Here is a 72,089-nt window from a genome sequence, read left to right on the forward strand (position 1 = left end):
TCAATATTCAAAATTCCTGATTTTCTTATATGGTGAATGTTCATCTTTGTACGCTAGTGAAATTATTCGTTGCTTATGCATCTTGTCGATTCTGATGTTTTGGGTTCAAAATAAAATGAATGTTTTCGATGCAGTCTTTCTTCTCAACCTTAGCATATGGTGATGTTACTACTTTCGTGTATTAGCGAAGTCACCCAATCTCATGTTATGCAAATTATATGATACCATAAACTTGAACTTTTGGAATTTAATAGAATATCCTGGAATTATATTTGCATTATTTTTTTATGATCTGCCTGGCCAGTGTCATTGAGCCTCATTTAACAAGATAGTCCACACCATCTATATTGAAAATTTTATTCTTATTTTGTGAAACCAATTGTGACAAAGAAACAGACGTTTCACGAGATCTAACATATTGCTGAAGATTAAACTGCATGCCACTCTAATTGTTTAGAAACTTGATCCATTTTGGTTGTAAGGTCGACTGGGGGCTCTAATGAACCGGGTCAAAGAGATTTCCATATCGGAGTATGGTAATTTTTTGCGATCTTTGGATATTTGGGTCATAAGTTACTGAAGGTAGGAGCTGGGAGGTGCACATGTTTTTTGGAACCTAGGCCTGACAGACAAAGAGAGGCACAATGAATGTATTTCATTTTGGATCCTCAATCCTTCTTTCTGACGTGAGTTCAACATGTGCATCATGCCTTTAAGTTATCCTAAGGCAAGTTCTTCACGAGGTCTGATGATAGGCACTCACTCTCAGGAATAGACGGCTAGGGGCTTGGTGGATGTGTTTGGGAACTAGATTGCAAAAGAAGACCTTTCATTTGTGAAAACCTAAGCTTGGTGGATGTGTTTGGGAACTAGAATGCAAAAGAAGACTTTTCATTTGCGAAAACCTAGAAAGGAAATTGTTTCCATACCCCATTCTGGTTTGTGATTGCAAGGCTATGTATAAATCTGTAGCTCCAAGGATCCCACATAGTTTCTGAAATTTCGTTGTCTTAACAGAAATAAATGTCATCGACGGTCCCATGTTTACCTCCAGGCTATTGCTTGACTGAAATGATCTCTCAGGTTACTCTGATGTGCTGTGCTTAAATTCAATAGTTTGAAATGCTTGAGAATTTTCCTCTTGATTCTTTTTGGACTCTGAACAGTGCTAAGACCGCATGATTAGAGATTTCTTTGCATTTTTTATTTATGGGCTTTTGTGGTTTAATGAAACATCGGATACTCCATGATATTTGATGGCTTTTACTCACACAGGAGATTGGAGATTTCGAGAACTGGATGAAGACGATTGAACTTGATTGTAAAAGCATTAGTGCTGCAATTCGTAACATCCATCATTCATGATCTCACGAGGCAAGCATTAACAATCACTCTCTTGAGACGATCCCTTATGATTTTGATGGACATTCAGGTCGAGTTTTTATTAGCCAACTTCTATCCAAAATTACAGTCTCAACATGGAGTCGTGTTTCCATGAAATGGGTATTCCACAGCAAAGCTATCGGAGTTTCGGAATTGATTTTGAAAATACTCGACTGGACGAAACATTACATCGAAAATCTAACATTTAAGATCATACTGAAACCAAGTTGGTGGACTAGGTGAGATTGATCAAGAGTATGGTTTTTTCGATTTGTCGCACATGGTTTGTCTCGTGCAGTTCATCTAATTTGTGTGATTTCTAGATTTTTCTCTTAGCACGAAAGTTTATTTTATACGCATAGAAAGATAAGAGTTGTAAGCTTCATCGTCATAAGAAAATTATAAAAGAAAATTCGAACTTTATTATTTTAAAAAATAAAATTTTGAAAATACTCGACTGGACGGACGGGTGAGTATGTGAAGTTTAAAATCAAACTAAACGATTCAAAGTTTGAAATTCATTAGGCGCCCTTTAATTTCATTTAATATTTTATTTTAACAACACTTTATAACTTGTGCTATTTTACTAGCATATAGTTTAAATTTACATTTTTCTCAGAATTACTATTTTTACATTGATCTTGGATTGAGTCATTTCAAATCATGGATTTCAATTCGGCGATTTCAGTACATTATAATTGTTTGGTTAAATCCAATTATGTGGATTGCAAATTTATCACCTTTGAATGTAATAGTTATAAATGATTTCAAATATAATCCATATTGGTATAATTTAAAATATTTACTTAAGATTATACTTGGAATCAAATCACTTATTCTAAATCAGACCCTTCCATGCTTCCATCCAAATTAATCTAACTTTGGTTTTAAAAATTATTTCTAGAATGCATCTATTAATGTGTTGCATTGCGAAGGAATACACCCACAAAACATAACATCCAAAATCTAACATTTAAGCTCAAAGGAAACCAAGTTGGTGGACTAGGTAAAATTGATTAAGAGTTTGATTCTTTTCGTTAATACTTCATCGGATGAATTTTTCGTACATAATTTGTTTTATGTGATTTATCTAATTTGTAGCACGAAAGTTTATCTAACACCTAACATATGCAAGATTCATCGTTATAGAGAAAATTATAAAAGAAAAATCGAACTTTATTATTTAAAAAAATAAATTCAAAGACACGTCTCCATGACGATGCGACAAAACCTAATAAATATCAAGTCATGTTGGACTGCACTATAATTGAATTTAACTTTTTTTTTTTTTGAAAATCAGATATTATGTATTAATTAAATCATCAATAGCTACATCCATCAACCACGATGAATAAGAACCATCCATCCAACATGAACGAGAAGGATGAAATAAAGCAAAATACGCTAATATATTTTCTCATAATATATTTTGTGATTTTGTTTTGTCTTAAAGATTATGGCAACTTTTCATCAAAGGAATTATTGTCGAAATTCATAGTTTCAACCCTTTATGTTATGGAATTCAAGAAAAGCGATTTTGGCTTATTATCTCGTCACTGATGTGAAAGAACCGAACAAATCACCACTTATCTAAAAAATTCAACTCATCTAGAAACATGATTGGGTCGGACAAAAAAAAAACGTAACATGATTGGGACTTTCATCCAAAACGAAAACACCACACAATGTCCCATTTAATTATTTATTATATTTTTTTTCATTATTTAATAATGATATGATATATAAAATTAGAATCATGTTACGGATACAATGTATTATGAAAAGTATATATTAGGTTACAAAATAGATTTGAAACGATATGTTATTACATTCAACATTTTTCATTAAATCATAATAATATATTGAAAAGACGAGTGGTAGGATTACAGATTACCGCAGCAGACCGTAACATATCCAATCGACACAAGGAACAACACAGCGCTAAAGGAAGATGACGAGCCTCATCGAAACCTGCCGAATTTCACCTCCACAAGGAGAGGTTGCGCCGGAGATATCATTTCCGGCCACATATTTTGATATCGTCTGGATAGCTTACCACCCAATACGACGCCTTATTTTCTTCGATTACACAGAATCCAAATCCAGTTTCTTTGAAACCCACCTCCCGAATCTGAAACGATCACTGTCCCTAACTCTCAAGCACTTCACCCCACTTGCAGGCAATATAATACACCCTTTAAACACCACTGAAAAGCCAAGATTTCGCTACGTTGAGGGGGACTCCGTGTCTCTCACAGTTTCCGAGTCGAGCAATGATTTCGATAGCCTAGTTAGCTATGGAGCGCGTGATGCCGATCAGTTCTACGATTACGTACCTCAGATGCCGCCATTAAAAGATGAACCCGAGCACAAACTAATCCCGATTCTGGCTCTGCAAGTGACGCTTTTTCCAGGCAGGGGGATATGCATTGGTTTCACCAATCATCACAGTATTGGAGACGCGAGTTCGATTGTAAGCTTCATAGAGACGTGGGCTTCGATATGCAAATTTGATGGTTCAGACGAAGAGTTGATGTCTCAAGATTATCGTAAACACATGCCCTGTTTCGATAGGAAGTTAATCAAGGATCCCCTTGGAATCGACGCTATTTTCTGGAACAAAATGAGACAGATTCCAATCCAATCTTCTACTTTCCCATTGCCCACGGAAAGGGTTCGCGCTACATTCATCCTAGACGAATCTGATATCAGGAAACTCAAGGATCTAGTTTTAAGCAAGAGACCAAGTGTTTTTCACTTGTCATCTTTCGTGGTTGCGTCTTCTTATGTTTGGGTTAACTTAGTGAAATCCGGGGATGTGATTGGTGAGGAAGTGGATGCTAACGTGGACGAATACTTCATATTTCCCGCGGATGCAAGGGCAAGAACAGATCCACCGGTGCCTGCCAACTACTTCGGCAACTGTTTATGTGGCGGAATGGTGAAGGTTGCGCACGGTGAATTGGTAGGAAATGAAGGGGTGGTGGCAGCTGCGGAAGCCACGGCTGGAGTGATACGAAACAAGGTGAACAATAAAGCAGAAGCACTTAAAGGTGCTGAGAATTGGCTTTCAGATTTTGAGAATCTTGGGAAGATGAGAACTCTTGGGGTGTCTGGATCACCAAAATTTGACTTGTACAGGGTGGATTATGGATTGGGGAAGGCAAGAAAGGTGGAGGTCGTGTCCCTTGATGGGGAAAAATATTCCATGTCTTTGTGTAAGTGGAGAGATTCTGAGACGGGATTAGAGGTCGGCTTGTCTCTGCCCAAACCAAGAATGGAGGCATTTGCTGCTCTCTTCCAGAATGGATTAAGGTTGATTTCATGATTTACAAGTTTGTTTATTTCTTGCACTTGTACTTAAATTGTATTGTATTTTTGTCATCGACTAGTATTTCACCCGTGCGATGTCCGGAATGTTATTATATATAATTAATGATTAAAATTAGTAAGTATTAGTGTTTGAATAATTATTTAAAATTATTAATTTAATATAATAAATATATTTAAATTTTAAATATTATTATCAAAAAATATTATATCAAAATATTTTTATCATTTGGAAAGTTCATTTGAAATAACTTTCAAATGATGACAACAATATTTTATTGTTAAATTGATTTATTATTTTGGTTAGGTGGAACTCTTATAAATAAAAAAATAGAAAAATATTTAAAAAAAATTTATAATATTTTGTTTATCAAAATTTTAAAGAATAAATAAACATTTTTTAAAAATTAAATTTTTTTTGTCATTTATTATATGAATAAATTTTGACTTAAAAAATAATTATTTTTTGGACATGTTAAAAATATTTATATTAAATTTCTATTAAAATACATATTTTAAAGTTCTATTAAGATACATAACAATAATAACAACAATTTATGGACATTCTTTAAAAAAAATTGAAAAACATAATATTATATAAAAACTTTTATATTTTATTTAGTATGATACAGAGTAGTAAACATAAATTCAATAAAAGTAACACACAACTTAAAATCATAATCGAAATTAAATAGAATGATATAATCAATTTAGATACTTAAATGTAGTTTATAATTTCAAAAAACATCAAATTTAAATTTGAATTTTAAAAAATAATTTGAAAACAATTTACATTTAATTACGTATTTATTTTCTATTTGTTTCAAATATTAATATGGTATGTGAATACATTAATTACGATTTTTTTTATAACATATTATTTTTGACGAAAAACTTTCCAGATATGGAAAAAGCTTTGTTAATATATATGTATGTGCATGTGAACTATATAAAATAAAAAATATATAAATAATACCTTTAAATCAAAAAATAAAATGTACGGAAAAAATAATAATAAAATTTTGATAATGAAAAATATATTTTAAACTTGAATTTTTGTTGTTTCCATATGTTGGTAGATCGTATCAATGAACTAATCAGAGTTTAAGCGCTAAATGTATTTTTGAAGAACTTGAATTTTTGTTGTTTCAATATGTTTTCAATTGAGTTCAGTTTCAATTTGAATAAAGAATATAAAAAACACATAATTCATAGATTACATTTAAATTGATATAAAAATGAATTAAATTCAAATTTAAACTAATAAAAGAATTGATATAATCAATTCAAACAATAATTGAAATTTATATTTTCAAATTTCTTCAATTCACATTTGAATTTTTTTTCAAAAAAAATATATAATTCTTTATTACAAAATATCAATAAAAATCTCATAAAATTAATTGTTTTCAATAATTTATTACACTTCACCCATTTCGAGATTAATGACATATCTTTTTTTTTTTAGAATTATCATTTTTAAAATTAATTGTTTTCAATCAAATTATTTTCAGCACAACCTCGTTGGTATGAACCGTGTGATGGAACCAAGATATTAAATAAAGTTATGGAACCAATGTCAAATTTTTGAATGCTATTTATTTTTTCAAGATTTTTATATTTAAATTTGAAATTAAAAGTGAAATTTATATTTTCAAGAAATTCAATTTTGAAAATGAAATTTGAAAAAAAAAATTGATATGTTTTACGACAATTTTATTAATTTTCATAATTTAATTACTTACATATTAATTATCAATTATCAAATATTTCAAATTGTGTTATCTAATAAGCATGGGAACTTCGAAAAGAAACTTTCAAAAGACAATCCATTTTATTGTTATTGAAAATTGTAATATTATTAAATATATTAGGNAAATACCGATTTTTTTTAATAAAGTGGAAACGATCATTATTTCTTGGTATGCTCTGCGGCATTGATTAAATTTATGTACTAACGCAATTGCATGCAAATCACTTTAATTAGATAAATTATATTGTGCTAGTGATGTGCGATAGATTCATTCGAGAAAGTGTTAATGGGGAGAATTGAACTCTTGACAATTGTACAAGCATTTATCAACTCCACCAACTTGAACACCACAAAAGCAAAGCAAAAATATCCAGTTTTCTTACACTTGAACTTAAGTTTGTGTTAGATGAATAATAAATAAATTCTTACAACAATTATCAAGTAAATCTCCTAGCTCAAATAAATTATTGCTAATTATATATATATATGTGTGTATATAACTAAGTATTCTAACACATTGTTCATTATCATTTTTCTTGTTTATTTTTCATTTCTGAACACAATGATATGAAAATGAATTGTGCATGTCACATGGATACTAATTAAGTATGCAATTCATAAAGACGATAATTTCTAGAAAACATGAAACAAAATTATAGATTTTTCTCTACCAAATAAATCAATTTCATATTTATTTATTAGTAGTTTGTTCTTCATCGTTGTTCGTTCGTGAATAATGAAATAAATAATACAAAGACACATATATTTTAACACAATTCGGTCAAAAAACTAACGCCTGTGAGATCATGTTTAGACATCAAGTGAATTCATTAAATTTCATACTATTGCAATATTCATACAAGGATTTAATCAAACTAAAAGACTCCATCATTTTTTTAGATATATTTACGATAAACACGTTCAATAGACTTCATTTGGTGAATACCATTCATCTTCAACTTCGCTTCAATCGAACTCTCTTCGGTAAAGTAGATTGTTCTCTACCGAGAATGTCATCGATGTATGAATCACTAAAGTCTGAATGTGTATGCACCAGTGTTAATTGAAAATCTCAAACTTAGATGAACAAGTCGTGTTGGACTACCCTAAATCAATCAATTCATGGCCATAAGGTGTGAGCACATGGTTGAATATTTTACAAACAGGAAAGTACAACATGTGATAAGATGACAATTCCAATGTGATATTTCAAAATATTTCTGGCCACACAATATTTTCTAGGCTGTACAAGCCAACTCATTTAGAAAGAAGATTGGGACACATATTGATTTTAATCTTATTTCGTATCTTTTCTTGCATATATATGTGTGTGACATAGATTAAAATTTATATTTCACTGATTAATACAGTAAGGCACAAAAAAATGTGATGTATGCCCTCGTACGTTGCAAAATATCACTTTAGAGAACGAGATGACGGGATGAATAATTGGGATAAAGGCATCGAATTTCCAAATAAAGTTGGTGACTAATAGACTTTATTGATTTATTTGCACTTTTGAAAGATAGCCCAAACTTCAAGAAATGATTGGACTACTTGTTTATATAGATGGTTCATGCATGAAATCATGGCATTATTATTATTATTATCATCGAAGTCCCTCTCTTTGATTATCAATTAGTCTAACTAGAAAAACTATTGAATCGATCATAGCTCTCTACGCTTCTTGTCGCTTACCTTGTAGCTGTGGACTTGTCGCTGGACCACAGTCTTGACCTCCGATCGAGCTACGAACACGAGTCCCATCACTGATACCATACTCCAATCACTGCCAGCTCCCAATCGATTCACTAAGCTAATTACCAGTACCTCGACAGCTGCCACCTGATCAAAACGGGAAAGCTGAAATGCGTGATATCCAAAATGGAGAGCTTAACTCAGCAAGAAAGACCATAGGGGGCAATAGCAAACGGCCTAATTATAGCCTTTATTAGGGGCCTTCACGTTTAGATAGAATGAGATGAGATTCTAAGTCGGCGGAATGCAATCATCTGCCCTTTTTTTTTTATCGAAGAGCAGACTTCTGAGGAGATTGAAAGCCTATAAATAATAGGAATGGAGAACTTGAGCCTCATCCTTCAACACGTTACGAATTATGTGAATTTCTCAAGAATGGAAGCACTGAAAGGTGCTGAGAATTGGCTTTCAGAACTTGAGATTGCTGGGGAGACAAGGCCACTTGGGGTGTTAGGTTGGCTTGTCTCTCCCAAAACCAGGAACGGAGGCATTTGCTGCTCTCTTCCAGAATGGATTGAGGTCATTTTCGTGATTTACAAGTTTATTCAGTGCAAAGATGCACACTCGCCTGAGATTTTGCCTGCTTATATCTTATTTTAACTTGTTTATTTATGAAACGGGTTTGATTTATACTGTACTATAAAACTTCTTGTTATCGAATTTATATTTGTTAAAACACCAATGTAGATCGATATGTTCCGTAGGGGCGTGACACATAACATTTTTCAATGTTGGTCTCACATACGACAATTTGAGATTAAAGAATAAATTAAACACCGAGACTTACGTGGAAAATCCCTAAAAATTATTAGAGTAAAAACCACGGAAAGATGAAAAGAATTTCACTATAATATTTTATGGTGTTCAACCACTCACTGTGTTTCCAAAGAGATCACACACTCTCTTAATACAAAAGAACAAAACACCTCATAATAAATGCATTTTATGTACATTTCTTTGCCGACTTTTGTTGACTAGATCACTTGCCGACATTCAAGACTCGTTCAAGCTTTTGATCCTATCAAATGTTATTGATGCTTGTTTATTCTCGTGATCACATGATATTTATAATTGATTTGATGACGAAAATTTGATGTTTGTTAATGTCAATTTATTTCAAGTGTTATTTAAGAATTTTAATGATAATCTGATTTTACGAAAGTTGGGGCATATGCTGCTTATTGAATGACTAGTCACTCACGAGAACAAGAATATTTTTGGAGTTTGATAGGAAGCTTGAACGAGTCTTGAAAAATGTTACCTGTCACGCCCCATCGGAATATATCGATATCGGTCTTGTTTAACAAATATAAGTTCGATAACAATAAGTTTTGTATCACAATATAAATCAAACTCGTCTATTTCATAAATAATTCATAAATAAACTCGTCTTCACAAAGAAATTGAACAAAACATAATTGTGGAAGCGTATCAAAAAACAAAAAGTCCTAACAAAATCAAAATGTGAACAGGGTAACCGAAATATGAAATCTTCACAACCCCAGAATTGGTTCCGCTCGTCTTCCTCAATTTTCTCTTCGTTCTCGTATAGGGAGGAAGTGTTTGGAAAAATAATCAGCAAAGCCGATTAAACACAACATAATACAAGATTTATAAAATGACATATAGATTATTTTTGAAACATATCATAAATATATCATAATATTATTGCAATGAAATTTAATCTAATTTTTTACGGTTTATTGATTATTCTCTAATTGTTACCTTTATAAAGGAGTGAGTAGAGGTGAGAAAAAATACCGAAATACCGAACCGAAAAAAATACCGAAAAAATCGATATACCGAAAATTTCGGTAATACCGAAAATAATTTTTTTATTATTTTTTTAAAATTTAAGTTCGATATACCGAAAAAATGTGTGATATACCGAATTACCGGTCTCGGTATCGATATGAAAAAAATTCCATACCGATATTTACGATACGGTATACGGTACCGTAGTTCGGTACGATATACCGTACCGTAACAATTATAATATTACAGTGTAAGGGCCATATAACGATTATAATATCACGGGCCATATCATAACGTAACTTTCGGAATTTCCATTCAATTGAGATTTTGAATCATAACATTGCATAAAATCATAATTTTCATTTCAAACATATATATTCATAACGAAAGCATATTCAATCGAATCAAATCACACAAAGTCGTGTTCCCAAAAAGACAGTCAACCGCGATGATGTGTTATGGAAATGGTGAACTCTTTTTGGATTCTACAGAATGTTAAAACAATCAGAGTGACTTAAATTTGGATCTGATCAAGGCAAATTAATACAAACAGATACAATCAATTATTAATGATGAACGAAAACCCAGATGGAATTTCAACAGAAATAGAAAAACTATTACAAATTCGCAATGAAAACTAGAGAAAGGTGGGTGCTTTTTAGGGATCACGACTGAATCTTGAACAAAATTCGGATAATGAAATGATGCTGGGAGATTGGCAAAGAGGCAGCTGCAAGCAGGTGCAGGAATTTGATCATTTTAAAATTTTGTTTGGTTGCGAGAATTCTGTAATTTATCCTCGGTGATTATTTTGTGTTGTTTAGTATTTAATATAAATAAATAAGTGACCTTAATTTCATAGTTTGTTAGTATATATGTCTTTTGCATACAATTATATTAAAAAAATGAAAAATAAACAAGAAAATGATGATGAACAATATGTTCCATACAGTTGAGTTATTCACATATTTTGAATATGGGAAAATTGCATTTTTTTGTCTTGTATTATTTTTTTTTTCTATTTTCATAATCTATATTGTCAAGATTTATGACTTAATCTACTATCATTGTTTTTTTAATTATAATATATATTCCAACAAGTAACTGATGTGGCAGCGATACGATGCTAAAGTGTGCAGTATAACATCAGCACGCAACGAAAAAGATTTAAAATTATCAAAAATCGAAAAGTATAGAACTAAAAATGATATTTGACAGCACATATGACTAAAATACAAAAATAAATATCTAGAACTAAAAATGCAATTTCCCCTTCAAATATTGGTCACAAACATCTACTTAATTTTTTTAAAGTTGAAAATATTGATTAAAATAATTGAGTACCTTGAATCAACAGGGAGAACAGATTAAGAGAACTCACATGGTTGCTGCTGATATTGATCATGACCTTGGTAGGGTATGTAAAAGGGCGGATCTAGAATTTCGACTTTGTGAGAGCAGCTTATAAAATACAGAAAAAATATTAAAAGAGGAAAGACAAAAATTTTATGGATTATATTCAACTAAATTCTTGGATATATATAATTTTTTTTATGACTGGTTTTCTGGTGAGGCAGAAATAGTGGCATCTTAGAAGCCAGTGATATGTTTGCCATTAACAGTATCTGCAAGAAGCATTAAATTAGTACATAAGTGTGTGGACATTTGACTCGCTGAAAGGCGTATAACAGGAAACATAATTCTAAGTTCTGCCCTTAATCTTTTCTTGGCTTAATTTTAGAATTGTTACTTTTAAAATCATATGCAAATGCTAAACTATGGTGGGAGGAAATGAAATGGAAATACAGCAAGGGAAAATGCATTACTGACAGCACTTACTGTATAATTTTGTATCCATCTGCTAGATTTAAGGAGAGGGAGCAGAGGTGTGGAGTCAAGAATTCGGGTTAAAATAGAAACTTTTGTTATAGATTTTTCTCAAAATCATGTTTTTTACGTATACATGAACATGAAAAACAATATGCGGAAGCTTAAATCGATTGTTACCTCTAGGCATTAAAAATTTTGATTTATCTGATTTTCTTCTCGGTTGATGTCTTCTAAGCACTCCACCCTCTCAATAGATGGTGTAAAAATGTTTCTTATGAGGTGTGTGCTTAGGGACCTCAATCGTCTCTATTTATAGGCATCTCATACCATCAACAAGAAAAATCGGGAGTCTGAATGTCAAAAAAAGAATCGTGTACGCAGTTATCTATCTCTTGCATGCTTCAATAAGTTTGAATGCTCTTATTTCTAATGGCTTTCGCATATATGCATTTGTTTCACCCTCCTTTATGGCTAGAAAATTGGCTTCTTGAATATATACTTAATAACTCAGAGTTACCATCACTTCCATTCTCTATCCTTGTTACAAAACATTCTAAAAACTATTCTTCATTAATATCATCTTAGTTCTTAGTTCGGGGATTGGTTTGGAAGGAATTTTTTCAGGAGTTGCCAAGTGGATAGAAAATACATACACGAGACAACACGCGACAATATTTCACGGATGTTGAGAAATAGATGTTCGATTTCCAAAATAAAATAAGTGTACAAAAAGAACTCGACCAAAGTACATCGTCATTTGAGACGAAGATATTCAAAATATTTATTTTAATTGAACAAAATGAAAATTCCTAATTATTATCAAGCTCAAACAATATTCGAGTAAGATTATGGGATTGCATGGTCCCATGGGAAAGTTCGTTAGTGATGAGAGAGTAACCAAAATGGAATATATGATCGTTCGAAAAAATTCACAAGAGTTTCAATGAATACTATCAAGAAGTTGAAAAATATTGATGGTGAATCATCTCTATCTTCTTTCTCCACATCCTTTTATCACACATCGTCGAGGAAGGAGATGACGTGCAGGAAGTGAGCAAAACTATTAGACAATTGGAAGAAATACCTTCTGATCGAAATATACAAATATGGCGGATATTGTCAAAAGAATGCATGAAGGAGAGACACAAAGGAAAGATGCGAGGATTGTTCTAGCAAAAGAACATTATGCACATATTGTGCAAAATATGGAAAAGAAGTATGAAATGAGGATGATGGAGCATGAGATGAGGGTGAGGGAGTATGAAGGAATGGAGATGAAGTAGGAATATCGGATCATCGAGATATATGTTCACGAACCAAGGTCAAGTGACGTTCAATGTTGGTATTATATGATCTTCATAAATGATTCAAGCTGTAATTTTTTTAGTTCGTATTTAATTATATTTTAATTAATTTACTTTTTTTATTTCGTGTAAGTTTTAAAATTTAATTATGCATGTGTATTTTTAATTTGTTATAATTATGTGAAGTTTTATTATGTTTAAAAAAAATTGAATGTATTAAAAATTTAATATTTCAACATCATCTCACTTCTCTAGAAGCATGAGATTAAGTTTTCATTCTAAAATAATGAGCAAATTACCCTGTTGACATATATAAATCTTTCAATATTTTTAGTATAGTTTATTTTTCTTGATAAACCTATGATACGCTTATTTTCAAGTCTGTTTTATATTCTCGATTGGTTCTATTCAAAAGTATATACATTAGGAAGAAATACACATGCGTGATTGACGTAGTATATTGCTACAAGTAAATACGAGCTCTGATATTATCGATATGGCGTACAACATGCAGCGTGAATTAATTACTAACACACAAGTATAACATGAATAAATAGAGACAAGATTTAAATTAATGTATAAGTTTTATACTTGTACAACGCCTCATGGCAAAAAATTCACTAGAAAAATATGTAATCATTTACACAGAACAATACTAGTAAAAATAACAAAACCAAATTCTTTCAACATTCAAGGAATTAAAATGTATCAAAAACTCAAAGTAAATATTAAATGCATGAAACAAAAAATCAAATTGTTTAAAACCAAATGAAACCACTCTTCACTCAAGACTTCACGCAGTGTTTTTCTTGATTGTCATCAACACCAATCAGCAATACGATGATTATGTGAATCAATCACACAAACTCTTCAGATTAAAATCTTCAATACTGAACTTGTGCATATTCAAAAAAACTCCAACAACTACACAAAGTGATCAAGAGATCACACGAAAAACTTCAGCAGCTGCACAAAGTGATCACCTGATCACACAAAAGCTTCTCATCAAAATAGGCTCGGCTTTCGTATTTTTCTTCTATGCAAGAATTCCTCTGCCGACCTTCCCGAAGACCCTCACAAAAAGACTCACACGATAAGACTCACACCGAAATGCTCTTCCACGGATGTAAAACACTCCATATTCTGTAAGACACTCCATATTTATACCTAATGCTTGACCTAAAACCAATTCCATAAGAGAGTCCTAGAAAATATGGAAACAAGATTTTCATTTGATATAAACTCTTTTAAACAAAGATAAAATATCTTAGAGATAAAAATCATATTAAAAATAAATCTTATAATATCTAGAGATAAATCAAGTAAGATCTTATAAACTCTTTTAAATAAAGATAAAATATCTTAGAGATAAAAATCATATTAAAAATAAATATTATAATATCTAGAGATAAATCAAGTAAAATCTTACATGTATAAATAAATCAAGCAAGATTTTATAATCTAAAAAGATAAAATTTTATTATCAATTTAACAAAATAAAAAAAAAAATATTCTTGTAAATCTAGCCCAGTGTCGTGAACTACTTTTTCTGTGGGATAGTAGATATGAAATGCCTTGTTGCAAAATATAGCTTTGGCACAATTGGATGAATAATTGCGAATTCTTTAATTAATCCACTTGTTTTGACATGTGGGGCCAGAGAGTGGAAAACATTTTTTGGGATTATATTTAACAACTTTGTCATAATTGCCAAAATATCTTCAAGGTATGTCCCATTTTTTTGGCAGAGAGAGATTTATTACTATTGAATTCCCGTTATTTTTTTTAATCTCGATCAATTTTTTTTAAAAATAAAAATAAAAAAACGATGTATTTAAAAATAAAAATAAAAAAAACGATGTATTTTAAAAACATATGAGAAGGTTATTTTTCTAAAAAAAAAATTTGACCGGAGTTATTTAACCAAATTTCCCTCCAATATTTACACTGCATTATCATCTCAAACTTGAGATATAAAAAATAAGTGATTGGCAATCCAAGTGACAAATCGGTAACACGAGATTGGCTATTTGAGAAGGGAAAGCAAAAGCAACCCAAATGATAAGATGACGTTTAACAGGGGAATCAAAAGGACTGAGTGTCATTTAGATGAACATAAATTAATTCCTATGGAGCTATGTGAACATTCAGAATTAAAGTTAGACTTGAACATAGAATAAAATATAGATATAAAGATATAGATACTTGAATCTCTCAATTTTTGTCGAGACAGAAATTGTAAAAAAAACCAAAGATTGCGATTTCTCTATTTTTATCGAGACAGAACTTTGCACTTGGCTGCTGCTATAAGTATGCAAGAATCCAATTATTGTCATGCTAAGTGCATTTCGATCAGTATTTTATTTCGTATTGCTTTCAATATTTATGAAACGAACAAGAAATTCAAGAAAAGAAAGACAGTAGAGGCATACTGGATCGACTTGAAACGAGAAACAATACTTCAATTTTAGGTATCGTTTTCCAGAAGCAAACTTATGTACAACACACGAAGGGACAAAATTACGAATACAGATTTCATAGCTTCCTCAGAACGTGGAGAGATTACCGCCAACAAAGTTTTTTTGATCTTCAACAGATTTCATAGCTTCCTCAGAATTTCAGTGAAGATAGCAGCAAATGTATCCAGTTTCTTCTTGGGTCTGGACAAACCAATCTCCAATCCTCCTTCGAAGTCCCTGGATTTACACAGAGACATTGACGTATCCGAGTCGATGGACGCAGATTCGAACTTCTTGGGCCTTCCCCAACCATAATCTGAATCGTAAAGATCGAATCTTGGGGACCCTGCCACCCCGAAGAGGCGTTTTCCGATCAGTTTCCCGAATTCCACAGGCCACTCTTCCGCCCCATCAAGAATTCCCTTCTCATTGTACACAGTTTTCTGAATAGCCTTAATCACACACTCCACTGCCACCAAGAATCCATCTTTTCCTTTCAATAGCCCATGGGTCGATTCCGCCTTCACGAATGCTAAGCAGTTGCCGAAATATGTCGCGGGCAGCGGCGGATCTAGGCGGCCGCGGCAGTCGGCGGCGAATCCGAAGTACTCGGGTTCGTCGTCGGCCACCTCCTCCGTAACAGCCGCCACGTTCACCAAGCAGACCCAGACCAAAGCACAGGTCACCGTGAAAGCTGTTACGCGCATCTCTGGTCGCTTCAATAGGACGTAGTTTTTCAGATTCTGCACATCCTCCTTGGTCAGGACAAATGTGGCACGCACCTAGAAAGTCCAAGGAAGTTGAGAAAAAGTAAACTGTCGTAAAGAAAAGTAAAAATGTCCCAAAGATTGCACTTATTCAAACAAAAGATGTGTGTATATGTATNCCGAGATTTTTTCATCATATTCCAGTAAATGGAATCCAATCCCTCCGGATCTTCCACATCAGTTCTATCGTAGAACGGTAGAGATTTATCATCTATCAGCTTCGAATCGCCGCCGAATTTGTTGACCGAAGCCCAAGCTTTTATAAAACGAACAATCGAGCTGGCGTCTCCGATGGCGTGGTGATTGGAGAAACCAAGGCAGATTCCATGATCTGGGAATAGCGTGACCTGCACAGCTAAGACAGGGAAATATACAGCATCCGACGAATGAATAGCCGGCGGGATATTCGGAACACAAGCGTACAACTCGTCGGCGACTCGAGGGTGGTTCCCGGTGAGGTGATTGAAATCTTTGTTGCATTCAGCTATAGTAAGCGAGACAGAGTCTCCGATCACGAATCTTGAATAGGGTCTGCTCGAATCCAAAGGGTGGACAATATTTCCAGCAAGTGGGAGGAAATGCTTGAGCGTTTGGAGCAACGATTCCTTGAGTTTTGGGACGATGGATTCCAAGAAAAAAGACTCGGAAATGGGGAAATCGAAGAACAGGAGACGCTCAACAGGGTGGAAATAGAGCCATGGAATGTCGAAGTGGAGAAGCGGAAGTGTCAACTCAGCAACTGTATCTGGTACCGGCTCAATTTGGCAATGCTCCAGCACGTCTGCGGCCATCGGGTTTTCGTGAGTTTCAGCCATCAAACTGTTCAAATTGAAGCTACGACTCAGAAATTTCAGCTACCAAGAATAATTGCATACATATGTGTGATGTATACATGGGAATTGGGGATGTATATCCATATATATATATATATATGTTAAAAAAAAATAAAAAAAAAGGTTGGTTCTCTTGATAGGTTTAGAAGGAATAGAGCTATCAAACTTGCCCAACACTTTCGTTGTCGTGGGGACACGACAGCGTTTTGCAATTTCAATTTATTCTTTAAAATAAATTGATAATCTAGTAAATTACAGTTAAAGCATTGAATGTCATGTTCTGCTATAAAATCTTTAACACAAAAGTCTTATTTTTATATTTAAAAGGATTTCCGTTTTTTTTCCAAAAAAAATAAATAAAAAATTAGGCCCACATGTTTGATTTCGGGAGAAGTTGGTTAAAAATCTCCAATCAAAATATTTCTTTGGGTTCAATACCTACCCACAAAATTGTGGTACTATGTCATACAAAATGTGATACACTTCATGTGAAATGTGGTACACTTCATGTGGAAATGTGGTACTAAAAAAATACCCAGGGACTGAATATAAAAAAAATCGACGGTTGGAGACTGAAGGCCAATTTCCCGTTTGATTTCACTGTCAAGTTATGATTTAAGTGATTTTCATATCAAGTAGGGAAAATATATTTTAAATCAAACTATGCCAAATTTAATTAAAATTTTAAAGTGATTGATACATTGTATACACACACATCTTGATTTAATTAAAATTTCATAGGACACCATCCTTTTATCTTTGCTGTAATAATATTTGAGAAAATAATAAAACTTGATTATTCTCTCCATATATATATATTAATCAACTATGTTAGAATTCCTACAGGTTGAATGAATTGACCAGGTGAGGTAGTTGGTGCTTGTGGTTAGGTGAATGGCATATTGTTTATATAAATCGTGGAGTGCTAACTACCACCGATTGGACCAGATAACGTCGTATAATTGTATTCCTGTACTAAGTCAGCCGTCACAATATGAACATTTAACTCTGAAATACGAAGAAATTAAGCAACACGCGTGTTTAAAAACTTTCATAATAACATGACCACAACTTTTCCTATTCTATACTAGCTCAAGAGGAAAAGATTGTTTAAGTCAATATATACAACTCAGATGAATTTTATGTAACCGAGGACAATCCAATGGTGGATGCTCTATCTGACTGCTATTATTACATATCTTGAGTTTTATCATTCGGATAATCGGCCTATTTTAATTCAACTACACCTCTCCACAGCTAGGATTAGTGGTCTGACTGCAACTCATGAACGACCATTCAGATTTGAGGAGACAGGTTAAGGGTGGTTGGAAGCGGTATGAATCGTTTTTATCGATGCCTGAACGGATTGTCAGTTGTGCGTGCACACATGCTGAAAAATGGGCTGAGACAATTGTGCGTTCGATCCCTAGACAGATTCAAAGAAAAATGGCAAAATTGAATAATCTTAAGCACTTTGAGTGTTGGTCGAATGAGTACACGTACTAATATACCAGAACTGGAAATTGAATTGGAACGACTTTGTACACATGCAGAAATGTACTTGCGTCACAGATGCAAAGAAAATTGGAAGAGTATTGGGGATAGAAACTCAAAACTTTTCCCACTCTAGAGCATCAGCTAGGCGAGCATGAAACCACATTGGAGGGCTTGTCTCATCGCATGGTGATATGATGTCGGATTCTCGCGGTATGTCCGGAAATTATTGAGGATTATTTTGCTAAAATTTTAAGTCTAATAACCCTGCTTTAAGTTGTATGACACTAGTGACTGATTGCATAGAAATCGTCGTTCACCCCATAATGAACTCAATATTGGACACCTTTTTTTACTGCATCTGAGATAAAGAGAGCAACATTTGATATGTATCCCGATAAGTCACCGGGCTCGGATGGTCTTCCGACACTGTTTTATAAGAAGTTTTAGCAAATTATTGGGGAGGAAGTAATATATATGAAATGCTTAAGGTACTGAATGAGGGTGCCCCTCTAGAATATATAATGGAATCATTCGGTAATTACCCGAAAATCAAAGATCCTTTGCTGGTAAAAGGATTTCAGGCTCATCAGTCTATGCAGTGTTGGTTACAAGATAATTTCTCGGGCATTGACGAATCGACTACTACGACCTATTATGAACAGAATCATTGGTGATAATCAAAGTGTTTTTATTCCAGGTAGACTAACAACATATAAGTGTACGTCCGCCCATTGAAGGCTAGTAGAAGGAGAGTGAGTTCAAGTACCTGATTAAACCTATACAACATCAAGACAAGTGATATGTTGGCTGATGCAAAACCTGCATAAGCGGAAATTTGAGGAACTTGCCATGCCATGAGAGGATGGGCTAAAATCAGAACATTAACAATTTCTTTTTTAAAATAATTGTTTGGGAGCATGGATCTTTTCCTTTGTGATTGATTAAACTTATAATTACAGACATATCTTCTTCTTAATAAATTACAAGATTTCAGCTGTAAAAAAAAAAAAAAGGGAATAATTCGAGTGATTATTTGTTGGCGGCTTCAGCATCAAAGTCGCGTTTGGCTGAACTAGAATCGCATTTTGGTGATATCTTAAACCAAGTCAACTGAATTAACTGACATCCCACCAATCATATATCAAATTATTATTTAATAAATAAAATTATCATTTAATAATTTATATCCTTAATCAAAGTTAAATCCGGCAAGTAATTTTGATACAGGGGAAAAAAACATTTTTATCATTCCAAAAATATTATTTATTTATCCTTCATATTTTTAATTTTCAAAAATTGATGACTTTTATTTTAAAATTTTTTAAAAATAATTTATTCTTTTTTTCTCAATCGCATGTATTGTGTTTATCACGAGTCAATGCCAACGACCGGCCAGTAAGTATAACAATTCTAAATAATAATAATAATATTTTTTACGCGTCTACGTCTACGCCAGCTTGGTTGCTGCCCTGTCAATCTCTCATCACCATTTCATGATCCGAATTTCGTTGAAGATTCACTAGTGATCCCTCAAAAGCACACACCTTTCTCTAATTTTCATGTGAGATTTTCTTGTTGTTTTGTCAATTTCTGGTGAACTCTCATCTGGGTTTTTGTTCATCTTTAATAATTATATTTCTGCGTGATCATATTGGTATGTTTGTATTTTCCTTGATCAGATCGAAATTTAAGTCACTCTAATTGTTCTAACATTCTGTAGAAACCAGAAAGAGATCACAATTTCTGCATGACACCATCGAATTTGACTGATTTTTTTCGGACCATGGGTGGAGTTACTTGTTATATGGCGATTAACGTTCGTCTAAGTGCCTGTATTAGCCTTTGAATTTGTTTTAAGGTTAGGGTCAGTTGTAGGAGCTTTTGATATTTTGTAACTACTTAAATATTTCTATGTTTAATATCAAAGTAAAATAAAGTAAGACGCAGAGCCTAAAATCATCTTTATTAGCTACGAGGTATTACAATCAAAAGCAGCTAATGATTTTGGCCTTTTGCTTTTTATTTGATCCAGTGCTTTATTGAATTTCAATGCGTGTGTTATGCTATTTATGTAAAAGGAATTACATATACTTTATTTTTTTTCCTGCAGACGCTGACTTGTAATTAACAATGGCAAGTTCGGATCTTGATTCTAAGAAATTTGTGAAGGAGTTTTATATCCCTAGCTACATACTTGTGTCTGACTTGGAGGCTGAGTGTTTACCTAATGTACCCGAGTGCCCTGTTTTGGTATTTATCAATTCCAAAAGTGGTGGTCAGCTTGGTGGAGATCTTCTCATTACTTACCAAACCATACTAAACAAAAACCAGGTGAAATTATCTTTGCTTATTAGTATTTACTTTTTTCAAGAATAAAGTTTTTGGTAGTGGAGCAATCAACTTTTTATTACAAGTAACTAGAATCTTTGACTTGCAGGATTATTCTGTTAGTTTACCATAATATAAAAAACTTTTGCGGTCCTCTTTTGTTCTTTCAGGTGTTTGATTTAGGAGAAGAATCTCCCAACGGTGTGCTGAATAGGTTTTTTACCAACCTGGAAAAGCTCAAGCTTAATGGAGACGGATTTGCTTCTGAACTTGAGAAGAAGTTAAAAATAATAGTGAGTTTCATCACAGTAGATTGTGTGAAGTTGATCTTTACTTTTTATGGTTATCACCTTCATTTCTATTTTTTCAAAGCATGTGATAGTCTGTAACTTGAAGGTTGCCGGGGGAGATGGTACAGCTGGCTGGCTTCTTGGAGTGGTTTCTGATCTAAAATTGACTCAGCCGCCGCCTATTGCTACAGTGCCTTTGGGAACTGGAAATAATCTTCCATTTGCATTTGGATGGGTACAAAAAATTCACCGCCTTTTGAAGCAATACCAGCTGATGCCCTCGTGGATATGCTTTTCATTTTTAACTCTGTTTGAGCATGATTTCTGAGGACTTGAATTAGCCTGTTGCTATTGGAATGCATTCATTTGGCTGTTGGATAATATTCAAATTCATTGCCATCGACTTTAATAACATTTTCTTACCTGACCTGCAATCTTCTAATGTTGGAGTGTGTGTGTGAACTTATATTATCACGATCAGCTCAGTCGACGTGACGGTTACTTCTCTGGGAAGAAATCCATGTTGTTGTTCCAATGTATTTGTAAATATTCTGTTCAAAAATTTCTAAGCCTTTTGTTTACAGGGTAAGAAAAATCCTGGAACAGATCGTAATTCTGTGCTCTCATTCTTGGATCAAGTGCGGAAAGCAAGAGAAATGAAGATCGACAGGTAACTTTCATTCACCTTTATTAAATTAAGGGAGTTCTTTCTAAATAATATGATTGTTTTAAGCTGTTACAATTTGAAAATAATTGCTTCTCATGGATTTGTCTTTATTTAAGATTACCTTTCAGTGTGAGAGACGAGCATTAGGAACTAATTGCAGTATTAGCTAGGTTTTACACTCCGACAATGTATATCTCGGACATCCATATTGTGGCGTGATCTTCCTTTCGTTTAGGAACGGGATGACCTTTATTTTTAGTAATCTAGCATTCCACACTCTCCTACTACAAAGAATTAGTATGGTAGACAGTTGTAAGGTCTCGTCACATTATGTTCTCTTTAGCTCATAAGGAGATCCATTGTCATCATAAGACCAACATTTACTTTATGTTTTTCATCGTCGAGCAGATCCTCAAATTGTCACCTTCTAACTACTAGGTATTACCCTCACAAATCATGCACGATCATAGATGAATTATTCTGTTCATAATTACAGTTTGTCTTCAATCATTGTTTTTCACCACCTCAGAGTTTGATAATGATTCATGGTGTTAAAAATCAATACTGGTTTAAAGTACATTTACAAATATTATATATATCCCTGAGGCAGTTGGCTTGTCATTGTCTTCCAGTTGGCATATTCTTATGCGGATGAGAGCACCGAAAGAAGGCTCGTGTGATCCAATCGCCCCTTTGGAGTTGCCACATTCATTGCATGCATTTCATAAGGTTTCTTCAACAGATGATCTCAATGTGGTAAGAAAGATATTTTTCACATTTAGATTATCAGCAACTCATTCTTGATCATTGCATCTCACTGTAGTGTTGTAATTTTCTATGCACCTTAGGCAGCATCTGATGTTACGTATCTCTGCCATCCCAGTATAATTTGTAGAGTTGTGGACGATAAATAAACTTTGTCTCCTATGAGCTCCTTGGTACTCGATGACTTGGATATGATCTTATATTTGTAACAACCGGATCCTATAATCCAACTGTGATAAATTTCAGGCAACCTCAAGAACATAAACAGTCTAAATCAGTTAGTTACAACTAAGCCTGTCGGGTTTTCTTATTGTCTATCTTAATCTGGAGAGCAATTTTGTCCTCGACCAAAAAATTAAGTTGATAAGTATGATTACATTAACATGGAAGGAAATCAGGCTAAGTTGCTTTTAACTGTTAATGTATAGACCATTTATTTGACTTATGCAACAAACAATTTAGTGTCTTCATTTCCTCTTTAAGTAGGATCTGATAAATGCTACTTTAAACATGAAAAAGACTGCTTCTCCTATCTTACTGTTTACATTTGTGAATGTTTCAGGAAGGTTGTGATACATTCCGTGGTGGATTTTGGAATTACTTCAGCATGGGTGAGAGAATGGTTCCCGATTGCTGTACAAAGCTACAGCTTATAATAAACTCTGCTCGTTATTTCTGCTCCGTATGCAAGGTTCTCAAAAGCGTGATGAAGCAGCTTAAGCGGGCTTCGTACCAGATTAAGCGTGAAAAAGTGTTTTTAGTTTTTATTATAATCTTAATTATATCAAGTTATTAATAGATTAAATAATACATAAACATAAAACTTTTAAAAATAAATGTATAAATTTTCAATTATCAAATACATGTGTCTCAAAATCATTAATTATGTGGAGTGAAACTTTCGTAGATCGCTGTTGGATCAAGTGTTATCTCTTAGTCGCAGAGAAAGGAAGTGTCTGGGACAAAATTTATCACATGCATTTTGCCTTTTCTTTGTTTAAAAATTTTATATTATTAAAAATATACATATTAAATAAATTTTAAATTTTATAAAAATAAAAAATAAACTCAATTTTTTTTAAAAAAAATGCGTTTTTTTTACACTTTTTACACACTTGATATGATCAACCAAAGGGTTGAACACTTTTTTCACTATTTTGTCCAAAGTGAAGCTTTTTCCTCACGCTTAATCGCGCCCAATCGATTCTTTTTCGCGCTTTTTAGAACACTGCTTTTATGCTATTAAATACTAGTAAATGCTGCTATACTTGAGCCTTCAAATATTACATTTTTCGAGATGCTATCTTTATGCATTCTATACCAGCATAGAATGGTGAAAAAAGTGCCATATAAAAGCTTGTGCTGGCACTTGTCACGGTCAAAGGCATTACTTATTCTCCTTTTGCTGTGTTCAATTGAGTTGACATCTAGCTGAGACATTCACATGTTTTCTTCTATATACTGCAAGAAATTCACTTCTCTCATTCTATTTAGGATGATGCATTGTGGTTTTTTTTGTTTAGTACTGATGTTGAATTGATTAAATTGGACTATTTTAAAGAATTCCAATAACATATTTACATTTTACATAATAAACTGATCAGAGAACAATAGTAATGATTTTGATATATGATGGTACTCACAAATGTGCAAGTAGTGGGATGCTGCAAACATTTCATACATTTGCATGAATTTTTGGTTCACAATTCTATTTTTCTGTAATTAGGAATGGATGCACAAGTGTCTTATGCATTCCACACGGAGAGAAAGCTGCATCCAGAAAAATTCAAAAACCAACTACATAATCAGGTGTTGTACAAATATAATATACACACATTGTAATTTCCATCTCTACAAACAATTATATACCATCATTTTTTTTTATTGAAGACAAGTTGTCTAGTTTGAAAGTGGAACGGTTTTATTCTGACTCTATAAGATACAGAAATATATTGAACATTCCATTAAAATGAGAATTCACTGTTGACTAAATTTATTACGCAGGATGCAAATATATTTCATAATCGATTTCCGAAATATCACTACATATACAGCAGAGAAATGAGTATAAAAGCCTTAGATAATATCACAATCTGTTTTGAGTGCACAAAATATTCTTTGAGTTCTCACCTTTAATCAAAAGTTTGTAACTCTGGCATGCCCTTGGCAGATCTTCAGTCAATAGAACAATTTTGAGGGTTTTTCATAAACTAGAATGTAGATGGATTTCAACTCATTTATGTTCTATCGCTTGAGTATGTACTGAATCTTGAAACCAGTATTACTTGATCAAAGAATAAAATAATGTTTTTTCTCGTAGGTATTGCTTTTAGAGATAATGCTCTCATAGTTGTTACTATTCATTGGCTGGAAATTAGGTGGTTCTTGGGCATGTTGTAAATTTACTGTAAAATATGCTTCTATTGTTCTGGCAATAAAGTACACAGCTTTCACGCCCTCTAAATTGGGGTGTATGATCTGCTAGCCTTCAGTGCTGCTTTAGCATAAATTTTGTTGATAGCTTTTCGTTTGTTATTGTCACAAGAGTCGGGAACAAGATATGCATTCAACTGGTATTAATCTTTGTTATAAAGAGTGATGCTCTTATTTTGTCTCTTAGAGTACATATGCAAAGATTGGATGCTCACAGGGATGGTTTATGGCTCCTATTGTTCACCCTTCTTCTAGGTGAGATTGTGAGCATTATCCGATATAATTTTTGCTTAATTATAAATTCAAAAAAGATCTGATGGCTATTTTTAAATAATTGAGTCGCTTTGGAGTTGCATACAATTTGTCCACATCACTAAAGGAACTCAACTTATGCCAAACCTCTTGATGATCAAATTGTATGTACCAGTATGTGACTACTAAGTTAATTGACATTTTTACATAATATATGTCAACTTAATTTTATTCGATCGCTACGCATTAAACTTCAGGTGAATTGTCTACAGCACTAAAATGCTGATGCTTAATACGTTCAAGACATCATTGTTTTATTTTTTAAAACTTTTTATTAATACCCTAAGCAACGTGATCAACAGTTATCTTAATCTGTAACTTCTTTAATCTATTTTCTAACCAGTTTCTTGGTGTTTGGGTATGGATAATGGATTCCATGTGTAATAGTACTAACTTATAATTGCACTATCTCTAATTTTCCATAATAACCTTATTTGTTCCTTTTGGCTAATCTTTTTTCACATCAGCATGAGAAATTCAGTGGTGCATGTTACCAGAATATGAATAAGATTTCTGACTTTTGATGGTATTTAGAGCCTGAGATATTAATGAAAATTTATGCCACACCATCAAAATGAATGCTGGCCTTATTAAATTTTTAGTGATGCGTTCATAAAATAGAACTACATGTCACCTTTCACATAGGAACGCCTGGAGGTTATTTCTTGTCTGAAAACTATAAAGTTCACAAATAGTGAGATCTTTAATTATTTTTATGTTATTTGTTCAGAATGTCCCATAATAACGTAGTTGTGTCTCTCGCTTTCTCTATAGAGTTTCGGTTTGCCGGGAACTAATGATAATTGTGACACAGGAATATGGCCCAACTTTGCAAGCTGAAGGTCATGAAAAGACATGGTGATTGGCAAGACCTCCACATTCCTCATAGGTACGATAATTATTTATTGTGCCTAACTCTATCTTTCCTGATGGAGCTCATACTCTTGAATCAGTTGCATATTGAAAGTTGAAATTTTGTGCTGTAAATTAGTTGAAGAAAACATGATGAGAATCAGCACTTTCTAAGATTGAAAAGGAGGGTAGCATCAAGCTGCTATGTCATTTTTTCGTTTTTTTTTTGTCAGATTCCTAGTTCTTGAAATAATGGAACATACATTGTTTTGTGCTTCTGATACTTTAATCTCTTGTCTAACCATGCAGCATCAGGTCAATTGTATGTCTTAACTTGCCGAGTTTTTCTGGTGGACTAAACCCTTGGGGAACTCCAAATATTAACAAACGACGTGATGTCAGTATTCTCCAGATGCATGTTTCCTTATCTCTGTTCTTAAACTTGCTCTTTGGAAAGATGGGAGATGACAACTTCTGGAATTATGTATTTGATAAGTTTTATTCTTTTTCATCTGATATACAGAGAGACTTGACTGCGCCTTATGTAGACGATGGCCTTATCGAGATTGTTGGCTTTAGAGATGCTTGGCATGGACTTGTTCTATTTGCTCCGAATGGACATGGGACACGTCTTGCGCAGGTTCAACTTGATTATTTATCAAGTACTTGATTTGCAGGGTTGTATATTTAATATATGTGATTTTTCGCAAATGATAATTTAGTAATTGCCTGCATCAAATGAATTGATACGGGAAATGTGAAATCAACAAAATCAATAGTGTGATATATATAGTTACAAAATGAATTTCCTTTGCTTTCTAAGAGGCTATGTGATGAGAACCTCGATAATACATTGATAAGGGTCCGTCTATGAATAATTGGAATCTGTCAATTACACGTAGACATTGAATTTATCAAAATTATATCTTTTTAGTATCTGGACTTACCATTGCAATAAATAGAAAAAGGTGGTTTTCAAACTTTAAAACCTTGATGAAATTCTTTTTTTATCATCATATAATCGTTGGATTGGTTTAACAAGTCATGTCAAGATCTAAATTCTGGGATCTGAGTTTGTTGTATTCGGTTGAATACATTTTCAGGAACTCGCCTGAGTATTGATTCCAGGTCTTATCTGTATATTTTAGAGTCTAGCAATACTACAAGTATACAGTGCTCCATAACTGTTACTTGCATAGATGGTCAGGTGACAAGAATGCCCTTCATTTAGACTCCATCTGATATTAACAAGTTGGTTGCATCAACTACCTTCAATTGTCTAATGGCCATCCAAATAATGGAATCATGACTGCAAGGAGTTATAAGTCACTTAGCATTTCAGTTAAATCAAGACGTTAATGTCTCGCTTTTTCTTGTATAGGCACACCGTATCCGCTTTGAGTTCCATAAAGGTGCAGCTGATCACACATACATGAGAATTGATGGGGAACCATGGAAGCAACCTCTTCCAGTCGATGATGAGACAGTAGTTGTAGAAATTTCTCATCTTGGCCAAGTTAAGATGCTTGCTATTCACGATTGTAGATCCAAAAGTATTATGGACCCGTCATCTCCTATTCCCCAATATGCTGATGAAAGGGATAGTGACAACGAAGACGACTCTGTTGGAGATGAATGGAGAAAATTCGGGGCAGCAGACACGTTCAGGATTCCAGATGAAGTCGATATTTCTCATCTTAGTTAGCCTCTCTCTCTGTCCCTTCCTATTAGGAACAACGTTCTGGATGGTGCTTTTCTGCCACGTTATGGATATCTGGTTTTGCGTATTTTCTTTTTGTTTTTTTTTTGGTGGTGACACTAAGCCAAATTGTTTTTGAACAAGTGTGAAGGGTGATCATTTGCTGATATATATTGTAGGTGCTTTTATTCAAGTCATTTGTTAATGAAGCTGTGCAATTTTTTTAGGCTTTATCAGGTTAGTCTCGGTTATATGCTGTCCCGTGTATTTACGTAAAATAAATTTTTATTATTCTTGCAATGTAAATATCTCTGAAAGTAGTATAGTTTTGGGATTTGAGTGTGCTAAAGTGATCAAGGGAAAAGGAAATATACGGAGGAAAGGGCTTAGTGAACTGTAACCATGAAAAGATTGGAAGATCTGACCAAAGAAGGTGATAGTCCTGTAGATTCGTTCCCATGGTTCGATCTTTCTCATTAAAACATGGCGTGTTGGGTGCCAATCCTTTTACATTGCTATTCTCCCTCACAACAAATAAATCTTCAGTGCATTTCAGCATTGACCTTGCAAAGGATGGTACGACGTCATCGGGGATTTTGATGATATGCTTACTAGTTTTAAATGAACGATGTCTCACTGTAAAAAAAATTTTGCGAATGACCTTAAAAAAATGCAGGATAAACCAACACCAAATGAAAATTAAAAATTGGGAAGGTTTGATTTTAAATTATGGTCAAACAAATGACATTTTATTAAGTGTTTCGATGTATAAAAAAAGAAATATTGAATTGAAATTGGAATTGGAATTGAAATTGGAATCCATGAAATTGGAATTCTATTTTGGCGTTTGACAAGGATTTAAAATATAATTTGGAATTCTATTTGACAATAAAAAATTATATTTCTTATATTAAAAGAATTATATTGCTTATTTTTAAAATTATTTTTTATTAATAATATTTTATATAAATTCTCATATATATTTTTTAAATCAAGAACAAAAATGTATTTTTAACCTATAAAAAATATTTTCATTAGATAGTTTTTTTAAGAAATGAAAAAAATATAAAATTTATGAAAATGAAATTAAAAATAAAGTTACCAAAATTTAATAAATTAGGCATTTAGTAAATATATATATAATCAAATATTTGAATAGAAATTATTATTTTTTAATTCAGATATTTACCGAATCAACTGTTCTCGCACGCTAAAAATACTAAACCCACGTGTCTCTCTCCATATCTCATTCCAATTTTTGATTTGAAGAGACCGACAATGGAGACGGTGAAGTTATAGCTTGAAGAGGAGGCTAGGGTTCGAAATCTTGGGTGAATAAATGTGCGAGCTTCATCTCTGTATTTCGTACGAAATTTTGGTCTATGAAACTTTGATTTTGAGCGCATGAATTTATATTTAAGTGGGAGTCTATGGAAATGAAATTTGATTGATAATTTATTTTTTATCATTATGTGAGATTTAAGTTGAATTTAGTAAGGAGATTTGATTTCAATTCTCGTTATAGAAATTCCGTGCTGCTGTTTAATGTGCGTAAATTTTTGGTATATTGTGAGAAATGAACAAAATTGTAAAAAGTGAGGCAAAACAGAATTCTCTGTTTCAGAGTGGACTTTTAAATTCACAATCCAGAAGCTCTCTAGGTTCGATTTGGCAAGAAAAATGTAATTTTTAAAATCAAGAATTTTTTGAGAGGTTTTTGGATATTTAGTTTAAAATTTTGGCTTTAGAATTTGGCTCTTTTTTCTTTGTCAAGAATTTCACTATCTTCTATGCGCTGGCATCAACCTGCATTGGAGCTTTTATGGTGAAATTTCACGTTTCAGATTGTTTAGTGGGATGCTGTATTTTGAATCTGATTATAATTAACGATTAATCTGTTTTTGTTCTTTTAACATCAATAGATTGATAATTTCCATGGCAAAGCGAAGAGTACGAAAAAATACCAAACAGTCTGCGAGCATTGGGAACAATGATGATCAATACGGTATAACATTAGAGAAGAAAGAACCAGCATACCAAGATTATGAAGGTATTGGATTTCACCTGTACCCTACCTTGATCCTGTCATCTGATTCGATATTCAATGATTTCTCGCAAAGTGCTGTTTAGCTTTGGGAAGCTGATGATCTTAATTTTTTATAGATTTCTTTGAGTTTTGGGTGGCTCACAATTCCAATGGCCCAATGCTACACGATTCTTTTCTGGAGTTTGTTTTTACCTTTAGGATTTCTATATTCTTTACTTTCTATATGGTGATCCTGGATATTAATTGCATTTGCGGCCATGTTGAGCTTGAAGATATGTTAACATGCATATGTAGTTATAAATATTTGTATGATCTAATTTAACCAGGAGAGGTGCAATACAAGTTATCAAGATTTTTATTATGTTATTTATCTTGAGATATTGGTGCTTAAACTCATTAAAGAAAAAGATATTGGTGCTTAATTATTGTACAACAATGGATAAATTTTATCATATTCTCTTATTGCTGTTAGCTCCGTTTACACTCATGGATCTGAAATAATATATTCATAAAATGTAATTTAGATGTGAAATTTTGATATTTAAGATGACTGGAGTTTAGTAGTAGAACTTTGGTCCATATATTATTCCATTAGTAACTATGTGTATCATTTCTTCTGAACACTGACAAACATCAGAAATTAAGATTCTGCTATTCCTTTTTTTATTTGTTTTACTGGCTCTTGTGGTGATCTTACATGGATAAAACTTAATTTTGTTTTCAGTTGAACGTCAAAGTGCTGCGATCAGGGCTCTTAGGGATGTAGAAATTGATCAGCTGCAGACTATGTTACGGTTACATCGTTCGTATTTCAGCCAGGAACAGTTGCAAGTCCCATTACTGCAGTTTTTTAAGGAAAACCTTCCAAATCTAACCATTGCAGGGACTGGGATGGATGGCCAGTATGATGTGCAATGGAAAGATGCGGACGGGAACTTGACTCTCAACCAGGCAGATGAGAGAACAATACACACTTCTCTTTTACATGGGCTGTCAGTTGCTTATCCTGATTTCTCAGCTGGAATTCCATCTTTGGGAGGCTTTGAATTTTCAAATAAATCTGGTATTTAGAACTTTTTGATACATAGATGGTTCCATTTCTTTCTATTTTTTCTGACGCCTTTTATTGATTATATTGCAGTGAAAACAGTCCCTTTTGAGGCTGATAAACTGCAGATCAGTGGCCTTGTATGTCTGCGATTAACTGATGCAGTTGGATACTCTTTATTGTGTCCCACGTCTGCTCGTCTTAGTTTGCATAAAAAATGCCTCTTTCTCATTATTTTGAACAATTAAAACCATCAGATATTTTTTTCGAAAATTCCTCCTAATTTCCTCTGGTGGAAATAGCCCAAGACTTCTCGGTTCCTTTGTGTTGGCTTTCCTAGTTTCGTCTTTCAATTCTGATTCTCTGAAAATAAAAATTTTCAGGTTTTGGAAGGTCCTGATTCTCAAGTATATGAGCTGAAGAATGGCCTGCGAACTCCAGATGTATGTATCTTCACATAGCTTCTAAGTTATAATGATAGCATGCAAGTGCTTTTTTTCTGTTGGTTTAAATTTGCAATAATTTAAAGGTTGAAGCAAATTTCAAGTTGCTGAAGTATAGACAACTGGAAAAGAAGAGCTTTCAACTGTTGATGTGATCTTTTAAAGATAAATATGATTGTGATTGGTTTCTTACAAAGTTAATCTTATTCATTTGGTGGCTTAGTGATATGTTCTATAGTATCTTGAGTTATTTGCATGTTGATTTACAATTGCAGGTCAGCAACAACAGGTTGTCCGTTGGAATGACACCCAAAACTCTCAGGCTTCCAAAAAATGGGGAGATGCTCTTATCTGTGCACGGATCTCCCCTTGGTGTTTACAAGGAAGACAACATGGAAACAATACAAGGTATGCTTGCAGATGTTTTAACTATTTCAAACTATACGACCATCTAGAAATTTAAGCACTGCATATCTAGATAATTTCTGTATAAAATCCTTTATTTCATATTGCAGAGACGGAAGATGGTTAGATTTTACTAGAAGCAGAATGATGTTAGCAGATGTAGTTTGTTTTGCATTTCTCCTAGTACATTTGAGTGTAGTTACTGTATCCAGACATTTTTCTGTTTCTTTAACAAAGCTATGTAGCTGGTGAGTTTTATGGCGGCCGATATTATGGCAACAAGATACATATCTTCAATGCTAAAATATGTACCTCATGTAGATTTTGCATATGTGCTTCTGACTAAATTGATGTTTTGATGAAACGGATTGGTGCCTCTGGAGGTTTTTTCATGAATCCATATAATATAGTCCACTTTTATCTGAAAAATTCCATTTTTCTATACCTCTTCCACATCATGCAACTCAGAAGCTGTATCTAGAACATAAGCCAACAGTTTCTTCATCTTGACACAAATCCAGTTGGATTCCCTGAGGTTGTCGCATCAACATCCTCGTCTAAATATAGTACTGTGTTTCAGGAGATCATATACAAAGAAATGTCTAGGTTCACATAAATCTCGACGAACTTATGTCGTCTTTCCAACCATAAATTCCAAGTCTTCATACTACAAACCAGAGGCAAATATGGCGAAATTGTTGCCACCAATCTTTTCTGATTATTCTCTTGTTGCATGCGGAACGATGTGTCTAATTCTCCCACCAAAATTAAATCCTGGATTCTCTACATCGAATAGTTTCTGTATAAAATGTATCTACCGTCATCATTGATGCTTCAAACAGTTGATTCTTTCAATTCTACTGTTGCATCACCGAACTATTAAAACATGTACGTGCTGGCGGTGTTGCGCTACAGCCCACATACAAAATTATATCTCCAGCGGTCAAACAGGCCAATCTATGGCCGGACAGGTTGGAAATCCTCAACTCAAGTCAAAGTGAGTTCGAGTTAGGCGAATTGGCTTAAAAAAAAAACAATCATTGTAATTAATTAAAAATTTTATTTCATAAATAAATAAATATTTATAAAAACTATCAATAAAATTTTTAATTATCGATTTCATATGTTTACATTTTATAAATTAATACAAAAAAATTCACAACTTCATTAAAATATTCATATATCAACATAAATTCAAAATGTAAAAAAAAATTATTTTTTTTATTTTTTTTCCAAGCCCATGGGCCAAACCAAATCTATTTAGTCTCGCGACATGGACGGGTTGGCTTATCTAGGCTCATCTTTAAATGAATTGAAAATTTTTTAATTCAATTTACTTAAATTGTATGGCAAAACGAGCCGACTCGACGAATCTAACTCAAATTGACAGCGTTAGAGTGCAAGATATAACCATTAGAATAGAAAAAATAATACATAAGAATGATAGAAAGATGAAATAAATAAGGCAAAATGTTACAATGAGGGCGGCTTTGAAGTTATAGTTGTTTCGTACTGACTTTGATCGTTGTTCGGTTTCTTTGCGTGCTTTGATATGACTTGTGTAGTTTGTATTTTGACCTTTTATCTATATATTTTTATTTATCGATTAAAAAAAAAACAAAAACAAAAACAAAAAGGAGTCAATTTTAGTCTTTTACAAGCTGAAAATGATAATTTTTGTTGTGAAAAAGTAAAAATTTACGGTAAAAAGTAAAAATCTCAAACTCTTAAAATTATCACACTACACACTTTATAATATTTTTCTCTCAACTCAATTGTGATTTTCTTCACAAATGAGAGATCTATTTATAGAAAATTTTTATAAATAATCCAAAAATAAAATACATCATTACCTACATCATCACACACTAATTTTCAATATTCAACACCTAATTTTACCTAATTTTCAACATTCAACATTCACATTTTCAACACAAATATTTTTCACATTTTTAAATAATTTTTCAACACTCCCCCTTGTGATGATGATCATAATGATTGTATACATTACGTGTTTTTATACTGCCTCGTTAAAAACCTTACTAGGAAAAACCCATTGGGATAAAAACCATAGTAAGGGAAAAAGAGTGCAGTCACGTAAACTCCCCCTCATGTTGACACGAACAATTCTTCACAAATTTCGTAGATTGCGCATCCCAATATTATATATGTGCTTTCTGAATATTGTCGTAGGAAGTGCCTTTGTGAAGAGATCTGATGAGTTTTCACTTGATTGAATGTGACGAACATCAATACATTTATTCTTCTCAAGCTCCTTGGTGAATGCGAAGAACTTAGGAGGAATATGTTTAGTTCTGTCGCTTTTTATGTATCCTTCTTTCATTTGAGCAACACATGCAGCATTATCTTCATATAGTATCACAGGCTTCTCGTCGAATGATAATCCGCATGAGATTTGGATATGTTGAGTCATTGATTTTAACCACACACATTCACGGCTTGCTTCATGTAGTGCAATAATCTCGGCATGATTTGATGAAGTTGTTACAAGTGTTTGTTTCTGTGAACGCCAAGAAATTGCAGTGCCTCCACGAGTAAATACATATCCAGTTTGAGAACGTGCTTTGTGTGGATCAGATAAGTATCCAGCATCGGCATAACCAATTATACTTGGATTAGCATCTTTTGAATACAAAAGTCCCAAGTCTGTCGTTCCTCGTAGATAACGGAATATATGTTTAATTCCGTTCCAATGTCTCTTTGTTGGATATGTGCTAAATCTTGCCAATAAATTTACGGCAAAAGATATATCAGGCCTTGTACAATTTGTAAGATACATAAGGGCACCGATAGCACTTAGATATGGTACTTCTGGACCAAGAATATCTTCATCATCTTCACATGGACGGAATGGATCCTTTTCTATGTTTAATGATCTAACAACCATTGGAGTACTTAAAGGATTTGATTTGTCCATATTAAAACGTTTAAGGATCTTTTCTGTATAATTTGTCTGGTGAACAAATATTCCACATTCTTTTTGTTCAATTTGTAAACCCAGACAATACTTGGTTTTTCCAAGATCCTTCATTTCAAATTCTTCTTTCAAGTATGACACAACTTCTTGAATTTCCTTATTCGTTCCAATGATGTTTAAATCATCAACATATACAGCAATAATTACGCATCCGGGTGTTGTTTTCTTAATGAAAACACAAGGGCATATTGAATTATTTACATATCCCTATTTCATCAAGTGATCACTTAGCCTATTATACCACATTCTGCCGGATTGCTTCAACCCATATAATGATCTTAGTAATTTCACAGAATAACATTCTCTGGGTTTTGAACTTTGTGCTTCAGGCATCTTAAATCCTTCAGGGATTTTCATATATATATTACTATCAAGTGATCCATATAAGTAGGCTGTAACAACATCCATAAGACGCATTTCTAAATTTTCAGATACTGCCAAGCTAATCAAATACCGAAACGTAATTGCATCCATCACAGGAGAATACGTTTCTTCATAATCAATTCCAGGCCTTTGAGAAAAACCTTGTGCAACAAGTCGAGCTTTATATCTTACTATTTCATTTTTCTCATTTCGCTTTCGAATAAAAACCCATTTGTATCCAACAGGTTTTACACCTTCAGGTGTAAGGACTATAGGTCCAAAAACATTACGTTTATTTAGCGAATCCAATTCAACCTGGATGGCATCTTTCCATTTTATCCAATCCTGCCGATTTTTACATTCACCAAAAGATTTTGGTTCATGATCTTCATTATCATTTATGATGTCGATTGCCACATTATAAGAAAATATATCATCAATTTCTTCTATATCTTTTCGGTTCCATATTTTTCCAGTATTAATATAATTGATAGAGATTTCATGATTCTCGTCAGTTTGTGGTTCTGACAAAACATTTTCATCATCATGTGTTTCTTCAGGAACATCATTCTCTATTTTGTGATCATTATGTGTTTCTTCAGGAACATCATTCTCTATTTTGTGATCATTGTGTTTCTCTATGAATTTTCTTTTTCGAGGATTTTTATCCTTGGAACCAACTGGCCTTCCACGCTTCAGGCGTTTAATGACATCATGACTATCTTCAATTTGTTTCTTCGGAATTTCAATTCGAGCAGGGGCATTTGCAGCATGTATATATGATTTAGTTACCCCTTTTGTGTCTGCAAATGCATCTGGTATTTGATTTGCTATTCTTTGCAAGTGCACAATTTGCTGTACATCTTTTTCACATTGTTTTGTTCTTGGATCCAGATGTAACAATGATGATACATACCATGTAATTTCTTTTTCGGTATGTTTCTGTTCTCCCCCTAACATTGGGAAGATTTCCTCATTAAAATGACAATCAGCAAAACGTGCTGTGAACACGTCGCCTGTCTGTGGTTCAAGATATCGAATGATCGATGGACTATCATAACCAATATAAATTCCAATCTTTCTTTGAGGTCCCATTTTCTTTCGTTGAGGTGGTGCAATAGGCACATACACCATACATCCAAAAATTCTCAGATGAGAAATGTCTGGTTCTTTACCAAATGCAAGCTGCAATGGGGAGTATTTATGATATGCACTTGGTCTGATGCGAATTAATGAAGCAGCATGTAAAATTGCATGTCCCCATATAGAAATAGGGAGCTTTGTTTTCATAATCATTGGTCTAGCAATCATTTGCAGACGTTTAATCAATGATTCAGCCAATCCATTTTGAGTATGTACATGAGCAACAGGATGCTCAACAATGATTCCCATAGACATACAATAATCATTGAAAGTCTGGGAAGTAAATTCACCAGCATTATCAAGTCTAATTTTCTTGATTGTATAATCGGGAAATTGATTCCTCAATTTTATTATTTGAGCAAGTAATCTTGCAAATGCAACATTTCGAGTTGACAATAAACATACATGTGACCATCTGCTGGAGGCATCAATCAATACCATAAAGTATCTGAATGGTCCACATGGTGGATGGATTGGTCCACAAATATCACCCTGAATACGTTCAAGAAACATTGGTGATTCAGTTTGGATTTTGGCTGGTGATGGTCTTATAATAAGTTTTCCAAGAGAACATGCTTTACATTGAAACTTATTATTCTGAAAGATCTTCTGGTCTTTCAATGGATGACCATGTGTATTTTCTATAATTCTTCGCATCATTGTTGAACCAGGATGTCCTAATCGATCATGCCAATTGGTTAATATTGAAGAATTATCAATTACCATGTTTGATTCAATGGGACGTATATGTGTATAATGCAATCCAGTAGGGAGCATTGGTAGTTTTTCAATCACATATTTCTTTCCTGATTTATATGTGGTAAGACACATATATTTCTCATTCCCTTCATTCATTGTTTGAGTATCATACCCATGGGAATATATATCATTAAAACTCAACAAATTTCTTTTCGATTGTGGTGAATATAAAGCATCATTGATCAAAAATTTTGTACCATTAGGTAACAAAAATTGTGCTTTACCACATCCTTTAATCAAGTCTACAGGACCTGATATTGTATTCACCGTTGTTTTTGTTGGTTTTAGTTCCAAGAAATATCTTTTATCTCGGAGGATAGTGTGCGTTGTACCACTATCGGGTATGCAAACTTCAGCTTTGCTCATAGCATTTTCCATATTTGAACTTCTAAAAATATGCAATGAAAAAAAAATTAATGACAATACATATTTAAATATAACACATATCATAATTGTACAATAAAACATTATCATATAAATACATGAAAAATAAATTATTGTACATTTATATTCTACCACTATATTGTTCATTTTCAGAGAAATCATTGAGAAAATCTGCAGCATCAATATTGTTCATTTCTATCCCACCAACATATTGATCATTTCCAGAGAAATCATTCATTAAATCAGCAGCATCAAAATGAGTTGAATCACTCAAACGGTCACTTCGCTCGGTGAAGTTGGTCTCCTTTTCTTTCCCCTTTATTGATTCTTTATAAAGTTTGCAAAGATGCTCAGGGGCTCGACAAATACGAGACCAATGTCCTGGAGTACCGCATCTGAAACAAGAACTTTCAAATCTTTTCGAGTGATTTTCATTAACACTCATGTTTTCTTGATGCCTTTTCTGTGGATGGTTTGGGACGTTATTTTGAGATGAGTTATAGAAATAACTATCTCGATTATTTTCAAAACCACGGCCGCGTCCACGACCACGACCACTTCCTCGTCCACGTCCACGTCCACGACCTCGACCTCGACCTCGACCAAAACCTTGTCTTTGAATTTGATTTTGGTTTCCAGGTTTAAATTCATTTTTACTTACAGCATTTACTTCTGGAAATGCTGTTGATCCAGTGGGTCGGGACTGATGATTTCTCATTAATAGCTCGTTGTTCTTTTCCGCCACAAGAAGACAGGCGATGAGTTCAGAATATCTCGCAAATCCACGCACTCTATATTGTTGCTGTAGTGTTATATTTGATGCGTGAAACGTGGAAAATGTTTTTTCAAGCATTTCCGATTCTGTAACCTCATGTCCACAAAATTTTAACTGCGAGATTATTCTATACATCGCTGAATTGTAATCACTGACTTTTTTAAAGTCTTGGAATCTTAACATATTCCATTCATCACGGGCGGTCGGAAGTATAACTTCCCTTATATGTTCAAATCTCTCTTTTAATCCTTTCCACAGGACCATGAGATCTTTTTCGATGAGATATGCACATTTTAAACCTTCATCAAGGTGTCGTCGTAAAAATATTATAACTTTTGCTTTTTCTTGTGATGAAGATATACCATTTTCTTTAATGGTCTCGCTTAGACCCAATAACTCAAGATGCATTTCTATATCAAGAGTCAATGGCATATAGTTTTTCCCAGTAATATCAAGAGCGATGAATTCGAGCTTTGCTAATTTTGCCATGGTGGTACTAAAAATTACGATGCATTTTATTAGTTAATGAATATTGCAATACAAAGTAATGGATAAACAACAAGTACAAGTACTCGTAAAAATAAAGAAAACACACGAGGAGGATATTCTCCGATAAATACAAGACTGGTGAGTATGATAACCAAAATAATTAAAAATAACCTCGTGAAAGCCATCTTCTTTTTTTCTTCGAAAATTTGATGAAGAATAATTTTTAGAGAAGAAGAGAAAGTTGGAGTGATTGAATGTATTTGTGATATTGTATTTATAGAGCAAAAACTAGCCGTTTTGTTACCGTTTATTACCGTTGGTGTATAAGAAAATAAATATATGTATTTGTATAATTTTATGGTAATAATATGGTGTATATAATATTAGTCATATTTAAATAATTATGTATATCATATCACATTATTATAATTAGGTGTCATAAGTTATTTTGTTTAAAAACCTTATAGGCTTTTATACTTGTTGTATCCCTTACCGGGAGTGTGGGATGTCGTCTTAACATCCTCCCAGGATTTATAACAAGTTTTTGAAAAAATTATTTTTATTATTTCTAATAATAACATTATATTATATATTAAATATATAAACAATAAATAAATAACAGTAAAATAAATATTATTACTTTTGTTACATTTTTCTTCTGTTCGGAGCTTGGAAAAATATGGAGGACTTTTAGAGCTTCGTGCTGATAACGTGTTGTGAAAAAGTAAAAATTTACGGTAAAAAGTAAAAATCTCAAACTGTTAAAATTATCACACTACACACTTTATAATATTTTTCTCTCAACTCAATTGTGATTTTCTTCACAAATGAGAGATCTATTTATAGAAAATTTTTACAAATAATCCAAAAATAAAATACATCATTACGTACATCATCACACACTAATTTTCAATATTCAACACCTAATTTTACCTAATTTTCAACATTCAACATTCACATTTTCAACACAAATATTTTTCACATTTTTAAATAATTTTTCAACAATTTTTAATTTTTTACTTTTTAATAATTTAATTATAATTCAATATTCCTACTAAAATTTAGTATTTCTCATTAAAAAATACTAATATCATTGTATTTAAAAAAAAAATTATTTGATTAAAAAACTCTCATGATTAATGANTATTCTCTAATGAGAATTACTAATGGCGAACAACCTTCTACTCTAAATCCCAGAATTTTACAGAAATTATATGAAATTGATTCGTAAGAAAATTCCGATTTTCTTTGTTATGGCGGTCGTTACATCAGTGTCAATCAAAGCAATCGCTCAACTATCCGACCCGAAATTCCATAATATTTCGGCATTGAATTTCGATGCTGTTGGTGCAATTTTCGTGCTTCGAGCTCGACTTCTCGTATGGTGGTTTACTGCATGTCCACTAGCAGAGGCAAGTTTGATCCTTTCTTTTCTTTCTTAAAAACTTGGTGTTGTTTTGCTAGCATTTCTGCTCAAGAAAGTGAAGTTGTCAATGTTTCGTGATGGTTCAGAAAAAATGATATGAAAATTGGAAGACTTTAAATGTCAAGTCAAAATGTATATTAGACAAAACTTGTAGCTTTGCGAAGACGACGTTCACTTGGGTGTAGAAGATTAAAGGATGTGTTTTTTTTTTTTTTTTTTTTAAATCAATTTGCTGACTTATTTTTTATTTGTTAATCTTTCTTCACGTAGAATTTGGGTTGATCGAGTTGGCAGTGCCTTTTCTTTGTGGATAAAGTTCTCGTGCATTGATGTTGTTAATTACCCATTCATAGATAGCAAATTACAATTTGATTTCCAAATGCAAATTTGTGGCTCAATTCAGAGGACTGGATTGCACTTTTACTAATGAATTGTTACCTTGTATCTTATGCATCAATGTTAGACTTGTCTGCTTTGTTATCTTATGCTTCGAATGTTATCATATCCTTTGTTCAAGTGTGATAGAATATGCAGAAGATGGCATTGGTTCATCAAATGATCGGTTCTTAAACACGCTGATCCATTTATGTGGTTCTCAACTTTTTTCTGGAAATTATCTGTTTTAATTGATTCATTAATCATTCAACCTCTGGTTTGGCTTCTAAACTTCTTTTTGGAAATTCATTCCTTTCAGGTGTGCTTGCTGAGTTGGAGAAAAAGCTCAATTTCTTGAAGGTGTATCGAAGGCCATGTGTGATGCCATTTTTATTTTGATTTGTGAATATCATTATGTTTATGTTGCGACTTGGCGATGTGAAAATTTGAATCTTCCTTTCACGGAATCTGGCCATGTTAAACCTCAAGGACGTAAGAAGGCTCTTAAAAGCTTCATTAGATGGTAAAAACCTCAAACTTGGTAAAAGCATTCCATATATCAAGAGACCGTGTAATCGAGAGGAACTCTTTGATCAATCTTTACTCAAAGTGTGGTGAAATAATTAATGCATACAAACCATTTGATAAAATGCGGAAAAGGAATATCGTTTCATGGGATAGTTTAATGGCTGGGTATTTGCACCATGGTTCTGAAGAAGAGGTTTTAAGGATGTTTAGAAACATGGTCAAAGAGGATAAACTGGACCCAAATAAGTTTATTCTAGCAACTGTTATTTCGTGTTGTTCTAAATGTGGGTTGCTTGATGATGGTCAGCAATGTCATGGCTATGCTATGCGATCTGGATTGATGATGCACCAATATGTAAAGAATGCACTTGTATTGTTGTATTCAACGTGGTCGGGTGTGAAAGAGGCTATGCAGGTTTTGGATTCAGCTCGTGGATCGGATATTTGTACCTATAATTCTCTTTTAAGTGGTCTCTTGGATCAAGGGTTTTTGAGGGAAGCATCAGATGTTCTGGGCATGATGATGTGTGATTGTGAGATCAAAGAGTGGGACATTTTAGCATTTGTTAATGTCTTTAGATTCTGTACTCTTGTCAAGGATTTAAATTTGGGCAGACAGATTCACAATGCAGTATCGAAGATTGGCGTGGATTGTGATTTATTTGTTGGTAGTGACACCATAGATATGCATGGAAAATGTGGTGAAATATCTTCCATGAGGAAAGTTTTTGAAAGCTTGCAAACTAAAAATGTGGTTACCTGGACTTCACTATTATCAGCTTATATGCAGATTGAATGCTTTGAAGAAGGACTGAACAGCTTTCTCAAACAGACCTTGAGGATGTTGTTCCAAATGAATACACATTTGTCGTGCTTTTGAACTCGTGCTGGTTTGTCTGCTGTTGGATACGGTAAATTATCACACACACGTGTTGAGAAGATAGGGATGAATTTTACTACACTAACGTGGGAAATGCTGTGAGTTACGTGAATTCAAGGTGTGGCCTAATTGAAGATGCCAAAAATGCTTTCAGACATATCTTGTTTCCGGATGTCATATCTTGGAATTTAATGATTTCCGGTTGCTCCAACCACGGACTTGGCGAGGAGGCCTTGACTGTGTTTCAGCAGATGTTAGCTGCAAAACAACGACCGAATTATGTAACTCTTGCTGGGGTGCTATCTGCTTGCTCCTCCTTAGGCAGGGTACATGAAGGGGCTTCTTAATGCATGGCGTGTTCACAGGCGTTATGGTTTGGGAAAAAGAGTTACAGAAATCGTGCTGCAAATGAATCCCAGTGATGTGTGAACATATATCTTGATGTCAGATCTGCATGCTAAAGCAAGGAGATGGGATAAAGTGGTGGTAGAACGAAAGTTAACGAGAGAAAGGAAGATAAAGAAAGAGCCTGGACTGAGCTGGATAGAAATAATGAATGACACACATATATTTGTTTCAGATGACAATAGACACGCGGAATCCGTTAAGATTCGTGAAAAGGTTAATAAACTGTTGACAGAAATTAAATCTCTGGGCTATATTCCAGATACAGCTTCTGAGTTGAACGATGTGGAAGAGGAACAAAAAGAGGATTATCTCAGTTACCATAGTGAGAAGTTGGCTATATCATATGAACTCATGAAAACACCTCCAGGGACACCAATTCGCGTGATTAAAAACTTAAGAATTTGTAGTGACTGTCATTCTGCTGCTAAATATATCTAGGCGATGTCCACCGTTTTCATCATTATAGGGATGGATGTTGTTCATGTGCTGACTACTAGTGAAATGAGGCACACTCTTAATCATTTAATGAGGAGATTAGAGGGAAAATATTCCTGATGCGTCGTGTAGGCCATTTGATGCAGCCACCTCTCATTGTAAGGTGCAGGAAATAGCCCAACCAAATACTTTTTTGACTGCTCTGTAAGTTGTTCTGAACTCTTTAATTGATAATATTTTCGGTGGTGGTTGAAGCACAAAATGTCCACTCCTTTTGTTACATATGTTTTGTCTGGTTATTCACCCAGTTTAGGGGATTGTCCTATATTTGTTGATTGTACTTTGTTGAACAATGATGAAAGTAACCTCTCAAAAGAAAATGTAATTTCTCCTTTATTTTATCCATTTGTACTTTGGTATAGTCCTGACTCATGGCGGTATTTGTGCCTTAGGGCAATATGTACTTTTCACTTACTGATTTTATCCTAGTGATCTTCAAACTGGAAAGCTAGTGGTAATGATCAAATGCATGGCAGAAGATGGCCAAAAGATACCATATGCTTACCTTGCAAAAACTCTCCCAGCTATTCCGTGTTCTAACGCACATAGTTGAAGTAAGTGAAATACCAGGGGTAGGTTAACAACAATGTGCTTGGATATAAGTTGCATGTGTATACAAGTGTAGTGAAAGAAGATGCATGCCTCTTTCAAGTTGCTTGACATGTTAACATACTTCAGTGATACTAATTCTACCTGTCTAAACATCCTTCAGACTATACAGAAGAACATGGAAGGCCGATGTGATTATTCAAACAGCAGGACGTAGAAGGCATTTTTGTAACCCCATGCTTCGGCAGGCACCAGCAGTAGCTGAGAAGAACCAGCAGGAACCATTACTCCCTTCATAATTTTTAAACTTCTATTTTTCATTTTTGGTAAATAAGTGTCTACTTTCTGGGTCTGATGCTAGGCATTGAAAGCAATTTCATGTATAGTCCTTGATATATAGAGATCTTAGCTTAATCTAAATGACATTCAGTGCAACGAAGTATACTGAAATTCCTTTTGATGATGAATGGCATTCAAAACAGTTTTCGAGAAGATTATAATGTTGAGTGATGGGAAAAAATGGTGAAACAATTACTAGAATTCAAACAGATTATAAGCATAGAATCAAATCTGTGACTCTAGTGAGATGTATTAACATTAAATTACATTGTACACACAAAAAGAAAATACAAGGCTATAGATGCTAGTAGTCGATAAATACCATCAGGATGTACGTAAAACCTCCAGATTCCGAACTCTTCTTACCTGATGTGGCCTCTATTCTAACATCTACTTGAACTTTGGAAAATAAAACGCTTGTCTTAAGGTTGATCCATGTCATTGTTCTCGACGATCGTTTGAATGTAACAGAAGCTTGCTATTTACCGGTCAGCGGATTGGTACTCCCCTGAAAAATTTTTGACAGCCTCGTTTGCTTTCTGAGATTCTGCCGCCCTTGCTTCGATTTTCTTTTTCTCCCTGATTATCACATATCAGTGGAGGACGTTATATAAAGGACGTACTAATTTGAGAGGAGAAAGCTTATTAAGCTTGTGCCACTGACAAGCAAATTTATGGCTACAGGTACAACCTCCAACAGGAAAATCATAAAAAGCGAACTAGAAACGAGCAGCCTGAAGACATTTGGAGAGGAGAATCTTTTACCTGTCGACATATTCTTTTAACAGTTCTTTTGCTTGAACCAGTTTGGTAAGCAAATTGCGATAGACATCAAGATCCCGATCAACACTTTTCTTATTCACGTTTAGAGCGACACAAAGCTGTCAAGCATAAAAAATACATATATATAAACTTCCATAGAATGCAAATACTCATTTGTATTATTTCTCTCTTTAATGTGATAATATTGGCCTGTGGCAACATTCATATTTCCTTACTTGCACGGCAATTTATGTACAATGAATACAGAAAAAGATTAGCCATTAATTTTCAACTCTTGGTTTTGGTTTTTTAATAAATTGATTTGGTGATTTCTATCGATTCACTCGTGGTATTGGCCCAGCCATCTCAGCCCGTCTTGATTTTGGTTGAGAAAAGAGATGTGATGACAAACAAGGTGACACTTTGACTATTACGAATTGGGAAACTAAAACAATGAGAAGGCATCAATTGCCTGTTCTTCTAGACTATCCACCAAAACTGAAGCAAGCCAACGAAATGAGGATAGTTTCGATGCATCCCCATCTAAAGTTCTTCCATGTTCCAGTTTGAGTTGCCTATTGAAAGACTCCAAAGTATGAAGGAATAAAGCTGTTGGACAGTAGGGGAAATAGACCCAAGACAGAAAGTAAAATCTTTTTTGTGTTTCCTGACCGAAAGTAGACTTCTCAAGAGATTACCTCTATTATAAAATCAATTTCGCAAACAAAATATAAGCTTGAGGTTTTGCATTTAAAAATACGGCACTGCCTGTTATGGTTTTTTCTAGACTCGGCACACTCAACCAATATGGAGATGTTTAACGAGCTTATCAAACACATCCATGAACTGAAACCTCCTCTCAAAGCTAAATGTTCCCTTCAGAAAGTTACTTTATGCGCACTATACGGAAGTATATCTAGGACCACACTGCTAAAAATAGGGAACGAGTATTACCTTTTCTAATACGGTTGGTTCAGTGGCATTTGCTAACTCAAGCAAACGGAAGAGACCAACTGCAAAGAAGCGGCTGTAGCTGAAACTTCCTGTGTTCCCGGATCTTTCTGCAATATCTTTCAAATAGCCTTCAACCTCTCCTTCTCTTGATCCAAAATCAACTAAAGTACTAGAAGATTGAGCACGAGCCCATTCTTCTAACTTCACAGCATCAGCCCTGTGGTATAAAAAATACTAAAAGAAAATACATTAGCCACTTGAAATCCGAGAGAAGTCCGACACAAAGATAGCAACAAGTTTTTTCTATATATATAAAAAAAAACACACACACACACATAAGTTTTGATAAATGGAAGGTTTAATATTCAGTATTTTCCAATATCAAATGAGTGGCACAGAAGACGCCTCGTAGTTGTAGACACATAAATGTACAATCAAAATCGAAATGACCCATTAACTTTGACAAATACTTATCTGTTTTGAACTAAGTTACATCAGTGACAAACCAACCAAACTAACACAAAAATGGTAATAGAAAATGAACTGCGAAATGTTTTCCACGTGCCTGTATTGGGCAGGATCCTCCTTTAGAGCTTCTATGTAAGCTTTGAAAATGGCATCCCGATCCTCATCGCTTGGGTAACCATCCATGAGTTGATCATACACGGTCACAAAGCCAAGTGCAAACACCGGATCATACCGGTATGACTTCTTGTATCTCATCAAATGCTGCTGAACAATCAGCTCTTGTAGTACAGTGTTGTATACACTTGGAATTGGTCTTTTATAAGCCTTCAAGAAATTTAGCTTTGTCTCTGACACAGGAGGCACATCTGAAACCAAAGAATTTCCAGATAAAATTTCAGACGCCACTCTAAAACGGACCTAAACCGAATCAGAAATTCATCAAAACACAGTTTTCAGGAAAACGATGAGGAAAATCAGAACAATAAATCAGTAAAATCATTATCAGTACGTTGAAGAATCTATGATAGATTACTCTTCGATGCATTACATTACACTTGCACAGAATAGGCAATTACAGCATTTTGAGTATAATATATGAGGCAACAACAAGATCACTAAAAATGTAATCTGGTCATCAGAATAGAACCACAAATTAGCATTTCTCAACTGTTAATTTATGCACAAACAAAAACAAGTATCAACTCAATCGATCCAATTTCTATGTAAAAAGATAGAACAAAAGGAACAAATCAATTACAGAAAAAAAGAAACTGTCTTCAAATTCTAGATCCAATTCAGAAATCAAAATTGTTACGCTATCACGAAGCATTCAGCAGCTTCACACACTCTACTGCTGCAACTTCAGAGAACCAACAAAATTCCGCACAGAATTTAATTAAAAAGGTAAAAAAACGCTGAAACCTGCCTGTGGCAGTGGACATGCAATGAACCACCATTCGAGAACTCGAAGCACGAAAGCGGCATGAATCGTACGACACCATACCGCGGAACCTAACAACATCGAAATTCAAAGGCAACAGAGCAAGGAATTTCCGGTCGGATGATTGAGCGATAGCAGTGATGGATACAGAAGTAACAGCCGCCATTACAGAGATAATCGAGATCACTTCAGAGTTGGGATTGGCTCTCCATTTGGACTGGAGAAGGATTATCCGGGTTGGATTTTTTAGAATTTTTTTTATTTTTAAATTTCTCGGGTCACCCAATAATCGACGCGTGGTATTAACACGTACCTCTGGTTTTTTTTTTTTTTTTTTTTTTTTTTTTGCAATCAGAAAAATTAAATGAGTTTTCGGGAAAAAAAATATACGGAATTTTTGGATTTATTTTCTGGAATGTGTGAGAAAGTTTCGTATTTTTATTTGTGAAACGAGTCAATTATGTTTATATTTATAATAAAAAATAATAATTTTTATGAGTAAAAATGGAACATTCAACTCACAAAATTGACTTATAAAATCGTTTAACAAAAAATTTTGTATTTTTGAAAATACATGTACTTATATTTAACAAAAATATATATTTTTTCGTTAGTTTTATTTCAATAGAATTTTCAGAGATAAAACAAATATTATTGTTATACTTCAAGTTCTCTTCCCAAAGATATTGTATCTAACAACTTTGCATATTCAATTATATCCCTTAAAATAATCGTACAACAGCATCTAAAAAGGAATTTGAGTTGGTGAAGGAAGTAATTGTTTGGTCAGATAATTAGAAAATTGAATTTTTCTACCGACATCTTACCGAACGAGCCTATCGCATAAGAGATGTTTGCAAAATTTGATGAACATGAGAATGATCAAAAGTTGTACATGAGAAACTCTGCTATTTCTGATATCAATGCGTAAAGGAATGTTATTTTGAAAATGACTTCCGAGAAAAAAAATGACTCTCAACGTATTATATGTGTCGTAAATTCGAAAGAATTTGGTGTCTAGTTTACTTTTGAATAAGCATGTCTTTCGTATTGTTTTTGAGTCAAACAAAGTTGTTTTTTCAAAATATGTTTTCGGAAATGGCTGTTAGTGATGGCTTATTTGAGCTCGATGCCATGGCTATTAAGCTGAAAATAAATAAATTGAATGTTTCTCTTTATTTGATTAAATCTTCCAATTTATAACACGGTAGACTATAACATGTTAATTATGGTATGATTCGAAGATTAATTACTTGAAAAATATACTTACATTCCATATTGATAAAAACCTTAAATGTGAAACTTGTGTTGAAGAAAAACTAAAAAGATCATCCTTCCAAATTATTGAAAGAAATATAGAACCTCTTGATTTTGTTCACTCATATGTATGTGATTTAAAATGAGTGCACACACGTAGTGAAAATTAATATTTTATTACTTTTATGGAAGATTACACATAATTTTATTTTGTAATATATATTTTCTTAAAAGTAAAGATAGAGCCATAGATAAGTTTGTACTTTAACAAAACTGAAGTTGAAAATCAACTAAACAAGAAAACTATGGTGGTAAAAAGTGATTGTGAAGGTGAATATGAATCATCATTTGTTGAGTTTTGTACTCAATGTTACAATTTGATTTTTGCACACTCAATAATAGGTTATCCACAAGTAGTATAATTTGATGAATCAGAATATCGTATCCACAACGAAGTTAAAAAAATTACAAGTCTATTATAATATCTTTTTTAAAAATTTTAATTATTTAAACATTAATTGATGATTATTATATGTTCAAATATTAAATTAAATAGTCGAGATTAGATTATACATTCTTGATATTTTCATAAAGTTAGCATATAAACATAATGGAAATCAACTTGATAAAATAGTTCCAAAATATTAATTAACCCTTATTTATATTTTATTATATATTATGTATTTAATAGTAACATTATTGTGGGGACCCGGACGCTAATCATCTTCTTAATCATTCTTTTGGGAATAAATGGATCAATTAATTAAACTGGGTCTAAAACAAAAAATTTTATACACATGCGGAACGTAATGAAATCAGTCTAATATACATGTCAACATAAAAATACAAGTCTTGTACAAAATACATTCAAACTAGGGTTCAACAACTATACATCAAGTGCTGAAACTGAATCTACATCAAAGTCCGGAATCACNAAAACTACAGCCTAAAATAAATAATTTAAAGAAAAGAATTTAAATACTCATGAAATAAAATCATTTTAAATTTAAATACTGGAATTATGCATGGCTTATACGTAGTCTAATTTACGGGTTCTACACATTTATTAAAAGCATGTATCATAATCTAAACATAATCGATAAAACATGTAACATAATCTATGAAACATAATCGATACAATTCAGTAAATCAAACTCGGATTTTTATTCTTTGACTCGACTCAATCTGGCCTAATCTAGGGATTCCGGTTGAATAAGAACGCAATAACTCATCTACTCTCCTCAGCTAGATAGTGGTACGTTCTTATTCTCAGACTTTGGTACACTATATCGAATCTTTACAATAGAAGCTGATCTGCATTCTAAGCAACATTGATATAAACCAAACGTCCAGTGACCTGGCACCTCTGCCAAAGACTCTATGTCTTAAATCAATCGTCTAACTCATGCTTTCTATCTATAAATCAATAGCACAAGCATAAATGCAATGAATTCAAATATTTGAAACCAATAGCAAATAAGTATGTGCTTTTAGGGAAACTCAAGTCAAATATAACTCGAGTCGATCTCCCGGTTAACATTGGTTTATACCTTTCTGTTTGTAGTCTCGGTCTGAAGAAATGGAAGTTCTGAATTCAAGGCAGTCAAAACAATCTAAAAGGACATATCGAGAAGAACAATATCAATATTCCACTCAATTCAATACTCAATCTGATCAATATCAATCTACTGATGTTGCCACGACATAATAGCACAATATCGATATCTCCGTCAACTCAACATCACAGATACAATATCATAACTCATAATCAATCAACAAATACAAGTCCAATAGCAAATCTGTATATTCTCAATCATATAATATGAAAATTCATAACAATTCCATCTATTGTCTGTTTTTCGATCTGATTTCGAATATACGATTACTGATATCACCAGAACACATAACAATAATCAAATCACAATTCCTCCAAAATCATAATTTCAAATCATATCATAAATCAATAAAACTTACGTCATGTAGTAGCTGTCAACGAGAGAATCACAGAACTGTGTTCGGATCAAAATTCTGATGGCCGGATCTTGCACAACCAAATTTCTAAGACAAAATGGAGCTTGAGGAAATTTTCATGCCTTGCTCTCGGTTTCTGCTGGAGAAATCTAAAGGAATGAAGAATTATATATATCCAAGTGCATGGTGAAGACAAGTGTCCCACTCAAATACCATTAATTGCACTTTAGCCCCAGAAATCTTCACTATTTGTAATTTGGTCCTCACAACTCTTTATAATTCAATTTCAATCCTATGAAGTTGTAAAACCATGGAATATGACTCAACAATTCAAATTTCATAAATTAAACAATCTCGGATTAAAATGATAAAATCTCGGGCCTTACAATTATATACACCAAAACTTATAAATGTTATCAAGTATTTATTGTTTTATATAATTGTAAACATCAAATCAAGATTCTCACTTTAAACGGCTTGTATAACTAATTAAACATTTAAATGGTACCAATAATTTAATATCACGATATAATTCATATATAATAAATCAAGGTTCTCACTTTAATCGGCTGGTAAAGCCAAGCTAACATTTAAAATAATACAAAAAATTTGATGCAACATATCACAACAATAAATCAAAACTCTCACTTATAAGTATGATATAATAATGTTTAAATAAAAGAAAACAAATATAACATCAACAATAAATAAAGATTAAATAACAAAAATTATATATTATTGTCATTTAATTAATTTTATTATAATATCAAGAGCTTCACATTTTCATCTCGATTTTGGAAATTTGGCTATTCATAAAAAAACTTTGAATATGTAATTAATATTATAATTTTATTTAAGTTAATAAATAAAAAGAGAAAATCATTAACTCAAATTTTTGTTCATAGAATGAGGGATGTCCAAACAGGCAAAAACTTGTGTGAGACGGTCTCACGGGTCGTATTTGTGAGACGGATCTCTTATTTGGGTCATTCATGAAAAAATATTACTTTTTATGCTAAGAGTATTATTTTTTATTGTGAATATGGGTAGGGTTGACTCGTCTCATAAATTAAGATCCGTGAGACGGTCTCACATGAGACCCACTCGTCCAAACATCACAATACATATCTATTCATAGGAAAATTTTGGGAGACGAAAATAAATAAAATAATATTTTGTTGTATTAGTCTTAATGAATAGCGCAAACATTTACTTCATCTTGATCATCACATTTGACAATCTTCCATCAGATTTTGAACTTGCACAAAAATCGAAAGTGGTAGACAATTGAGTTGTCTGCTCTGTGATAAATTTTTGTCCTATTTTACAAAGTATTGTAGGACAAGTGGTCAAAATATTCAATCATGATAAAAATGTAATTCTATTGAGATAATTTTTAATTGTTGTTTAATTTGATCTCAATTATGAGAAGATTTTTATATCATGCTTATCACAAAAATTGTAGATATTAAAATCAACTTCTATAGGTTCAAGAATCATAAAAATCTCTTTTTTGAAGTCAAAGTTATTCTTACTTTATCGAAACTGTAAGAACAACAAAAAATTACAATTACACAACATATATTTTTATAAAAAATTACTAAAAACATATAAAATTAGATATGTATTAAACTTAAAATATATAATTATTTTACAATACATATAATAACTAAACATTTTTATGTTTCTCAACCCTTGATCATATTATTGCAAGCTCTAACAATTTAAATATTAATAACAAAAAAATTATTAATTTAAATAAAAATGTAATAAAAACTATTTAGATGTTTAAAATAGATTTGATGCACGTCAGTTTTATCAAAATCACTATCACGGTAACTTTTGAAATAATCTCAGCTAATTAATTCATAGATTCTTATATATATTTAAATATATTTGGACCTAAGAATTTGCTAATGAGAGTCTCACATCTATATCTTCACATATTAATAAACATTTTGAGTAGAATAATTTCTCTCATTGAGTTGGAATACAAATAAACGCTCAGAAAAAAAACTTAAAAAACGAGCCAAATTAATCAAAATTTAGGAAATCTCTTTGTTCAGAATATAATCATTCTTATTTTCAATCTTCTTTGAATTTTGAGTTGTTTATCCATGATGCTATGTAATCAAATTAGGAAAATTCTCTTGAACTAAATACTTAACTTATTATAATTAATCAATTCTCTCTCTTTTTCTATTTTTTTTAATGTTTTTATTTTTTTATTTTTTTTTCTAAAAAAACAAACTTAAATTTATTCTCTGCCAAACCTGAATATGGTATTTTCCCTGATATCAAAATAACAATAAATAAATAGTAAATGATGAAAGAGATAGCACATTGAGCTTTATTTAAGACGAGACACTAAAACAACCCAAACTAACTCATGACTTCATTGTTGAATCATTTATCCATCTTTCTTTTTTTACTGTAAGATTATGACCAATTGATCTTTGTTATCATCATATCAGGTTTACGAACAAAAGCTTGAAAAACATTAATTAATTGATCGGCTGTCGAATCAGAGATAAACATTGTCGTGAATTTTCATAAATGAAATTATGTTCTACTGCTTTATCAAGAAATTTTAACAAAATTTCATAATAATTATTGACATTCAACAAGTCAACAAGTGTTTTTGGATATTAGGTTGTGCGTAGAAACTATACAAAATTTTCTTCTAAAGTACCGAAATCACCTGGTAATACAATAAAATTATAAGAATTTTCAATCATTTTGATTATTAGTCATACATAAATGAAACTTTCAATTTTTCATCAACCATGAAATATGTAATATCACCTTCGGCTAAAGTTGTAGAAATAATACCCAGAACCTAACTACCTCCAAAATGAACAATTGTTGAAACAGAAAATAACACATGTTTGTGCGAAAATAGAAAAAAAGATGAGAGATCCTACAAGGGTGACATGATGTTCATGAAAATAAATACGGATTTCAGTTGTGAACCGAAGACCAAAAAATAGTAAAAATAACAATGGCACACAAAGTTCCTCTGATTTTATGTCCAAAAACGGCTTCAAAGCATTCTATAAGTCGAAGATATGTTTCCCATCCAATTGTTTTTATAAATTGACAAACATGGTCTTTTTTAGTCAGATTCTCGAGGCTAATACTATGACGCTCGTCTTAGAATAATTTTCATTAACGGAGATGTTCATTATGCACGTATTCACTAGAATGCATCTCAAGAGTCAATAAGAGGTCATCTAAGGCTTTTTACTCTCATTCTTAATGAAATCAATTATATCTTTTCTGTTTTTTGGAATCACATCCCAAAGATATACATCGTTTAACAAGTATATTTTTCATACTTATGACAAACCTATAACCTTTTTGTATTTCGTTTTTTTGTTTGTTTTTTTCATAAGTGTTTTTGTTCTAATACAGACTTATATCGAACAAGTAAGAGATTTGGTGTCACGCATAGTGACCCAGGCGCGTAGATCTACATTGTTCAACGATCACATAATCGTCAAACAACAAACTTCATAGTTCATGATAAATCAAATCAGTTTGTTTCATAATTAAATCAAAAAAATCTTATCTTTACAACGAAAACTACACAAGCGTTTCAAAACTTAAATAAAATGAAAAACAGACGTAACTAAAATAAGTTCTCATAATTTAATATCTTATTCACCTTCCTCAAAACATCGTTTACCCTTCATCGTTCTTATCTGGTGAAATAGAGTAAGGGATGAGTATTTGGTGAAATATACTCTGCCAGTGGAGGCCGATCATTCATAATGAATAACAAGGTTTCATGTATTTATACATTTGAGAAATAGCATGTGCAATACCAAATCAAAGTAGAACAAACAAATAGCATTGAAAGTCATATTATTTTATAAAGTCCAAAATACAATAACGTAACTTAATCTACATGCAAATCTAAGAAAAATAGAAAATGCTTAATTATTTTTAATTGCATGAATTAAATATAGTGAGCATGTTTACATGTTTAAAATGTATTTTTCTACTAGAAAACATAAAACTGTGTTTTAAAGGTTATTCGATACACAATCGAGGAAAGGAGACAGGGGCTGAAAAAGAGAAAATATTTTTATTAAATAATTATTTTAATTGTTTAATATATGGTATATTTTAATGGATATTTTCGAAAATGAGGTATTTTGATATGTTTTCACGCGCCGAGTCGTATTTTAAACCGGTAATCAATTTTCGATGAAAAATATGGACTTTTTGATAACTCGGTCAATATTTTCACAAGCTTTCCTTAACAAAATATTTTAATTATTATGTAATGGGCCTATTATACTAGGTTAATGGACTTACGCTTGTACCATGTGTTTTATATCAAACTTTAAGCTAATAAACCCTCACATAAACACACACAACTCACGCACACATCACACAATAGGACTCTTCATCAGCCAAGCAACACACACACGTGTTTTTTTTTTTGAAGGAAAATCACGTGAATTTGAAGGAGATTTCAGCAAGGTCCTTCCATCGTCGACGTCCCTCGCATCGCAATTCGTGCGTAATAAACACAAAGGAACGCCTTAATCTTCTTTTACTCATCTTTCACTTCATATTATATGTTTTGATACATGATCGTATGAAAAATATGATACACTTTGTATATTTTTGTTTTTATGGCATAAACATGATAAAACTAGATTTTTCATCTTTTAAAACTCTTGCTTATGTTGCACAAAGGGGCTGCTATGGTAGGGCTATGGGAAGGGATGTTTTTCACATGTTTAAGGATCCTTAGGTGTATGTTTAAAGGCTGGAAAGGATTGGGCAAAAGGAAGAACGAAAATATGGGATTCTAAAGTTCTAGGGTTTTTGGCTTGACGTTCCTTGAAGGGGGCGGCTCGGTCGTGGTTAAGGGCTGTGTCCATGGGTCCTAAGGGGGTCGCATGGTGGTCCTAGTTGGCTGGAAGGGAGACTGGTGCAAGGAGGAAGGGCCGTAGGGTCAGAGCGTGATACTGTCAATTGTCGTCATGTGGAATCTTGAAGTACACCAAATGGATGTAAAAACATATTTTCTAAATTGAGATTTAGAATATAAAATTTACGTGGAACAACCTGAAAGATTTTCTACGCTTAGACATGAAAACAAGGTTTGTAAACTGTGAAGTTTTTGTATGACTTAAAACAAGAACCAAAATAATGGTATGAAAAATTCGATAAAGTCGTGACAGAAAGTGGATTTAATGTCAATGAGTGTGACAACTTTTTATACAGCTGAAAATCACTATGTTATTTAATGTATTTACGTTGATTATATGTTTATTATTGAGAGCAATGATAAGATGATTAAATCTACTAAGAAGTTTTTGAACTCAAAATTTGATATGAAAGACATCATATTAGCTCATATGATTTTTGGAACTAAAATCCATTGAACCTCGGAAAGGTTTCTTCTAAGCTAGAAATATTATGTGGACAAAATTCTTGAGAAATTCAACGAGAATGATTCTGCATTGGATAGAACTCATATAGATACGAGTAAATATCTATTGATGAATAAAGTGAGAGTGTGTCTCAATTAGAATACTCTTATATCATTAAATTATGATGTACTTAATAAGTTGTACAAGACCAGACATCACCTAAAGTCGGCAAACTAAGTAGATTCACAAGTAATCCGAGTACTGAACACTGGAATGCAATTGTGAGATTGCTAAGATACTTGAGTTATACTCATTATTATGGACTGCACTATACTAGATATTATGCTGTAATCGAAGGATACAGTGATGCGAACTGGATATATGATATAAAATACTTGAAGTATATTATTGGATTTGTATTCACTCTAAGAAGTGCATCAATTGCACGAAAATCTTCTAAACAGACCGTAATAGCTAGATCTAAGATGAAATTTGAATTTATAGCCCTTGCAAAATGTGCTAAAAAGGTTGAATGGTCGCGCCTATTATTAGAAGATATTATTGGATGAGAAAAACATGTGTCGGCTATATATGTTTATTGTGATAGTCAATCTGCAATCGAAATGACATAGCAATATTTATAATAGTAAGTCTAGACATATACTTTGTAGACATAACATCATAAGAAAAATACCATCAACTGGAGTTATCTATATAGATTATGCAAAGCCAAAAGATAATCAGCGGATCGCTCAAAACCCAGGGATCAAATCAAATTGGAACTCACAAAACTACTCACGTGAAGCATTGTGTGAATCCTTCTTCCTTCCCTTCCGACGTGCGTGTCAAGTGACCACGTAGACCAGCCCCACGTGATTTTCTGACTCTTTTGAAGCTGTGTTTTTTCTTTGTATATATATTGTATTCTCCATATACGGTACAGTACTAAACGACACATGTTATTTTGTCTTATCGGGGAAAATTTGTGTTGGATCTCCATTGGTTGCATGCATATTACTCGATACTCAACATTCCTCGTGTCAATTTGTCGTGACTTCTGAGAACAACGCTGCTGCTGTTGCTTCGTCTAACCCCAGCCCAAATCCCATATAAATACAGGAGGAGACCGTACCTCGCGGGAGAAGACGTAATCCAGATTTTGCAGATTATTGTTATTATCATATCATTGAGAGGAAGATATATATCAAAGAAAATGAGTTACATGAACAGAGTGTGGATGGCAGCAAGCGTGGCTATTGTGAATACTCAACCCGATCAGGGTCAGAAGTTGAAATCCGGTCTCCAGACCCTCAACCACGGCAAGAAGCATTTCTTTCACGTCGGTGGAGAGGCGGCGGATATCAGACCGTTTTCTGGAATCCTCAACTGCGAATCAGTAGCGTTTCGCGGTGAGGACATGTGGAGGAAGCAGTCGGAAGAGTCGCTCCGCCAAGTGATGTACTTGAACTGCTGGGGCCAGAGCTGACCATCTCGAGTAGAGTACGATACTAATTCGGTTAGTACGGTGGAGAAGCGGCTGCCGCCGGCGGACAACTGAGTTGCCTTGCCTCAGCTCGTGGGTAGGGGTTGAAATTTTGAGGAACTCTTTTAAGTCCCAAATCTAATGTAATTTGTTCAGTGATCACCCCTAAAGAAAATGAAATATACTTGTTTGTGAAATATGCATCCAGTTAACTAGCTACAATTGTGACATTTGGTCGTTTTAAGGATTTTTTGGTACGTTAAAAAATAATGTTATTGACAAAATCGTCGCTAAATAGCAACGATTAACTATAAAAGTCGCTCGTCAGTTAACGAAAAACCGTCAGTCGATCTACAATAGCGACGGTTCATTATTTTAACGACGATTGGCAAAACGATCATTAAATTAACGACGGTTTATAATAAATTGTCGTTAATTTTTAAATAAACCGTCACAAAATTTAGTAACAGTGGCTAACAAGATATATTTTTTTGTGGTGTTTAGGGTTAAAAGAGTGATTTGTCGTCTTTTTTTTAGGACGTAATCCCGATTTTAAAATGAGATGCCAAATATATTCTTCATCATTAATCAAAAAGTTTTTTTTTTTTTTTTTTTTGAATAGCAGTAATCAAAAAGTTAGATTAATTAGATTAATAAATTAGGTAATTATACTAAATATTTGGAAGACTACGTGAAGATTAACCGCGTAGCCGAGCCAAAGCAGCTCGAGATGGTGAACGCAGATGACTACCACCCCAGCTATGTCTGCTTGTGCACAATATCATTATTATATCAGTCCCACGTGAAGCCCCATGAGCTCCCCACTCCCCATCCCATGTCCCTACAGCCTCTTTGTCCTTTTATAACTATTATATTAATTAATTTCTCTTCAAATTTTAAGATATTTATATATTCTTTTTATTAAAATACATATTACACATATAAAATGTTTCAATTTATAATTGATTTACAAAACACATCGTGCAAACTTTTAAAAGATCTGAATGCAATAATTGTTTCTAAAATGTTTTGTTTGTTCTGGGGTATAATTTAAAGATTTGAGTTGAATTATTATTATTAGATATAATTTTTAGTAAAAAAAAGAGTAAGCGTCTGATCTTATAATTGGTATTAAAGTCAATATCATACGTTCAATTTTAATTGATTGTAATAATAACAATTATTGAGAAGAAAATTGTTGAGATATAATAATTATCTATGTTTGATATAACAATCGAAATATGATATTTATGATGTACGAGTTACCGTCGTAATTTTTGATAAAGTAACAAAAACCAAATCTTAAGGCCATCTCCAACCCATTACACTATCTTAGTGTCACACTAACTTTAAAATAGTGTAATTCTTACACTAAATCTAAAACTCATCTCCAACCCATCAACTCTAAACTCTACACCAAAAAGAATATTCTCATAATATTCTCTATTATTTTATTCACAACAAATAATTTATTTCACAAAATATTTTTAAACACAATAATTAAAATATCATTAATATCTAAAATAATGTATATATCGAAATTCATTATAAATATACATGAATTAAAAATTTAATTAAATAATTTTTTTTGAATTACGTTAAATTTTTTTAGTATTTAATATTATTATTTTAAATACTTAAGCTTAATACTTAATTGAATGTAATTAATTAATCTTTGAAAAAAATTTCAATCACACATATAAATAATTTGAACATAAATTACTAACATACAATCAATATTAAAATGATGCATATAAAATAGAAATGACACACAAATATCCAAATTTTAATTAATAGAATTACTATATAAATCCCATAAATGATCGATTAGTACATCTCGTAGTGCGAAGTGAGCCTCCCTATCCCTTACCAGAGTTTTAAAATTTATGTGCTTGTAAGCCTAATTTATTTAGTTGTATTGTGGTGTGATTTTTAATATTTTATTGTTTATTATCTTGTTTCAGTTTATGTATCTTAAATATTAGTGATCTTATTTTATTTTATGTTGTATTGTAATGTTATTTTCAAAAATAAAGTGATTTATTATGTTTGTTTATTTCATTCAATAATGTAATTATTGAATAAATAAAGTTTTTAAAACAAATGGTTACAAATTTACATGATAATATAATTAATTTATTAATAATTAGGTTTAAAATATATTACAATAAAAATTAAAATAAAAAACACCATAAATAATTAATTAATTATAATTGCATAAAATAATATAAGATAATAATTGCTAATTTTGATAGGATAAATTCATTTTAAACATATATACATATGATAAAATAATTAAATAAATATAGTAATTGCTAATTATATATATATATATATATAGACTTAATTAGAAATACTTTGCTTATAAAATATTTCGGACGAGGGTATGTGCAATGTTCAATTAATCACATAAAAAAACAAAAAAAAAAAGGGATTTACGGTATTGCTACAAATTTGGTGCAATACTGTAGCACACCACCAAAATGGAGTAGGAAATGATGTTGGGTTGGAGAAGAAAAATTCACACTATGATGGAGTATGGTTGGAGATGGCCTAATAACATTATTCATTGCTCACATTCCAATAGCGTGAAGGAAGACTTGGGCCCATCTTCACTCTGTGGATGGGTTTTTTGGGGGAAAAAAAGAAGGAAGTGGGGAGAGAGAAAGAAGGGTTTATTTCAACCTGTCCTTACAGCATGAGTGATCCAGGTCCACCTCCATGTAAAAAAAAAAAAAATTGACTCGGACATTGGATCGACCCCTGAGGGCACTGCCCGCAGGGGTAGAGTCGAGTTAACCCGAAAGAAGAAGCTAGGAAAAATAGAAATTAAATGAAGATATAAGAAGGGTAAAATTGTGATTATATATCCCCGAGAAAAAGTAAAAAAGAAAAAATCTGAAATGGGAAGAAGACAATGGTGGGACCCACATAAAAAGTAGTAACAATAATGCAGTCTATCGGTAATTTCAGATAAGGTCGCCAGCTGCCCCCTTCGGTGTAACCATCTCTCTACGGTGTTTTACTTTATCATTTCATTTATTATTATTTGATAAAAAAGCGAATCCGAATAAACTTAATATATTCTATCGTTATTTTATCATAGCATTTATATTTAAAACGATCTCATTGAAATTTTTCTAATTATTATTAAAATAATAATAATTTTTACATCTAAATTAAATTAAAAAATCTAAATAAATATTACGAAATATATAGATTATAAATTAACTATTAATTTATAATATTTTAAAATTACCTGGTTTTTTGTCAACAAATAATAATAATAATTTTTCTTTCTCCAAATAAAATAATTTAACATTATCTCCTCTAAGAAAATAAATTTTCGTGTAAAACAAAAGTACATGTATTGTCAAAGATTGCTTTCATAAAGTAGATATCAAATTCTTACAAGTAACTTATTGCTATGACAAAATTTATTGATGTAATTACAACTAACATTGAATTTAGAGATAATTGTTGTGAAAAAGTAAAAATTTACGGTAAAAAAGTAAAAATCTCAAACTCTCAAAATTATCACACTACACACTTTATAATATTTTTCTCTCAACTCAATTGTGATTTTCTTCACAAATGAGAGATCTATTTATAGAAAATTTTTACAAATAATCCAAAAATAAAATACATCATTACCTACATCATCACACACTAATTTTCAATATTCAACACCTAATTTTACCTAATTTTCAACATTCAACATTCACATTTTCAACACAAATATTTAACACATTTTTAAATAATTTTTCAACACTCCCCCTTGTGATGATGATCATAATGATTGTATACATTACGTGTTTTTATACTGCCTCGTTAAAAACCTTACTAGGAAAAACCCATTGGGATAAAAACCATAGTAAGGGAAAAAGAGTGCAGTCACGTAAACTCCCCCTCATGTTGACACGAACAATTCTTCACAAATTTCGTAGATTGCGCATCCCAATATTATATATGTGCTTTCTGAATATTGTCGTAGGAAGTGCCTTTGTGAAGAGATCTGATGAGTTTTCACTTGATTGAATGTGACGAACATCAATACATTTATTCTTCTCAAGCTCCTTGGTGAATGCGAAGAACTTAGGAGGAATATGTTTAGTTCTGTCGCTTTTTATGTATCCTTCTTTCATTTGAGCAACACATGCAGCATTATCTTCATATAGTATCACAGGCTTCTCGTCGAATGATAATCCGCATGAGATTTGGATATGTTGAGTCATTGATTTTAACCACACACATTCACGGCTTGCTTCATGTAGTGCAATAATCTCGGCATGATTTGATGAAGTTGTTACAAGTGTTTGTTTCTGTGAACGCCAAGAAATTGCAGTGCCTCCACGAGTAAATACATATCCAGTTTGAGAACGTGCTTTGTGTGGATCAGATAAGTATCCAGCATCGGCATAACCAATTATACTTGGATTAGCATCTTTTGAATACAAAAGTCCCAAGTCTGTCGTTCCTCGTAGATAACGGAATATATGTTTAATTCCGTTCCAATGTCTCTTTGTTGGATATGTGCTAAATCTTGCCAATAAATTTACGGCAAAAGATATATCAGGCCTTGTACAATTTGTAAGATACATAAGGGCACCGATAGCACTTAGATATGGTACTTCTGGACCAAGAATATCTTCATCATCTTCACATGGACGGAATGGATCCTTTTCTATGTTTAATGATCTAACAACCATTGGAGTACTTAAAGGATTTGATTTGTCCATATTAAAACGTTTAAGGATCTTTTCTGTATAATTTGTCTGGTGAACAAATATTCCACATTCTTTTTGTTCAATTTGTAAACCCAGACAATACTTGGTTTTTCCAAGATCCTTCATTTCAAATTCTTCTTTCAAGTATGACACAACTTCTTGAATTTCCTTATTTGTTCCAATGATGTTTAAATCATCAACATATACAGCAATAATTACGCATCCGGATGTTGTTTTCTTAATGAAAACACAAGGGCATATTGAATTATTTACATATCCCTTTTTCATCAAGTGATCACTTAGCCTATTATACCACATTCTGCCGGATTGCTTCAACCCATATAATGATCTTAGTAATTTCACAGAATAACATTCTCTGGGTTTTGAACTTTGTGCTTCAGGCATCTTAAATCCTTCAGGGATTTTCATATATATATTACTATCAAGTGATCCATATAAGTAGGCTGTAACAACATCCATAAGACGCATTTCTAAATTTTCAGATACTGCCAAGCTAATCAAATACCGAAACGTAATTGCATCCATCACAGGAGAATACGTTTCTTCATAATCAATTCCAGGCCTTTGAGAAAAACCTTGTGCAACAAGTCGAGCTTTATATCTTACTATTTCATTTTTCTCATTTCGCTTTCGAATAAAAACCCATTTGTATCCAACAGGTTTTACACCTTCAGGTGTAAGGACTATAGGTCCAAAAACATTACGTTTATTTAGCGAATCCAATTCAACCTGGATGGCATCTTTCCATTTTATCCAATCCTGCCGATTTTTACATTCACCAAAAGATTTTGGTTCATGATCTTCATTATCATTTATGATGTCGATTGCCACATTATAAGAAAATATATCATCAATTTCTTCTATATCTTTTCGGTTCCATATTTTTCCAGTATTAATATAATTGATAGAGATTTCATGATTCTCGTCAGTTTGTGGTTCTGACAAAACATTTTCATCATCATGTGTTTCTTCAGGAACATCATTCTCTATTTTGTGATCATTATGTGTTTCTTCAGGAACATCATTCTCTATTTTGTGATCATTGTGTTTCTCTATGAATTTTCTTTTTCGAGGATTTTTATCCTTGGAACCAACTGGCCTTCCACGCTTCAGGCGTTTAATGACATCATGACTATCTTCAATTTGTTTCTTCGGAATTTCAATTCGAGCAGGGGCATTTGCAGCATGTATATATGATTTAGTTACCCCTTTTGTGTCTGCAAATGCATCTGGTATTTGATTTGCTATTCTTTGCAAGTGCACAATTTGCTGTACATCTTTTTCACATTGTTTTGTTCTTGGATCCAGATGTAACAATGATGATACATACCATGTAATTTCTTTTTCGGTATGTTTCTGTTCTCCCCCTAACATTGGGAAGATTTCCTCATTAAAATGACAATCAGCAAAACGTGCTGTGAACACGTCGCCTGTCTGTGGTTCAAGATATCGAATGATCGATGGACTATCATAACCAATATAAATTCCAATCTTTCTTTGAGGTCCCATTTTCTTTCGTTGAGGTGGTGCAATAGGCACATACACCATACATCCAAAAATTCTCAGATGAGAAATGTCTGGTTCTTTACCAAATGCAAGCTGCAATGGGGAGTATTTATGATATGCACTTGGTCTGATGCGAATTAATGAAGCAGCATGTAAAATTGCATGTCCCCATATAGAAATAGGGAGCTTTGTTTTCATAATCATTGGTCTAGCAATCATTTGCAGACGTTTAATCAATGATTCAGCCAATCCATTTTGAGTATGTACATGAGCAACAGGATGCTCAACAATGATTCCCATAGACATACAATAATCATTGAAAGTCTGGGAAGTAAATTCACCAGCATTATCAAGTCTAATTTTCTTGATTGTATAATCGGGAAATTGATTCCTCAATTTTATTATTTGAGCAAGTAATCTTGCAAATGCAACATTTCGAGTTGACAATAAACATACATGTGACCATCTGCTGGAGGCATCAATCAATACCATAAAGTATCTGAATGGTCCACATGGTGGATGGATTGGTCCACAAATATCACCCTGAATACGTTCAAGAAACATTGGTGATTCAGTTTGGATTTTGGCTGGTGATGGTCTTATAATAAGTTTTCCAAGAGAACATGCTTTACATTGAAACTTATTATTCTGAAAGATCTTCTGGTCTTTCAATGGATGACCATGTGTATTTTCTATAATTCTTCGCATCATTGTTGAACCAGGATGTCCTAATCGATCATGCCAATTGGTTAATATTGAAGAATTATCAATTACCATGTTTGATTCAATGGGACGTATATGTGTATAATGCAATCCAGTAGGGAGCATTGGTAGTTTTTCAATCACATATTTCTTTCCTGATTTATATGTGGTAAGACACATATATTTCTCATTCCCTTCATTCATTGTTTGAGTATCATACCCATGGGAATATATATCATTAAAACTCAACAAATTTCTTTTCGATTGTGGTGAATATAAAGCATCATTGATCAAAAATTTTGTACCATTAGGTAACAAAAATTGTGCTTTACCACATCCTTTAATCAAGTCTACAGGACCTGATATTGTATTCACCGTTGTTTTTGTTGGTTTTAGTTCCAAGAAATATCTTTTATCTCGGAGGATAGTGTGCGTTGTACCACTATCAGGTATGCAAACTTCAGCTTGGTTCGTAGCATTTTCCATATTTGAACTTCAAAAAAATATGCAATGAAATAAAATTATTGACAATAAAATACAATACAATATAACACACTATAAAACATTATCATACGAATACATAAAAAATAAAATATTTTACATATTTATTCCACCATCAAATTGATCATTATCTGAGAAATCAATCAGAAAATCTCCAGCATCAAAATGAGTTGAACCACTCAAAGGTTCACTGTGTTCAGTAAAGTTGGTCTCCTTTTCTTTCCCCTTTATTGATTCTTTATAAAGTTTACAAAGGTGCTCAGGGGCTCGACAAATACGGGACCAATGTCCTGGAGTACCACATCTGAAACAAGAACTTTCAAATCTTTTTGAGTGATTCTCATTAACACTCATATTCTCTTGATGCCTTTTCGGTGGGTGGTTTGGGACGTTCTTTTGAGATGAGTTATAGAAATAACTATCTCGATTATTTTCAAAACCACGGCCGCGTCCACGACCACGACCACTTCCACGTCCACGTCCACGTCCACGACCACGACCACGACCTCGATTTTGTCCTCGACCAAAATCTTGTCTGTAACTTTGATTTTGGTTTCCAGGTTTAAATTCATTTTTGCTTACAGCATTTACTTCTGGAAATGCTGTTGATCCAGTGGGTCGGGACTGATGATTTCTCATTAATAGCTCGTTGTTCTTTTCCGCCACAAGAAGACAGGCGATGAGTTCAGAATATCTCGCAAATCCACGCACTCTATATTGTTGCTGTAGTGTTATATTTGATGCGTGAAACGTGGAAAATGTTTTTTCAAGCATTTCCGATTCTGTAACCTCATGTCCACAAAATTTTAACTGCGAGATTATTCTATACATCGCTGAATTGTAATCACTGACTTTTTTAAAGTCTTGGAATCTTAACATATTCCATTCATCACGGGCGGTCGGAAGTATAACTTCCCTTATATGTTCAAATCTCTCTTTTAATCCTTTCCACAGAGCCATGGGATCTTTTTCGATGAGATATTCACATTTTAAACCTTCATCAAGGTGTCGTCGTAAAAATATTATAGCTTTTGCTTTTTCTTGTGATGAAGATATACCATTTTCTTTAATGGTCTCGCTTAGACCCAATGACTCAAGATGCATTTCTACATCAAGAGTCCATGGCATATAGTTTTTCCCAGTAATATCAAGAGCGATGAATTCGAGCTTTGCCAAGTTTGCCATGGTGGTACTAAAAATTACGATGCATTTTATTAGTTAATGAATATTGCAATACAAAGTAATGGATAAACAACAAGTACAAGTATTCGTAAAAATAAAGAAAACACACGAGGAGGATATTCTCCGATAAATACAAGACTGGTGAGTATGATAACCAAAATAATTAAAAATAACCTCGTGAAAGCCATCTTCTTTTTTTCTTCGAAAATTTGATGAAGAATAATTTTTAGAGAAGAAGAGAAAGTTGGAGTGATTGAATGTATTTGTGAGATTGTATTTATAGAGCAAAAACTAGCCGTTTTGTTACCGTTTATTACCGTTGGTGTATAAGAAAATAAATGTATGTATTTGTATAATTTTATGGTAATAATATGGTGTATATAATATTAGTCATATTTAAATAATTATGTATATCATATCACATTATTATAATTAGGTGTCATAAGTTATTTTGTTTAAAAAACCTTATAGGCTTTTATACTTGTCGTATCCCTTACCGGGAGTGTGGGATGTCGTCTTAACATCCTCCCAGGATTTATAACAAGTTTTTGAAAAAATTATTTTTATTATTTCTAACAATAACATTATATTATATATTACATATATAAACAATAAATAAATAACAGTAAAATAAATATTATTACTTTTGTTACCTTTTTCTTCTGTTCGGAGCTTGGAAAAATATGGAGGACTTTTAGAGCTTCGTGCTGATAACGTGTTGTGAAAAAGTAAAAATTTACGGTAAAAAAGTAAAAATCTCAAACTCTCAAAATTATCACACTACACACTTTATAATATTTTTCTCTCAACTCAATTGTGATTTTCTTCACAAATGAGAGATCTATTTATAGAAAATTTTTACAAATAATCCAAAAATAAAATACATCATTACCTACATCATCACACACTAATTTTCAATATTCAACACCTAATTTTACCTAATTTTCAACATTCAACATTCACATTTTCAACACAAATATTTAACACATTTTTAAATAATTTTTCAACAATAATGATTTAATTTATATAATATGTCATTTGTAGTTTACAAGGCCAAAATGCACTATTTAAATAGTTACCTTTTTATTTTATTTTAAACTATGGTTGTCTGACCATAGTTCCCTTATCTTCAACCACGGTTAGTTTTCACATCTGCCCCTCTATAAGTACACTTCTCTACGCGATCAGCAATGCCACGCAAACCAGTGTAGGACATTAAAGCAAGGCATACGAAGACATGAACAAACTCTGGATGGCGGTTACCGTAGCGGCGGTGAACACCCACACCGATCAAGCTCAGAAGCTGAGATCCGGACTTAATTCCCTCAACCACGCCAAGACCCGCTTCCTCTCCGGCGGAACCGAAGCAGCAGCGGATATCCGACCGTTGGCCGGGATCTTGAATTCCGGTTCAGGAGGACTCATCTACGGGGAGGAAGAAAAGAAGAGACAGAAGGACGAGTCTTTTCGCCAGGTCATGTACCTGAACTGCTGGGGACAGAATTGATTTTACACGTTAATCCCCCAGAAGTGAATTATTTAAAGGCGTTTTCCGGAGAAGTGGGCGTCCCGCCTCCTGGACCCGGAGGGCACCGGCGAAAGAAGGAAAGAGTGGATTTGAAAATTGTAAGAGTTGGAGGTCTTCAATGTAAATTTTGTATAGTCAAGGGACTAATAGTCTAATACTAACGCATAAACCCTTTGTGGTTATGATGAAAGGAACTGAAGATAATGGTTTTAATGGCCATTAATGTTATATTAATGACATGACTGTTTTTATTTTGAATTTGTGGTGGTTTTATTATTTTCCTAGGTATTAAAAATGCAAAATAATTCTAATTCGAAGTATATTTACATGAAATGATTGAAGTGTTTTTTTAATAATTGAAAAATATATAATAACGTAGTTTTTACTTTGAAAAATGTTAAATATTTACAAATAATTACCTCCAATCAACAATTGTCGTTAAAATTTATATCACAAAATATTAAACTTTTCAGACAAAATACGAAAGGTTTCGTATGTACACGTGTCCTCTAATTTATATAATATAATTTTGTGTAACACGATCTAATGGATTGTATTTTGTGAGATGTATATTTTATTTAAGTTATTTATGATATTATATTAAAAATATCATTTTTTTATTGTGAATATATTAGATCTATCTCAAAATAAACTCTATTTCTAACTTCTACAATTGGGTGATATAGTCACTAGCTTTATTGATTTGATATATTTTTAATAAACTTTTAAAATTAACCCAAACTTAATTTTAAAAAAATAATGTGAAATATGTTATAAACTACGCTAGATATTAAATTAAGCTAGGTAGAGAGAACTTTTCTTCATATGTTTTAGTTTACATGAGTATTTGATTAGTGATAAAAAATTTGATTTTATATACTAACAATTTTTCGAGTTAGTTTATCACACAAGATTTATTAAGTACAATTTATCTAATTAACTTGGTTTATTCGTTGTTTTAAGAATATAAAATTAATATTGTAACAAGAAGAATATATATGATGGAACAAGTAGAATAATTTGGCACACACGATATACGGACGAGGTTAAGATAATGAAAAGTAGTTGAATAATAATACAATGGATAATTTGTAAGGGATCGGCCCACCCCGAGTAACGTTATCTTCCACCCCTTAAATACCGATTGATATTTATCGTCGTTTTTGATTAGGACAAGTTCTCATATTTGATTTGGTCATGTATTCCAATTTATGCCTACTAATTATTGGAATTATCCATTTAAAGTTGGTATGTCAGTATTTTAATTTATTTATTTAAAGATAAATTGAAATTAAATATCCAAATCAAAATGTAATTTATTCTAACTCCGTAAATCCATTTTTTTTTAACTCCTTAAAATATTAAAAATGACACAAATACCTTTATATTTATTGATTTTAAATAATTGATTTACACAAGTCAGAAACAAGGCCGATCCTATCAATTTTTGGGTCCGAGTCTAACTTTTTAAAAAAATTCTCTCATCGTGCGTTCATATTTTTTAATTTCATAACAACTTTTTCGAATTAAATCAATATATTAAAATTAATATAAAAAATAAACGAATAAAAAGATCAAACATGTCCAAAATGATAACTAAAAAAATCACCTTATAGAGAAGATTTATATATTTCGCCGAACAGATTGTATACAACAGATGGAAATTGTCGGATACGATCGCAATACTACTGGCCTAGTGCTATGATACAAATTTTTATTGCTCGATGAAGCAAAACAATATTGTACGAGAAAATAAAAAAGGAAAACCAACCGCCAAAAATAGTCACATACGGTAAAGAATATAGCGGAAGATTCGTGATTAAAAAGATCGAGAAACTTCATGGTTTAAATTTTCTAGAAAATTCACTATTAATCGAATAACACCAAATGAATCTCGATTCTAGGCGCCGACTGTGCCGCTTGCTGGTTACAAGAAGCAGTAGCGAACCTTTTTTTTGAATAGGTTCTCTGTAGTCAAATATTTCATACGAACTAGTAGTGTTTGGGCATGAGGATTGCGCGAGTTAAAAAATAGAGTCAAAAATATTTTGTCCACTAATTAAACATTGCGTAGGCAGAGCAATTTTTTTCTTTTATGCGGGTTAACAAAAAGAATGATTTTTATTTTTGTAATAAAAATATGGAGATACCAACCTACCAAAAGTAGTTATTACAATATTCATATTTTTAATAATATAATTGTAAGAAATATTGAATATTGGAATGTGTGGAATAAAGTCTGAGGAAGACAATGACTTTGTTATGAAAAAACCCAAAATAATATATTTATGNATCCAATATACAAAACATATGCTAATATGTAATAAAATTTTCAAAAAATTATAGGCCCCATAAAAGAAATAGGCTTGAGTCAATGGACTCTCATGCCTCTACATAGGCATGGCCCTGGTCAGAACTGATGTTAAATTAATTCAAACATACAAAATTATTATTAATGTATAATTACATGTTTGAGGAGGAGAATTTCCTTAAATAATATGGATCCGAACACATGTTTGAGATTAATTAATTGCAAGAATTATTCCACTAATTTGGAATATTTGAAACAAGAAATCTAACAAATGTCAAATATCAGGAGCAATGGAGAACTTATCAGAATCTAAAGATAAATTTATGATTCAGTCTAATAAGTTCTTGGACATATTATCGGATTCATCTAAACTCTCTGAAGATCTTAGAGAAATCCAAAGACGGTGCAAAATTATGACAGTATATTGTATTATAGATCACAAAAAGTGAAAAAAAAATCATTGAAAAACAAGAAGAAATTCTTATAAAATTATATAATATTCAAATAAGAATCCAAATTCTAGAACAACAAACAAGTTCTAATAAGAGAACTTCGGTATGAAGGTTACCACCATCATTTAGTACTGAACATTTATTACATTAAAGAGGGGCGACCAAGGTCGTGCAAAAACATTTAACCAACTAAGAAAAAATTATCAATCTAAATAAAATGTCTCAAAAAAGAAATTAATCTGATGACAACGTTAGAAATGATTGGTTTCGATGATCTCCAGGCCTTGCAAAATCTTTTGCTAATCTTAGGGTCATAGGTTTGAAGATGAACACAACTGAGGATGAACCACCCACAATAACATAGTCATTTTCGCATGAACTATAAAGAGAAAGTCCGAGATCTTATAATACAAATATGAGAGGACCTCAAACATATTTTCATCTTGGTGGACAACCATAACTAGCGATAATCAGATAATTGAGAAGTCAAATTACTTTGCATCAAACACTCTATGAAAATCGGTTTTATAACATATACATCTTTATGATGTTATTTTCAACCTTGATTTACCAGAATTAATAAACAGTAAAGATCTCATAAATCGCAAGATAAATATTTCATCTCAATAGAAAACATTCATTAAATTTTTAGAATTAAGTCCTATAGATACATTTTTATTATACTCTAAACTCGGGTTGACTGACCATAGTTTCCTTATCTTCAACCACGGTTAGTTTCCATATCTGCCCCCAACCCCTGTATAAGTACACTTCTCTACGTGTTTAGCAAAGCCACGCAAACCAGTGTAGGAAATTAAAGTAAAGCATACGCGGACATGAACAGAGTCTGGATTGCGCTTACCGTGGCGGCGGTGAACACCCACACCGATCAAGCCCAGAAGCTGAGATCCGGCCTTAACTCCCTCAACCAAGCCAAGAACCGCTTCCTCTCCGGAGGAACCGAAGCAGCAGCGGATATCCGCCCGTTGGCCGGGATGTTGAATACCGGTTCAGGAGGATTCCTCTACGGCGAGGAAGAAAAGAAGAGGCAGAAGGACGAGTCTTTTCGCCAGGTCATGTACCTGAACTGCTGGGGTCAGAATTGATAGTACACGATAATTCCCCAGAAGCGCATTATTTAAAGGCGTTTTCTGGAGAAGAGGGCTCGCCGCCTCCTGGACCCGGAGGGCACCGGCGAAATAAGGAATGAGTGGATTTGCAAATTTCAAGAGTTGGAGGACTTCGATGTAAATTTTGTATAGTCAAAGGACTTATACTGACGCGTAAACCCTTTGTGGATATGATGAAAGGGGCTGAAAATAATGGTTTTAATGGCCATTAAAGTTAATTAATGACATGACTTTGTTTTTATTTTAAATTTGTGGTGGTTTTATTATTTTTCCTTGCATTAAAAATACATAATAATTCTATTTCTAAGAATGAAGTATTTTTAAATAATTGAATAATATATAACAACGTATTTTTTTATTAAAAATTGTTAAATATTACAAATAATTTACCTCGTTAAAATTTATATCACAAAATATTAAAAAATTCAGACAAAGTGAATGATACAAAAGGTATCGTATATACACATGCCCTCTAGCTTATAGAATCTATTACAAAACAGTACAATTGGGTGATATAGTAACTAGCTTTATTGATTTGATATATTTTATTGAACTTTCAACATTAACCCAAACTTTTTTTAAAAAAAATTGTGAAATATGTGATTTTTAGTAATAATATTTATTCTCATATTACTTTTCCACAATTTTCCCACAAATAATTCTCACCTTCGTCTTTATTAATTTCTCGGAATTTATTTATTTTCTTTAAGAAACAATTTTAAAATATTTTTTTCGATAAACTATGCCGGATATAGTTAAGCTAAGGAGAAAGAAGGGTTTTTTTAAAAAATAATTTAATTTTTAAAATTAATTTCAAAAATAATTTTAAAAAAAATGTGCAAAAATACCTCAATCCGCTGCTCACGTGGAGCAGTGTCCGTTATCTGTAAGCACGGACGGTGCTCCACGTCCGCGCGACGGAATATTTAACG

At 32.7% G+C, this 72,089-nt stretch overlaps 6 protein-coding genes, 2 long non-coding RNA genes and 2 pseudogenes across 12 annotated transcripts in view; 6 read left to right on the forward strand and 4 right to left on the reverse strand.

Annotated features, from left to right (window-relative positions):
- Positions 1–1,833, forward strand: part of LOC140958504 (biogenesis of lysosome-related organelles complex 1 subunit 1) — a 2,910-nt gene extending 1,077 nt beyond the window's left edge. Inside the window, exon 4 of the mRNA XM_073415963.1 lies at positions 1,276–1,833. Within this exon, the coding sequence (XP_073272064.1) occupies positions 1,276–1,365 (90 nt within the window). The 3' untranslated portion in view covers positions 1,366–1,833. The remainder of the gene's footprint in view (positions 1–1,275) is intronic.
- On the reverse strand, positions 172–1,090 carry LOC140958505 (uncharacterized). Its single transcript, XR_012171792.1, has 2 exons — positions 889–1,090; positions 172–826 (listed from the first exon to the last, which is right to left on the reverse strand). It is a non-coding gene; the product is annotated as an uncharacterized lncRNA (long non-coding RNA).
- Positions 1,834–3,244: 1,411 nt separating the features above from the next.
- On the forward strand, positions 3,245–4,792 carry LOC140960411 (malonyl-coenzyme:anthocyanin 5-O-glucoside-6'''-O-malonyltransferase-like). The gene has a single exon (XM_073418662.1). The coding sequence runs from the start codon at positions 3,335–3,337 to the stop codon at positions 4,709–4,711; it is 1,377 nt and encodes a 458-aa protein (XP_073274763.1). The 5' UTR covers positions 3,245–3,334; the 3' UTR covers positions 4,712–4,792.
- Positions 4,793–15,554: 10,762 nt separating this feature from the next.
- On the reverse strand, positions 15,555–17,235 carry LOC140959610 (phenolic glucoside malonyltransferase 1-like; annotated as a pseudogene).
- Positions 17,236–20,088: 2,853 nt separating this feature from the next.
- LOC140958975 (diacylglycerol kinase 5-like) lies at positions 20,089–28,248 on the forward strand. 3 transcript variants are annotated; one of them, XM_073416635.1, is made up of 13 exons: positions 20,089–20,230; positions 20,780–21,000; positions 21,168–21,290; positions 21,394–21,522; positions 21,872–21,957; positions 22,587–22,710; positions 23,282–23,330; positions 24,446–24,528; positions 25,340–25,407; positions 26,279–26,353; positions 26,626–26,713; positions 26,840–26,956; positions 27,698–28,248. In XM_073416635.1, the coding sequence occupies exons 2-13, from the start codon at positions 20,800–20,802 to the stop codon at positions 28,019–28,021; spliced, it is 1,467 nt and encodes a 488-aa protein (XP_073272736.1). In that variant the 5' UTR covers positions 20,089–20,230; positions 20,780–20,799; the 3' UTR covers positions 28,022–28,248. The 3 variants fall into 3 exon arrangements, with proteins under 3 accessions (XP_073272736.1, XP_073272738.1, XP_073272737.1); XM_073416637.1 differs by having other exon boundaries at positions 20,157–20,262; XM_073416636.1 differs by having other exon boundaries at positions 20,179–20,323.
- On the reverse strand, positions 28,079–28,658 carry LOC140958976 (uncharacterized). Its single transcript, XR_012171861.1, has 2 exons — positions 28,579–28,658; positions 28,079–28,530 (listed from the first exon to the last, which is right to left on the reverse strand). It is a non-coding gene; the product is annotated as an uncharacterized lncRNA (long non-coding RNA).
- Positions 28,659–29,209: 551 nt separating this feature from the next.
- LOC140958506 (uncharacterized) lies at positions 29,210–32,322 on the forward strand. 3 transcript variants are annotated; one of them, XM_073415965.1, is made up of 7 exons: positions 29,210–29,356; positions 29,938–30,065; positions 30,787–31,125; positions 31,204–31,250; positions 31,494–31,553; positions 31,829–31,961; positions 32,069–32,322. In XM_073415965.1, exons 2-7 carry the CDS (start codon positions 29,951–29,953, stop codon positions 32,083–32,085), a joined length of 711 nt encoding a protein of 236 aa, XP_073272066.1. In that variant the 5' UTR covers positions 29,210–29,356; positions 29,938–29,950; the 3' UTR covers positions 32,086–32,322. The 3 variants fall into 3 exon arrangements, with proteins under 3 accessions (XP_073272066.1, XP_073272065.1, XP_073272067.1); XM_073415964.1 differs by having other exon boundaries at positions 29,230–29,380; XM_073415966.1 differs by having other exon boundaries at positions 29,236–29,393.
- Positions 32,323–40,419: 8,097 nt separating this feature from the next.
- Positions 40,420–43,883, forward strand: LOC140959157 (pentatricopeptide repeat-containing protein At5g39680-like; annotated as a pseudogene).
- Positions 43,884–44,065: 182 nt separating this feature from the next.
- Positions 44,066–47,240, reverse strand: LOC140959158 (protein THYLAKOID FORMATION1, chloroplastic-like). The gene is made up of 5 exons (XM_073416953.1): positions 46,979–47,240; positions 46,151–46,418; positions 45,586–45,802; positions 44,635–44,750; positions 44,066–44,448 (listed from the first exon to the last, which is right to left on the reverse strand). The coding sequence occupies exons 1-5, from the start codon at positions 47,157–47,159 to the stop codon at positions 44,352–44,354; spliced, it is 879 nt and encodes a 292-aa protein (XP_073273054.1). The 5' UTR covers positions 47,160–47,240; the 3' UTR covers positions 44,066–44,351.
- Positions 47,241–56,827: 9,587 nt separating this feature from the next.
- On the forward strand, positions 56,828–57,100 carry LOC140959393 (uncharacterized). Its single transcript, XM_073417240.1, has one exon. The coding sequence runs from the start codon at positions 56,828–56,830 to the stop codon at positions 57,098–57,100; it is 273 nt and encodes a 90-aa protein (XP_073273341.1).
- Positions 57,101–72,089: the final 14,989 nt, after the last annotated feature.

Source organism: Primulina huaijiensis, chromosome 15 (genome assembly GCF_012295235.1).
Source record: "Primulina huaijiensis isolate GDHJ02 chromosome 15, ASM1229523v2, whole genome shotgun sequence".
NCBI classification, from domain to species: Eukaryota; Viridiplantae; Streptophyta; class Magnoliopsida; order Lamiales; family Gesneriaceae; genus Primulina; species Primulina huaijiensis.

Coding starts and splice junctions, on each gene's coding strand:
- LOC140958975 (XM_073416635.1), top strand. CDS start 20,800: ATGGCAAGTTCGGATCTTGATTCTAAGAAATTTGTGAAGGAGTTTTAT. Junction 21,523..21,871: donor TTCCATTTGCATTTGGATGG/GTACAAAAAATT, acceptor TTTTGTTTACAG/GGTAAGAAAAATCCTGGAAC. Junction 25,408..26,278: donor ATTGTTCACCCTTCTTCTAG/GTGAGATTGTGA, acceptor ATTGTGACACAG/GAATATGGCCCAACTTTGCA.
- LOC140958506 (XM_073415964.1), top strand. CDS start 29,355: ATGTGCGAGCTTCATCTCTGTATTTC. Junction 31,126..31,203: donor TGAATTTTCAAATAAATCTG/GTATTTAGAACT, acceptor ATTATATTGCAG/TGAAAACAGTCCCTTTTGAG. Junction 31,554..31,828: donor ATGGCCTGCGAACTCCAGAT/GTATGTATCTTC, acceptor TTACAATTGCAG/GTCAGCAACAACAGGTTGTC.
- LOC140959158 (XM_073416953.1), bottom strand. CDS start 47,159: ATGGCGGCTGTTACTTCTGTATCCATCACTGCTATCGCTCAATCATCC. Junction 46,419..46,978: donor TTGCATGTCCACTGCCACAG/GCAGGTTTCAGC, acceptor CTTTGGTTTCAG/ATGTGCCTCCTGTGTCAGAG. Junction 44,449..44,634: donor TTAAAAGAATATGTCGACAG/GTAAAAGATTCT, acceptor TGTGATAATCAG/GGAGAAAAAGAAAATCGAAG.
- LOC140959393 (XM_073417240.1), top strand. CDS start 56,828: ATGAGTTACATGAACAGAGTGTGGATGGCAGCAAGCGTGGCTATTGTG.
- LOC140960411 (XM_073418662.1), top strand. CDS start 3,335: ATGACGAGCCTCATCGAAACCTGCCGAATTTCACCTCCACAAGGAGAG.